This window comes from Impatiens glandulifera, chromosome 1 (genome assembly GCF_907164915.1).
Source record: "Impatiens glandulifera chromosome 1, dImpGla2.1, whole genome shotgun sequence".
Taxonomy (NCBI): Eukaryota; Viridiplantae; Streptophyta; class Magnoliopsida; order Ericales; family Balsaminaceae; genus Impatiens; species Impatiens glandulifera.
The window spans coordinates 88,142,413-88,199,860 of NC_061862.1; the positions used below are offsets into that span (position 1 = coordinate 88,142,413).

At 31.0% G+C, this 57,448-nt stretch overlaps 5 protein-coding genes across 6 annotated transcripts; 3 read left to right on the plus strand and 2 right to left on the minus strand.

The window, feature by feature from the left end:
- Positions 1–27,248: 27,248 nt before the first annotated feature.
- On the plus strand, positions 27,249–29,321 carry LOC124922100 (protein IQ-DOMAIN 12). Its single transcript, XM_047462824.1, has 5 exons — positions 27,249–27,329; positions 27,427–27,723; positions 27,850–28,023; positions 28,504–28,635; positions 28,720–29,321. The coding sequence occupies exons 1-5, from the start codon at positions 27,252–27,254 to the stop codon at positions 29,128–29,130; spliced, it is 1,092 nt and encodes a 363-aa protein (XP_047318780.1). The 5' UTR covers positions 27,249–27,251; the 3' UTR covers positions 29,131–29,321.
- A 561-nt stretch (positions 29,322–29,882) lies between these two features.
- LOC124922101 (DNA repair protein recA homolog 2, mitochondrial) lies at positions 29,883–34,901 on the minus strand. Its single transcript, XM_047462825.1, has 8 exons — positions 34,667–34,901; positions 34,490–34,559; positions 34,146–34,363; positions 33,339–33,426; positions 32,748–32,920; positions 31,413–31,559; positions 31,183–31,317; positions 29,883–30,591 (listed from the first exon to the last, which is right to left on the minus strand). The coding sequence occupies exons 1-8, from the start codon at positions 34,745–34,747 to the stop codon at positions 30,304–30,306; spliced, it is 1,200 nt and encodes a 399-aa protein (XP_047318781.1). The 5' UTR covers positions 34,748–34,901; the 3' UTR covers positions 29,883–30,303.
- Positions 34,902–35,112: 211 nt separating this feature from the next.
- On the plus strand, positions 35,113–39,091 carry LOC124922102 (protein FATTY ACID EXPORT 1, chloroplastic-like). Its single transcript, XM_047462827.1, has 6 exons — positions 35,113–35,291; positions 35,373–35,583; positions 36,266–36,433; positions 37,599–37,645; positions 38,220–38,260; positions 38,857–39,091. The coding sequence occupies exons 1-6, from the start codon at positions 35,193–35,195 to the stop codon at positions 38,948–38,950; spliced, it is 660 nt and encodes a 219-aa protein (XP_047318783.1). The 5' UTR covers positions 35,113–35,192; the 3' UTR covers positions 38,951–39,091.
- Positions 39,092–44,874: 5,783 nt separating this feature from the next.
- LOC124922103 (phosphatidylinositol N-acetylglucosaminyltransferase subunit P-like) lies at positions 44,875–48,409 on the plus strand. 2 transcript variants are annotated; one of them, XM_047462828.1, is made up of 5 exons: positions 44,875–45,041; positions 47,148–47,358; positions 47,448–47,520; positions 47,823–47,941; positions 48,052–48,409. In XM_047462828.1, exons 2-5 carry the CDS (start codon positions 47,169–47,171, stop codon positions 48,180–48,182), a joined length of 513 nt encoding a protein of 170 aa, XP_047318784.1. In that variant the 5' UTR covers positions 44,875–45,041; positions 47,148–47,168; the 3' UTR covers positions 48,183–48,409. The 2 variants fall into 2 exon arrangements, with proteins under 2 accessions (XP_047318784.1, XP_047318785.1); XM_047462829.1 differs by having other exon boundaries at positions 47,151–47,358.
- A 5,391-nt stretch (positions 48,410–53,800) lies between these two features.
- Positions 53,801–56,975, minus strand: LOC124935447. The gene is made up of 4 exons (XM_047475883.1): positions 56,735–56,975; positions 54,839–54,887; positions 54,027–54,247; positions 53,801–53,931 (listed from the first exon to the last, which is right to left on the minus strand). The coding sequence occupies exons 1-4, from the start codon at positions 56,973–56,975 to the stop codon at positions 53,801–53,803; spliced, it is 642 nt and encodes a 213-aa protein (XP_047331839.1).
- Positions 56,976–57,448: the final 473 nt, after the last annotated feature.

Below are 57,448 nucleotides of genomic sequence, written 5' to 3' on the forward strand. Positions count from 1 at the left end.
ACAAAGTGAGAAATCTCAAAGTGAAGTTAAGAGTTGTGCTAGATTGAAAGATTCATCAACCAAAATTCATCCCAAGGACAATCAATAACAATAGAAGTTAAATGTATGTTCCGCTTCTAGTAATTGAATTGATGTATCATCTCAAATCCCTTGTTTATCATTTGATATTAAGAAGGTTTATGGAGTACGTAAGTTATGGAATAAATGCGTAGAGACCAAAAGGTTATTTAAATATCTATGAGGGGATGATTTAAAAATAACCAAAATCTAAAAAAGATGGTTATGTTCTCCAATCTACATAGCGCTACACTAAATCATGCACATTGGACTTAATACATGTCGATTGATATTAGTAGGGTTACGACATTCAATAGGTAAGACATCTTACTTGTCTCCCCATCGATAGAGAGGATTCACAAAGTGAGAAATCTCAAAGTGAAGTTAAGAGTTGTGCTAGATTGAAAGATTCATCAACCAAAATTCATCCCAAGGACAATCAATAACAATAGAAGTTAAATGTATGTTCCGCTTCTAGTAATTGAATTGATGTATCATCTCCAATCTACATAGCGCTACACTAGATCATGCACATTGGACTTAATACATGTCGATTGATATTAGTAGGGTTACGACATTCAATAGGTAAGACATCTTACTTGTCTCCCCATCGATAGAGAGGATTCACAAAGTGAGAAATCTCAAAGTGAAGTTAAGAGTTGTGCTAGATTGAAAGATTCATCAACCAAAATTCATCCCAAGGACAATCAATAACAATAAAAGTTAAATGTATATTCCGCTTCTAGTAATTGAATTGATGTATCATCTCAAATCCCTTGTTTATCATTTGATGACTATTTAAAGTTTATATAAAATTATTAGATTTGATTTATAAAATTTAACGATTGGTATCAGAGCTTACCGTTCACTAATTCTCAAAGAATTGATAATTCAATTTATTTTTTAAAAAACCCTAGTTTTTGTTGTTTTTGATTAAATGAATGTTGGTTGATGGTTTATATGACTGGTTGATGATATTATGCATATATATTATTTGAAAAATCATAAAAAGTGATATTATGTTTTATCTGTAATTAAAGTTCTAAAAAAGGGCTTCCAAATATAGAAGATTGAATTCTAGGATTTCCATATAAATAAAAAGTCTACCAAGTATGGAAGATTGGATTCTAGGAAATCCCTAAATTTAGGATGATTGCAATCATCATTATTAGAAAGATCTTAAAAGATCGCGTAACTTCTATATAAATAGGACATTTCCATTCTAAATGAGACAAACTTTAAGGATTGGAAGGAGACCATTTATATTGTTCTAGGCTGCATGGATCTAGACTTGCGCTAATGATTGATACCCTCACGACTCCTTTGGAAAATAGTTCTGCCGGTGACAAGGCTAACTATGAGAAGTGGAAAAGGTCAAATCGCATCTGTCTCATGATCATAAAGTGCGACATTCTAGAGGCATTTAGGGGTGTAGTATCTGAGGATATTTCCAATGTAAATGTGTTCCTTACATAAATTGAAAAACTATTTGTAAGGAATGATAAAGTGGAAACGGGCGTGATTTTAGTGCGCCTTATTACCTTAAAGTATAAAGGAATGGTAATATAAGGGAGCACATCTTGGACATGTCCCATATAGTTTCAAGGCTAAAGGCTATTAAGCTTGATCTTTTCGAAGATCTTCTTGTTCATCTAATACTCCTCTCGCTACTAACTCACTATAACCAGTTTAAAGTGAGTTATAATTATCAAAAGAAGAAATGGTCTCTTAACAAGCTCATTTATTATTGCGGATAAGAGGAGGAAATGTTGAAACTGGACAGGATCGAAAGTCCTCATATAGTCACTACTCTATAGTCACTACTCTGAAGGTTAATAATGTTAATAACCTAAAGAGAAAGAATAAGAAAGTTATTAAGGGTCTCGAGCAGAAGAAACAAGTCATATATGAGATACAAGATATAAAGTGTTACTTTTGCGGTAATGCAGGACACATGAAGAAAGAATGTAACAAGTATCGTGCTTGGGTTGCCAAGAAAGATTCAAAAGGTACATTTCTTAATTTAGTATATTTAGAGATTAATTTATATTTAGTACCTAGAAATACTTGATGGTAGATTCCGGTGCTACTATTCATATAAGTGTTTCTATGTAGGGTTGCCTAAGTCATCGGTTGCCAAGTGATGCTGAAAGATTAATCTATGTGGGCGACAGGAAAATGGTGCTCGTGGAGGCAATATGACATTTTAAATTATTGTTAAAAACTGATTTTTATTTGGATCAAAGAATACATTTGTTATATAGTCTTTTAGACTCAATTTGATTTCTTTTTCAGTTTTGGACAAATCCAGTTACTTTTGTTCATTTGGAAATTCAAATTTCAATTTATCTTTAAATAAAATATTATTGGTACTAGTTTGTTAAATTTTTACGATAATTTATACTTGCTTGAAACTATTTCATCTTATAATGAAATTCTACACGTGGAATCACGCGGTACTAAAAGAAAAATTAATAAAGAAAACTTGGCAACATTATGGCACATAAGATTATGTCACATTTCTAGAAATGGAGTTGAAAGACTTGTGTCTAATGGAATTTTGGATTCCCTTGATTTTATAGACTTTGATGTCTGTATTGAATGTGTAATGGAAAACATAATAAATCAAAAAGGTTAGGTGCTAATAGATTATCTAAAGTTTTAGAATTGATTCATACAGATATTTGTAGTCCATTCCCTTTGTCTTCTTGGAATGGACTGCAATATTTGATATCATTCATTGATAACTATTTCATATTTAGATACCTATACCTTATTTACGAAAAGTCACCGTCCGTGGATGTTTTTGAGCCATTTTAAGACTGGAGTTGAGAAACAACTCAACCGAAGCATTAAATGCATCAAATCTAATCGTGGTGGTAAATACTTGATAGATATGACGGTTCAGGTGAATAACGTCTAGGACCGTTTGCTAAATTTCTAAAGAAATCCAGTATTGTCCCACAGTACATTATGCTTGGGTCACCTAGAATGAATGGTATATCTGAAAGACAAAATAGGACTATTAAGGATATGATAAGGAGTATGACCAGTCATTCAACCTTAACAAAGTCATTATGGGGAGAAGCATTAAAAATAGTAGAATACATTCTTAATAGGGTACCCACTAAATCAGCTAGTAAAACACCTTATAAACTTTGGACTAGACGAAAATCTAGTTTAAAGCATTTACATGTTTGGGGTTGTCCAACTGAGGCAAGATCTTATAGGCCTTTAGAAAAGAAATTGGACCCCAAGACAGTAAGTAGCTACTTTATTGGTTATTATGAGCGATTAAGGGGCTAAAAGTTTTACGATCCCACACTAAAGAAAATTTTTGAAACGGGAAATGCGATATTTTTTGAGGATGTAGAGTTTGGGGAGAAATAATATAAGGGACATTTGTTTCGAGGAGGAGGAATCTTTGACTCAGTCTTCGACTGAGTTAACTTCTCTTGGCGATGTGTAGGTTTCTATACCTGTCATTGTTAAAGAAGCGATTCTGAATCCTCAGGACAATGTCGAACTTCCCCTTATTCAGGAAGAGGTAATTCTTCCTAAAGTTGAAACTCAACAACCTCAAATTCAGGAACAAGTACTTTTGTGAAGATCCATTAGAGAGAGAAGAAGTGCAACATCAGATGATTTCATCGTATTTCTTTAGGAGTATGAGAAAAATTATGGCACGAGTGAGGATGATCCACTCACCTTCACTCAAGTTATAAATTGTTCTAATTCTCAAAAGTGGATCGAAGCAATGAATGAGGAGTACAAGTCCATGCAAGACAATAAAGTATGGGAACTTTTCCCATTAATTGAAGGTAAGAATCCCATTGGTTGTAAATGGATTTTTAAAACCAAAAGGGATTTGAAGGGTAATGTGGAGAGGTTTAAAGCACGTCTTGTGAAAAAGGGCTTTACTCAAAAGGGATGTATTGATTTTAAAAAGACTTTCTCTCCAGTTTCATCGAAAGACTCTTTTAGAATAATAATGACATTTGTAGCATATTTTGATCTTGAGCTACATCAAATGGATGTCAAAACAACATTTCTTAATGGAAAAAATGGTGAAACGATTTATATGACGCAACCACAAAATTTCATGTCGGATGACTCTAAAGAAATGGATTACAAATTGACAAAATCCATTTATGGGTTTAAGTAGGCTTCTCGTCAATGGTACCATAAATTCCATGAAGTGGTTATCTCGTTCGGTTTTGAGGTGAACACTGTCGAGAATTGTGTGTATCATAAGTTTAGTGGTAGTAAATTCATCTTTTTGGTACTTATGTCGATGAAATTTTGTTAGCCACAAATTATAAGGGATTTTTGCATGACACTAATAAATTCCTATCTAGGAATTTTCAAATGACAGATTTATGTGAAGCTTATTTTGTATTAGGGATTCAAATCCATCATCTTTGGAGGCTCAAGCAGAGGCCCGTTTACTTATGTTTTCTCATATGAATCTTTTGTCATTCTTGTGGTGTTCTTGGATTATCGCAAAGAAGCACATCGATAAAGTACTTGAAAGATTTAGCATGCTTAAAAGTAAGTTGATCAACACCACTATCGCTAAAGGTGATAATTCAGTCTTGGTCGATGACCTAAAAATAATTCAGAAATTAAGGAAATGGAGTTAATTCCATACTCTTCGGTTGTAGGGAGTTTAATGTATTCTCAAGTATGTACACGTCCGGATATTGCGTTCATAGTCGAAGTATTTAGTAGATATTTAAGTAACCCTAGGATGGACCATTGGTGCGCAACCAAAAGGGTTATGAGATATCTGAATAAAACAAAGGATTATATGCTCACATATAGGAGATCAGATGATTTGGAGATTATCGGGTATTATGACTCTAATTTATAGTGTTGGGCTATTATGTAATAAACCTAAACTAAAGTGATCAAATACGGTATTAAGGATGTTTATGGGTACTTAGGTTATGGAATAAATGCGTAGAGACCAAAGGGTTATTTAAATATCTATGAGGGGCTGATTTATAAATTACTAAAATCTAAAAAAGATGGTTATGGTCCCCCAATCTACACAACACTACACTAGATCAGGTCCATTGGACTTAATACCTGTCAATTGGTATTAGTAGGGTTACAACATTCAGTGGGTAAAACATCTCTCTTGTCTCCCCATAGATAGAGAGGATTCACAGAGTGAGAAATCCCAAAGTGAAGTTAAGGGTTGTGCTATATTGGAAGATCCATCAACCGAAATTCATCCCAAGGACAATCAACAACAATAGAAGTTAAAGGTATATTCCACTTCTAGTAATTGAATTGATCTATCATCTCAAATCCCTTGTTTATCATTTGATGACTATTTACAATTTTATATAAAGTATTATTATATTTAGTTTATAAAATATAACAATAACCCCATAAATATTTAACTTCCAGGGCCAACCCTAAGAAGAAGAGATTCGTAAAGAAAAATATTATGTTACTGAAAAAGAAGATGTTTGATGAAAATAAACATAATATTGATGAATTTGTTGAAGTTGGAGAAGAAAAGAGGAAGATGAAAGTGAAAAAGAAAATTCATTCGATGAAGTTCAAGGTGGGAGAGGAATTCCATATGAGGAAAATGGTGAAAACTATTTTCATGAGAATATAAATAATAGTGAAGTGACTCAAGATGAGTTATAAGAATATATTGATGAGAGTGATTCCGGTAATTACATATGGGATGATGATGATATTGGTAGTGATTATGAAGATTTTAATGACGACGTCATATCTTATTAAACACATTGACGACCTAGTATGAGTATATCTTGCAACTTCAATTCGGTTATTTAGTAATATTATGGTTATGATATTTTTTAAAGTAAAAAAGACATTAAGACTATAATTATTGTGTTAGCCTACAATGATTGAAAAAAAAACTTTTATCAAGTGTGGGTGAAGTGTGTGACGGAGGGTTGTTTGTGACATTTTTTTCTAGCAAAAACAAAACACATAAAAAGAGCATATATGTTATTCAGATAATCGTAACCGGTTGGTTATTGCCCGATATCTTGCCTTGAAATTTAAGGACATAATTTTATCTTAATAAGAAATTTTTGTGAATATAATGTAACAATAATATAAGGAGCAATTGAATTGCGATGTCACTTTGTCCCCAATGAGAAGAGAAAATTCTTTTGTATTAGAAGAAATTCAAGGTAGCAATGATAAAGAGTTTGCTAATTTGTGGAGGTATATTGCGGAGTTGAAAAACATTAATGACATGAGTACATTCATCCTCCAAACCACCAAGACGAATCAATTGGTGTGAAGAAATTCGAACAATTGTATGTGTATTTCGAGGGTTTGAAACGTGGATGGTTGGTTGGATATTGACCCATCATCGATTTTAATGCTTGTTTCTTGAAAAAAAAAAGTAAAGAAGAATTACTAACAACAATTAGTAGAAATGCCAATAAGCACAATTTCCTAACTGCATGGGTTGTTGTCAAAGGAGATAATTTATCAAGTTAAGAATGTTTTTTTTAATTCCTAATTGAGAATCTTCAATTAAGAGAGGAGTCCAACTTGACAATAATGTTCGACATGCAAAATGTACTTTTAGTAACATTCTATCTTTTATCTTTATTGCATCATTTTCTTTCTTAGTTTATAACTTTAACTTATGTTTATTTGTAGGCATAGATACAGAAATTGGGCTAAAGTTGGATACATAAGAGGTGACATGAACGTTTGTTCTGGAATTGTGCTCGATTTACATATCCAATTTTGTTTTGATGCCAACCTAAGAATTTTTTAGGAGGTTAAAGAAGGTACATGTAAATCTCTTATTCGAATCAATGAAATAAAATAACCAATTGCGACACGATCAACAACAATATCTGTGAATGTTTCAATTCATAGATACTTGCTAGTAAATGCAAGTCTATAATTAACATGTAAGAGTATATAAGGCTAATAGTTATGAGGAGAATCGTGAGGTTGAGAAAAAAGTTGACCAATGTATGGTTTGGAGATATATCACCTTAAATAAGGAAGATGCTAGAAATATAAAAAAATAGATATCTGTTAGATTATGGTGACCAAGATGGATTTTGATCAAGACATGGGACTAGATGTAACGAAGTCACAATCAGGACTCCGATGATCGAACCGTGAAGAAATATATATGAAAGTGAATAGAAAATTTAGAGAATGAAAAGCAAAACTGGAATGAGATTTTGTCTATTGAAATTGATGTAAAATAAGAACACGATTACAATCCTTAAATAAAATAAAGCATAACTAAGACATTAAACAAAAGACAAGAGTCTCATTACTAGATAAGATCAAGAGTCTTGGACAATCCAAGAGACTCTCTTTAACAACTAAATACTCCTTAATTATTATTATTATCATTACTTTAATTTCTAACACTCCCCCTTAAAGTGATTCCCGATGAACTAGTCCCAACTTAGATCGTAGATTTTCGAACGGACCTTTAGGAAGTGCTTTTGTGAAGATATCAGCAACATTGTCTTCACTCCTTACTACAACCATCTCAATGATTCCCTCTAGTATTTTTTCACGAATAAAGTGATGCTCCAACTCAATATGTTTTGTCCTCGCATGAAACACAGGATTTGAAGTCAATTTAATAGCACTCAGATTATCTCCATGTATAGGAACTGGATGATCAAACTTGACATGAAAATCCTCCCAGAGTCTACGAAGCCATATGCACTCCTGTGCTGCGTGAGTTGATGCTTTGTATTCCGCTTCTGTTGTAGACAAGGATACCGATCCTTGTTTCCTACTACTCCAAGATATGCTAGTGTTTCCACAAAGAAAAACAAACCCAGATGTGGATCTTCGATCGTCTCGATCTCCAGCAAAGTCAGCATCTGCATATCCTTGGAAGACAAATTTCGCATCTTTCTCATATAGTAGACCAATATCTAGCGAGGTATTAATATACTTCAAAATTTTCTTCGCTTCTTCGAGGTGTGGTTTCCTTGGCTCCTGCATGTATCGACTCACCACTCCAACTGCATAAGCAATGTCAGGCCTTGTTATAGTCAGATAAATCAAACTTCCCACAAGAGCACGATAAGGACGAGGATCTGGTAGACATGTTCCTTCGTCTCGACTAAGTCTAGGATTTACGTCGAGAGGAGTATAGCTCTTTTTTCCATCAGTCATACCAAAATTTTCTACCAACTTCTTTGCGTAGTTGATCTGCGATACAAACAACCCTTTATCGAAATTTTCGATTTGCAGACCAAGGAAGGTTCCAAGTTCACCAAGCTTCTTCATCTCAAAACGAAGCGAGAGCTCATCTTGTAGACGAGCAACCTCATCATAGTTACTGCCCGTCAAGATTATGTCATCCACATAAAGAAGCACCACCACCATCTGTCCTTGACTCTTCTTTATAAACAGACTTGAGTCGGATTCTGAAGCCTTGTATTCACAAAATTGTAGATATTCTGCAATCTTTCCATACCAAGCACGAGGGGCTTGCTTTAATCCATATAGTGCCTTCTTAAGTCTACAGACCAATTGGGGACCACTAGTCTGCTCGAATCCAGGTGGTTGTTCCATATATATTGGACGATCAAGTTCTCCGTAGAGAAATGCATTCTTGACATCCAATTGCCACAACTTCCATCGAGAACTTGCTGCTAAGGCCAACACAGTGCGAATTGACGTCATCTTCGCAACTGGGCTGAATGTCTCCTCGTAATCTTCTCCATACTTCTGTGAGAATCCTCGAGCGACCAATCTAGCTTTATATCGATCTATGCTTCCATCAGCCTTTCGCTTGATTCGATACACCCACTTACATGTGACTGCTTGAGTATCAGGAGGCTTCGGAACAACGTCCCATGTCTCATTCTTCTTGAGAGCATGCATTTCCTCCTCCATTGCTGCCACCCATTCCTTGACATTTTTTGCTTCATTATAAGAAGTGGGTTCCTCGTCGTCTATTGCGTTTGCCAAGAAACAAGAAAATGTTGTTACAAAATTATCATCCCTGAATCGACATGGCCTTACAATATTTCTTTTTGGTCGAGATTCCATATTCTGTTGTTGACTTGATTCTTCCTGATGTGGACTTCCTGGTAACCTTTCACTTTTGGCTCCTTCATCGACTGAAGTATCTTGAGCTAAGTCAGGGCTCCCCCTGTCACTATTATCACTACTACAGGAGCTTCCCGTAGACGTGGGAATGGGAAGATCAGTCTGAACAGTTTCTTCAACATCCTTCATATAGTACGAAGAAATTTCGTCGAAAACAACATCTCTCGACACAGTGCATTTGTGAGTTGACGTATCCATACACCGCCACCCTTTCCTTCTCTGGTCATAGCCGACAAACACGCATTTGACTGCCTTCGCATCCAATTTGCTCCTTCTCGAGTCTGGAATATGGACATAACAAGTAGATCCAAAAACTCAAAAATGTTTAACATTTGGCTTAAAACCAAAAAGCATCTCGAATGGAGATTTGAACTCATTTGGGCTAAGCGGAACTCGATTGATGACATGAGCAGCACAACTCATGCCTTCTGCCCATAACTGCCTTGGTATATTCTTCATATGCAGCCAAGACTTACAAGTCTCTGTAAGGTGTCGAATCTTCCTTTCGGCTATCCCATTCTGTTGCGGGGTCTCTGGGCAAGAGAGTTCTCTTTTTATGCCATTTTGCCTACAAAACAGTTCAAACTCTTTTGAGCAAAATTTCCCACCATTGTCTGTCCGCAATACTCGAATTTTCCTTTCTTGTTCTCCTTCTACCGTCTCCTTGAACTCGAGAAATTTAGAGAACACTTCAGACTTCTCTTTCACAAAGTACACCCAAGTCAACCTGGAGAAATCATCCACAAACAACAGCATATATTTACTTCCCGAGTATGAGGCAGTTCGAGTTGGTCCCATCAAGTCACTATGAACTCGATCCAAAGGACCCTTACTTCTCGATACAGAGTTGTCGAAAGGAAGTCGATGAGCCTTCCCATATTGACATCCTTCACACACACTGCCCTCCTCAATTTTCAGATCTTCAGGTAGACCTTCGACAAGTTTCTTTCGAGACATAACACTGAGCTTAGTCATATTGACATGCCCAAGTCTTGCATGCCATAGAAAGGAGGTGCTTTTGTCGTTCACCCTTTCTATGTACGAATTTGAAGCTGAAAGGACAAAGAGATCATTTACCCGAGTTCCAGTGTGGACCACATCCGCCTTGATTTCTTTCACGTTCCTTAAGAACTTCACATCATTTGGACCGAACAACACTAAATTTCCAGCGTCTACAGCATTTGCAACCGAGAAGAGATTCTTCTGAATTCCTGGAACGTGGTAGACATTCTTCAGAGTAATAGGTTCTCCTTTATCGTTTTCAATGACAACTGATCCTTCCCTTTTAACTTCGTGAACCGAGTTATCTGCCGTGACAATGCCACCGCCCCCATTATGAACTCGACTCGATGAGAACACAGAGTCATCTCCAGTAACATGATGTCCGCACCCTGAATCGACGATCCACCTTTGATCGATCTCCTGTTTACCATGAGAACCCTTTGTTTTCTTTTCCTTCGAAGTCGTCACATCGACATGAAAAGCCTTGTCCCAGTCCTCCTCAACACGCTGGTTAGACTTTTCTCCGAGATTTGAACCAGTAAAATTTCCATTCAAATTTACTCGACAGTCTCTCTTGAAGTGTCCAGTCTTGCCACACCTGAAACACTTAAGGGACTTCTTAGGAGTATTTGAAGAATCTTGACCTGTTTCTTCCTTCTTCGACTTTCCCTTTTTCCAGCTCGATTTCTTCACGAACAACGCACTATTCGACTCCTCCTTTATACTCGTTCCAGCCATTTGTGCGGCCAACGACTCTTGAGATGACAAGAGATTTTCAAACTCCTCGAGTGAAGGTTGTTGAGCCCAACCTTGAATCGAGGTGATGAATGGTGTATATTCGGGTCGAAGTCCTCGAACAATATGCCTCTTTGTTCGAGCCTCTGAGATTTTCTCATCTGGGTTCAATAAAGAAATTTCTGAGCAAATATTCTTTACCTTAAGAAAGAACTCCGAGACAGATCCGATTTGCTTTGCGGCTGCCAACTCGTTTTCAAGCATCTGGAGACGAGCCTCGTTCTTCTTATTGAAAAGACGATCAAGCGTTTCCCAGATCTCACGAGCAGATCCACAACCGATGATGTGCTCAAACAGATTGTGGGAGATTGACCTCTTCAACACAAATTCTGCCTTCGCGTTGAGTCTCTTCCGCTTCTTCGATGCTTCCGCATTTTCAGCAACATCCTCAAGAGCTACATCATCATCGTCTACGACGATATCCCACAAATCTTCCCCAACCAGGTACGATTCCATACAAGTTTTCCATATCCGGTAGTTTGACTGGTTTAACAACTCCAAACCAAGTCCAGCTACACGACCACCACTTTCCATATCGAATAACAACGATATCTTCTTCAACAATATTACCAAAGCTCTGATACCATGTAACGAAGTCACAATCAGGACTCCGATGATCGAACCGTGAAGAAATATATATGAAAGTGAATAGAAAATTTAGAGAATGAAAAGCAAAACTGGAATGAGATTTTGTCTATTGAAATTGATGTAAAATAAGAACACGATTACAATCCTTAAATAAAATAAAGCATAACTAAGACATTAAACAAAAGACATGAAGAGTCTCATTACTAGATAAGATCAAGAGTCTTGGACAATCCAAGAGACTCTCTTTAACAACTAAATACTCTTAATTATTATTATTATCATTACTTTAATTTCTAACACTAGACTCGCGATATAATAAAATAATATAAAATAAAATCCTAACTGTTTCATATTGGGCCCACTAGGCCCAATTATGTGATCTATAATATAGATCTTAGTTAGAGTTTTATTCACAACATAACACACAGGATATTCAATTCTGGCTGTATATATCCTATGTGTCCCAATCATGGACTGATTTTCAACATATGATACAGTTTCTAAAGGTGTTGTGTTAATGGGAGATAATTCATCATGCAAGGTTGTGGGTATATGAACAATAAAAATCAAGATATTTGATGTAGTTGTTCGAACACTTGATTATGTGAGACATTTTTCTAATTTGAAGAGAAGTCTTATTTCTCTTAGTACCCTCGATTTAAAAGGTTACAAGTACACTATTGAAGGTGGAGTTATAAAGGTTGGTAGATGTGTTATTGTCGCGATGAAAGTTAAAAGAAAACTTGATATGTTAAATGTTCTTAAAAACTCCATAGTTGTATGCGATGTTGTTGTCGCTACCTCTTTGTTATCTAATGATGATGTCACAAAATTGTGGCATATGAAACTTGGTCATATAAGTGAGTATGGAATGTCCGAGTTGGGAAAGCGAGGACTTCTTAATGGACAGAGTATTAGTAAATTAAATTTTTGTGAGCATTGCATCATCAACAATTAGAAAAGAGTTAGGTTCTCTAAAGTAATCCACAACACTAAAGGAATATTGGATTGTATCCACTTTGATATTTGGGAACTGTCTAAGATCGAATATTTTCCTCTAGGTCTCTCTTGTGTCTTCGTCGCCCTACTTCTCTTCTCATTCTACCTATACTTAAGGAGAAAGGAGAGTCGATTTAAGGAAGACATACACCTAAGGAGAAAGGAGAGACGATTGTACCGCGATAACAGTGAGATTTTGATGATAATTCATTTAAAAATTGTAAAATTTTGGTAGATGTCACCATAAATTTTTAATTTGAAGCATCATTATATATATATTATCTCCCTTTGTACATATATTACCCTTACTTTTGACATTCCCCATCAATCAAAAATTCACACACATTTACGTAGGGACTCACAAATGCCATCCTCGACCACAATCAAGATCCACAGAGTTAGAGAATACCCGTCTTCCTCTTCCTATTGATTTTGTCTTCTATGGGAGGTGCTTATTATATGCTGACGATTATCGATGATTTCTCTAGAAAAGTTTGGGCTTTCTTCTTGAAGTAAAAGAGTGATGTATTCTCTAAGTTTAAGGAGTGAAAGACTATGATTGAGAAACAAACAAGGAAACCAATAAAATATTTGCGTACTGATAATGGTTTGGAATTCTTTTCTAAAGAATTTAATTCTCTATGTAGAACTGAAGAAATCATAAGGCACCACATTATACTTAAGAATCCACAACAGAATGGTGTGATAGAGAGGATGAATAGAACTTTAATAGAGAAGGTGAGTTGTATGCTCCTTAATGTTTATTTATCAAAGTCTTTTTGAGCTAAAGCTGCAACTTTAGCAAGTTTTCTCATCAACCGTTCTTCGCCAACTATAATTAATAAACAGACTCCGTAAAAAGTATGATATGGTATTCCTTCTAGTTATTCTAATTTGATCATTTTTAGTTGTTTGGCGTATGCTCATATTGATGAAGGAAAATTGAAGGCTTGATCTATGAAGTGTATTTTCATCGGCTACAAGTCCGGTGTAAAAGTGTATAAGTTATGGTGTCTTGAATCTGGTGTTACATGCTACACCTCTTATATCTTCTTATGATCAGATTGAGAAAACATTTAACCCTTTTTGAGATACAATTCAACAAAAATTTAGCAAGCAGGTGAATTTTGAAAGTAGATCAGAATTTGAACTTGCATCACTATCGTCAACTACACTAGAGTTGGTAGATACTTCACCGCTTGCACCACAATATCATATTGTTGTAGATAAGCTCATATATGAAATTAGACCTCCTCGAAGACTCGATGAGGACGTTTATAATCAAATTTCGGAGATTGATTTTACTGAAGTATTTTCTCCAATTGTAAAATATATTTTGATTCGAGTATCACTAGGCATCATGGCGATGCATATTTTGGAGTTTGAGAAGTTATATGTGAAGACCGTGTTTCTACACGGAGTTTTTAATGAAAACATCTATATGCATCAATCTAAAGGATTTACAGTCTTAAGAAAAGATGATTGTATTTATTATTTGAAGAAATTCCTTTATGGTTTAAAGAAATCGTCAAGGTAGTAGTATAAAAGTTTCGACTCTTTTATGACCACTTATGATTTAAAGAGAATTGATTTGATAGTTTTGTCTACTTCAAAATCCTTTATCTGTTCAATATTTTTTATGCTAATTATGTGAGTTCTCCATTTATAACTCACTTTAAACTCTCTTCAACTATGTCACCTCTATCTAATGAGGATATCAAGTATTTGTTATGAGCTCCATATTTCATTGCAATTGGTTCACTTATATATGCAATGGTTTGTACTCGATTAAATTTGACATACTCAGTAAGTGCAGTTAGTACATATCTAGAAAATCGAGATAAAGAGCATTGGAGAGCATTTCAGTGATCATATGTTATTTAAAAGCTTCAACGAATGTTCACCTACAATTTTGTAGGACTAGAGATGGAGTTGTCGGTTATGTCGACTCTGATTATGCTGGCGATCTTGACAGAATAAGATTGCTTATTGGTTTTGTTTTTTATATTGGCGGTTGTGCGATTAGTTGGAAAACTACTCTATAAAGTACAGTCGTGTTGTCTACTACATAGGCATAATACATGGACATTATAGAAGCTTGTAAAGAAGCTATTTGGCTGAGAGGACTATTCGGGGAAATCAAGAAGGATTTATAGATAACGACAGTCTTTTGTGATAGTCAAAGTGTTATTTTTATGACTAAAGATAAGATGTTTCATGAAAGAACTAAGCACATTGATCTACAATATTATTTTATACGTGATGTTATTTCCGTGGTGATATTGATTCGAGCAAAATTAGTACTGTTGATAATCTTGATGATATGATGACGAAGGCGCTCCCCATTGCTAAGTTTGAGCATTGCTCGAACTTAGTTGGTCTTGGTTATTGAAGCCCATAGGGCTTTTGGAATAGGTGGAGACTGTTATGGTTATTGTCTATATTTTGAAGATCAATTTTTCCTTTGATATACTGGATACGTGTCAAGGTGGAGATTGTTAAATTATGGTGACCCATATTAGTTTTGATCAGGGTCTGGGCCTAGGCTCGCGATATAATAAAATAAAATAAAATTCTAACTATTTGATATTTGGCCCACTAATCCCAGTTATGTGACCTATAAATATATAATCTTAGTTAGAGTTTATTCACAATATAACACTCAAAATATTTGTCATTATTTTTTTCTCTTCTAAGTTGTAATCTTCTACTTTAATCATAGTGAATTTTTCCTCATTTGCTCGTAATTTTCCCGTCTTGGATTTCCACGTAAATCTTGTGTTATTTATCGTATTTTCTTGGTTAATACTTCACCTCTTCTTTATCTTGATTAGTCTCAGATTCATATCATATTTTTCAACAATATCATATGTGCAATTTAGATTTTAACGATGATTTCAGTTACGAGGTAATCGAAGGAAATCATAAGCACATAGTGGATATAAGAAAATGTGATGCACTTGTAGACTTTGACAAATAACATGCATATCTTGTGCACATAGAGTATGTGCAATTTACCATTCAAGTGGTTTCCTTTAAGAGGACGCATTCCTTTTCAATTCTACCCAACATCGAAAATGAATTATGGTCTAAATGTGATGATATGGAACTTATTTTACCACCCGATATGCAAAAAAAAGATGTAGGAAGAAAATAAATCGAAGAAGGGGTATTGAAGAGTCGAAAGTAAGTGGAAAGAAATTTCAATATTCCCGAATAGTCTATTATGGTAATGTGGAGCGGAAGACCACAATAAAGAATTGGTACAGGAATACCAATTGAAATTTTCACTCAACTACTTACATGTACAAGTATTGAATGCAACAAAACTTGAATTTTACTTTTCATTAATTAGAACAAAAATTTGTATCTAAATATTTTCATTGTAGATGCGTATGCAAGTGCAACAAGTAATCTTATAAATAGTTTGTTAATTTGATAGTACGAAATATGATGATTATAAGGATATAGTTTGTTGATTATATAAGTATGATGATTATAAGGGTATAGTTTGTTGATTATATATCGTTGAATTATTTGATTAATAATGAAGCAGGTCCTAGTAGTTCAAATATCATTGTAAATTTAGTAATGCATCTAAAAATAGAAAGTCAATGAATGTTATAGGTATAAGAGAATAAAGGTCTCTTCGCATTCCTCATACTCTTTGAATAGCCCCCATTGAATTTAACTCAGACACAACCATCAAATCTTGCTCCTTGTGTTCCTCTTCCTTGGAAAACCCCATTGAATCTAATTGCTAATATTTTTTCTTCTCCTCAGACATTCCTATCGAATTCAACTTCTCGTGTTCCTCCTCGGATAACATCATTGATTCTCACTCATCGTGTTCCTCCTCCTTAGATAACCCATCAAATCTAACTACTTGTGTTCCTCCTCCTCTTTGGACAGTCTATCGAATCCAACTGCTCGTGTTCCTCTATTTAAGACAACTCACTAAAAAATCAATAACAAGTAATGTCGTATAGGGGTGCTCAATATTTAGTATGAACCGAATATCTGAACGAATTCGAAATAACTGAATTCAAATTTTATTTTCAGTTTTTGAATCAAAATTTAAACCAATTCGAATTCAAATATGATTTTCAATTTGGGTTTCAACTCAAAAATCAAAAATCAAACCGAAAACCGAATTTATTGTTTATTATTTATTTGAATTATATATTATACAATTTATTATATATAATCAAATAATTATATATTAAATTAGTTTTAGGTCAGCCGTGGCCCGCTTGTAGATCTAGTAACCCTCTTTCATCTCTAATACTCTAATCCAATAATCCATTGCCCCTCCCTCCAGACGCCCACAGCCCTCCAATTCTCACTTCATCTCTAAAACTCTCGACTTATCTAGTATCTCTCCTTATTCTTTGTCAAGACTCTTGACATATCTCTCATTCTTTCTTTTCTAAAATACTTACCACTATCACCAACATCTCTCCATCATCATATTTGGTCGTTACTGACATCGTTTTACTTCTTTCGTTCAACTGTCAAAAATTGAAGGTCAAAGGTCAGTCACTAAGAATAGTTTGAGTGATTTCTATTCTTTTGTATAGTTTAAAACTTTTAGTAGATAAGATCTCTAACAACTTGTTTATTCTACTAACTCTCCTATTAGATAACATTAGTGCAATAACTTAAATGTTTGCTTAAAAATAATTTAACGAGAGAGTTCTTCAATTATTTATTTACTAATTATAAGATTAAGTGTAAAATGAGTTTCTTAGATATGTTATTGGAAAAATATGATCATTTTCAAAATTATCTTAGTTGTCTACCGTTCATTTTTTTCTAGTTTGTAAAGTTCCATTGTTTGGGTAAATAAGATGTCTGAACAAATCGAAGACAATCCAATGCCATTAGAAGACCAAACATTGGAAAGTGAAAGTTTAGGAGGAGAAATCCAATGATCTACTAGAAGAAGTGTCTCTAATTTAAAGCTTACTAGAAAAACGTAAAGATTATGACAAAAATTTAGTGGTTTGACAGCATTTTTTAGAATTTGCTGATATGAAGGTAAAAAAAATGCAACTGCAATTATTTTAATAAATAGTACAATTGTGCATCTAAATCATGTGGTACTACCTTGTTAATCCATATGAAATTTTGTCCACTAAACCCTATCAATAAAACTTCAAGCCAAATCTAATTAACATTAAATATTTCAATAAATGGAGAAACTAGACAAGAAAATATTAGTTTATTGGCTTGGAAGTTTGATCAACAAGCTGTCAAGAAGGCTATAATTGAGATGATTATTATTGATGAGCTTCCATTTAAGTTTGTTGAAATGTTGGTTTTAGACGAGGTATGAAAGCTTGTCATCTTTCGCTTGTTTTGTCATTTAAAAGTATTGTGACAAGGGATTTCTATAAACTATTTATTGATGAAAAGGTTAAACTTAAAACTCAACTTAAAAAGAAAACTCTTAGAGCTTGTTTGACGACAGATACTTGGACGTTTTTGCAAAAGATTAATTACATGTGTCTCACTATTTATTTTATTGATAATGATTGAAAATTGCATAAAATGTGTTAAATATTCATCCTATTTCAAGTCATAAGGGTCGAGATATTGGAATAACTATTGAATTGTGCTTGATTGATTAGAATTTATGCAATATGTTTACTGTTACAATTGATAATGCGAGTTCTATTGATGATGCAGTTGAATACAAGTTCTATTAATAAGTTAGAGTTGTTGGGTTTTGCATCAGTAAAACCACGGATCTTCTTAGAAATAAAACCTATGACAAATCAGTTTCGAAATTGTCTATGACGAACAACAGATTTACCAAAATTAAAATAGAAAAACATAATAACAACACAATATATGTGGTTCATTCAAAATCGACATATGTCCAGGGGAGAGATAAGTTTCAATAAATCAAAGAAATTTTAATAGTAGAAACTTACATACCCTACTCTCAAATGAAAGAAATGATTACTCTAGGAAAGATTGAGATACTACACAATCAAAAGCTCTCTCAACCTCTCTCTTTAGATCAGCCAAAGAACAAGAAGGAACCAAAAAAACATAAATTTGTTCACTCTCTCTCAATCTTATTGTGTCTTAAGGGAAAATACCAAAAAATATATTTATACCCCTAACCCATTTTTATAATAGAAAACCTTAACCCGTTTACTTACCCAGAAGTTAAAACCCGACCGCAATGGTAAGGAACACCTCAACAAGAGTTGCATTTCCTATATTTTTATTATTTGCTCGTGATATTTTAGCTATTCTAGTTTGTATGGTTGTTTCCATGTGAGTCTTTAGTACCAGAGGAAGAATTATTGATGCATTTAAGAGTTCTTTAATTCCTAAAATCCGTTTTTGTGAATCTCTAGTAAACATATACAAAAATATTGATGAACTTGAAAATTTTGAACTATGTAATCTTTTATGGGAAGAATGTCAATTTTATTTACAAAGTTGGAGCGAAGTGTTCAAATTTATTTATAAAGTTGTAAAATTCTATTTTTATATATAACGAGAGGTAAAATGGAATGTGTAATTTGCAGTGTTGGGCGGCGACGGCGTGATGGTGAAGTGAGGATGGAGGTTAGGTCTGTAAAAACAAAAAGACAAAGGATTTGTTTGAAATGAAAATGAAAAATAGTTTAATATATATATATATATATATATATATATATATATATATATATATATATATATATATATATATATATATAATAGGTGGATTTTACGTGGATGTCACGTGGATACATATCTAACCCCGTTTATTTTTAACATTTTTTTGACAACTTTATATACAAAAATAGAATTTTACGACTTTATAAATAAATTTGACACTCCGCTCCAACTTTATAAATAAAATTAGCATTCTTCCCAATCTTTTATTACCTCTTATTTAATTATTTGTAAATAAGTTGTATAATATATTTTTTCAATCTATTGCAGAATCAAAACAATCGATATTTGAGTCCATTGTGGTTGATTGCTCAGTGAAACATCTAAATTTTGGTGGTGAAAGAATGATGATGTGATGAGATATGTTGTTTTTTATGTTAGATTTATTTAGTTGTTTTTGATATTTTAACTGGAAAAAAATTGAATTTGAATTTTGGTTTGAATTCAAATAATTCGAATTCAAAATTGATTTGGCAATAAAATAAAATAAAAACAAATTCAATTTGAATTCAGTTCGGTTTCAAAATGGCTAAAAAAGTTATTTGAAGAACACAAATCAAAAAACTTGAATAACCTGAAAACCAAACAGATAAACACAGATAAACACGCATAATGTTGTAAGTTCAACATCTTCATAAAACGTATTGAAGATTTGTGTCACTCAATAGAACACCAAATCAAGCCACCTAGGCTAATGTTCAATAGGAAGCTGACAATTACCTAACTGCCGACGGGTTATGGAATTCGCTCCTTAGACGAATACAGGTGGGACAGTGCAATCTCGAACATATCAGTAACATTCAATTCAACGAAAGAACAGACGTACACCGATGGAAAGCCGAGGAAAATGGGAAGATGATTTCAAACAAAGTGTGAAACACCATCCGAGAGAAGGAGAAAACAGTAGATTGGGCTAACCTGGTCTGGTCGTCAAAGGTTATCCCGAGACACCAATTCATCCTATGGCTTGCATTTCAGAAAAGGCTAAACACGAGAGATTGCGTCAGGAAGTACATGGAAATTTCAGATTCAAGTTGTCTGTTGTGTGAAGAGAATAAAGAAACAACTGATCATCTCTTCGGGAACTATTCATTTGTTTCGAAACTTTGGAATAAATTTGTAAAAATTATGGAGATGACCAGATTCATGGGAGACTGGAAAGAACACAAGGAAGTGGCTGTGAAGAAAGCGAAGGGCACAAAGTTTAAGTCAAAGATTTTCAAATACGAATTCGGCTCAGCAGTTTACAACACCTGACGGGAGAGAAACGTGAGGTCATTCTTGAGGAATCGAAGATGTTTGGAGCAGACCTAGGATGATATTGTAACTGACTGTAGCGCGAACATCCAGACGTGGAGAATAGCCCAAAAAACGGACAGAATTAGAACCTCTGTGGGAACTGGAATGTATTATATCAAGAAGTCACCAAAGACGTTATTTTTTTAGCGAGATAAACGCAATTTAAATTTGTTTGTAATTCCGATGATTGTTTGTAATTCATTTTTTTAGACCGTAACGAACTTAATTTTTCTAGGCTTATCTAGGAAAATATAAAAACTTATTTAATTTTTTTTCATTTTTAAGAATTTTTAATGAAATTACTTTAAGTCATTTAAAAAAAATAATAAATAAATAGAAAACTGGCAACTGCCAATAACAAGTAACAAATTATAAGAGATTGCTAATAGAAGAAAAGGAATATTATTATAAAGAAATATGTGTTTCAGTCTAAGAGAGCAAAACTATGTGATTCTTTTTTATTTTTGGCTTGTGTTTTACTTTGAGCAAATTTGTTTATGGTTTATATTTTTTATTATTTATAGAAAATTGTTCTGGTTTATAGTTTATGTTTTTGGTAAAATTATTGTTAATGGTTCTTCTTGATGTTTTATTTATAATAGTTATCCAATATTATTTGTTTATGGATAATAGTTATTTACCCGATTATTATCCTAAATCAATTTCAAGAATAAATAATCCTAAATTGATTTTTTTGTAAAACATTTACAAAAATCCTAATTTCAGTTTCAAAAGAATACAAAAGCTTTATTTAAATTTAAAAAATAAATCATAAATGGAATCGAAGAACAAAACCATTTGAATTTTACAGACTGAAACTCTAGATTATCCATTTAAACATAATCAAATTAAGAAATACACATACAAAATTAATTAATAAAAAAAAAAATAAAACCTATAAAATCAATACAAACAATTGATGATATAAATTGTAATAATAATTTACAAAATAAAATTTTTTAATAAACAAAATCCAATAATTATAGAATTGGTCAAGGATCACTCCAAGAACGAACTCATATGAGTGAGTTCCTAAACGATGAGATTTAAGCATACTAAGTTAGATTCATTTGGTGTATATATATATATATATATTAACTAGTTAAAAAAATGACTTGTCATTAAATTTTATTTACTTGTATTTTATTATTATTTATAAATATCATGTATATAATAAATTAATGACGTTTAAAATCGATAAAAAAAATATATTTATTTGTATAACTTTAACAATAAAAAATCTCAAATGATGAGGTTTAAAAAAAAATGTCTCAAATCGTAATAGTCCTTATAAAAGTCTCAATTTGACAATTTGATAATTACTAATATATATTAGTATTAAAATAATGTTTTTAATTCATTATTATTTGTAGGATTAGGACGATAAGTATACTGTAATTTTTTATCCATACCTTATATCTTATTAAAAAATTTGGTATAGGAAAATTCATACATTTACCATACCTTAATTTCGATATACCTTCATTTCGATATACCTCGATTTTGGTACGGTATCAATATTATACCATTAATAAAAAAAAAATATTTACTTAAACAAAAAACAAATTCATATTACTATATTACTGAAAAGTTATATAAAATTATAAATTAAAGACATTATCATAAAATAAAATACTCTTTTAAAAATCCAACATTATTAGAGTCTAACCTATGTTAAAAACTAAATTTAGTTATAATAATTGAAATTATTATGAATAAATATAAGTGTAGTCTTTAAGCTAGACTAAAGCGTAGACAAGAGATATCCGGAACGACTTTTAATCGCATTTACATCTGTAAAAGTTTTTTTTTATAAATTGATAATACATGTTAGATAATTATAACAATGGTTAAATTTAACATGATTTGATTTTAAAAATTATGTTTTTACAATTGAACTAATATCAAATCTATTTGTAAAATGAAATAAATTTGTTAAGTTTAAAGAGACAAATAGACATTTTAAAAGTTGAGTTTCATATGTTCGGAGAAATGAAAAAACTTTAATACAATTAGTTAGTTGATTTGTTGATAACAATTTCATCTTGCTAAAAAATTCATAATAACTTTGTGACTAATTTTAAAATAAAAATTAAAACATGTATTTATAATTTCATTAATCATTGTTTATTTTTTATAAGTATTATATATATATATATATAATTAATTTATAAAAATTATTTCGGTATTTCAGTATATAGTGATATATTAAAATTTTAAAAATTTTATACATATACCATACTAATAATTTCAGTATCAATATTCTACATTACCCTTTCTTGGTATACCAAAAAAATCGATGTGGTATGATATTTTCGATATACCGATAATAATGTCATAATAGTATAAATGTTTAATTTATTGTTGGATGATAGTAAACAATTATATTTCTTTAAATTATTTATTTGAAGTTAAATATTATATCATTTATTTAAAAAGTTAAAGAAAAAATTAATATCTAGCCTTAACTTAAAATATTTTAAATGAAAAATCTTAATTTTAATTTTTTAGTCACTGATATTTTTAAAATAATCATTATAATATAAATTTTTTTATTAACTTTTTTTTAGTATAAATAAAATTATTATTTATAAACAGTTTATTGATTTTGTTTATATCTAAATTTAATAATTACAAAAATAATAATGAAAACTTTTTTTTAAGAGAATGTAACAACTAATAAAATATTACCTTAATCCCAAATTCAAAATGCAACATCTATATCTAATTTAAGTCTGATTGAAAATATTTTGTTGGAATTAAATTTAGGTCTTATTTAAGTTTAGATGAGAAAACATGATATATTTATTATTATATATATACTCTTATCGTTAAAGTTATGACATTATTTATATATAAAAAAATGCATATCACTTTCTTAAACTATATATATTTCTTTGCGCGCTTTGTTGATCTCCATTGTTGTTCGTTCTCTTCTGTCTTCACCGGTTCCGACATCTATAGCTTAGCTTGTATGGTTAATTTAGGGTTTTAGTTTATAAAACTCAAATTCAAATTTTTATTTTTCAATTTGATTTAAGGTTCTTATGAAATTTAAATAAAAAATTTATGTTATTTAAAACTGAAATTATGGCTTTTTGTAAGATTTTATAAGAAATTAATTTAATAATATTTGATTAGTATTTAATAAAAATATAAGGAAAGAAGGCTCTTAAGCACCCACTAAGTTTAGAATTTTTTTAAAATTCCATAACGTGTATATGAAATTTGAATTTTGTATTCAATTTTAATAAAAAAAATGTTTAGAATTTTTTTAAAAAATTACACTTGAATTTGTACAAATGTGTGAAATTCATACTTAATGATAAAAATAAATTGATGAATCACTTAGCTACAAAAATCCATCTCTCTTTTAAGTTTTTGTATTATGGGGTAACCATGATTTAAGTCAAACATTTAGAATATATTTTTATCAAGAATATATATAAATGATAGGTAGATTTGGAAGAAGGAATGACAAAAAACTAATAATTTTTTTTTCTCTCCCTCCTTATACTTTTTTTTTCCAGTTATCACGTCATTTTCTTTCTCATTTTCTTCCCTAATTTCCCTCCCTCTATCACTCTTTATATATATATTCAAATAATTCGGATATGAAGATCTATTTTTAACGAGAAACTTATAGATGTTTTTTTTTTTTAATGAAATTCAAACACAAATCAAATTAAAAAAGTGTTCCACCAAATGTGTCATAACCCAACACTAATCAGTTTCATTGTTATCCTTGCATGAAATGAAAAGAAATATTAGAAAAGGGGGAATAATAAAAAACTAAAAATTATGAGAAAAGCAACCATGAATGCCTTTAGTTAAAAAGATGGAATGGATTAGATGTGTTTAGAATCATAGCTACTTTAGAGGATGCTATTATTGCTCGACTTAATTAATGTTATGGTTTGTGTAAACAAAAAATTTAGTTGAAAGCAAAGTGTTTCTTATTTTAATTATTTCTTTTTTCAAAAAAGATTAATCAAAATTTGAAAGAAATTGTCATTTTATTAGTGGTGCTTAGACAAAATATGATAAATTATATATATTTCACACCTTCTTTTCTATTGGCATTATTACTTTGTTTTGTGATCCAAATGTTATTATGGAGTTGGTTGAACACTGAATAAGTTATGTTTAACTAAATAATGAACTTTAAAAACTTTGACCTATTTTTCAAGATCACTTGGATTAAATAAAAATGGTTCAAAACTCTTCTTTACGGAAGTATTTGATTGGAGAGAAATATAAGAAATTTATATAACAAATCTAGGTCTTTTATATTTGAGTTTGATTCTATTTTATTTTTGACATATAAATAACCACATCTTTTAATTATCTAAATTTATATAAGACCTTTAGTTATTTTTAAAAATATTATCTAAATTTATATTAAGACGAGAGGTAGACCAATGGGTCTTGTTGCGGGTTTGGGTCAAGACATGAATGAATAGTGACGTGACATGGGTCACACACCACGTACTGTTGTATAGTTGGATCATGTTGAGTTTTGTTTTTACGGTTTTCTGGCCTAGCAAGACCCGGACCAAATGGATGGCATGAACACGACACAAATGGGTCAGCACATTGTGCAACCTAACGACCAACAAACCCTAACGATTAAATTTTGTGTTTAAACACAACAGGACCTTTGTCACAAACAATTGTGGTAACGGGTTAGGTATGAGTTGGGTATTTTAGTTCAATCATTTTCTTATGTGAACACTTATTAAGTCTTTTGATTTTATTAGATATATTGTTGATGACCATAAGAAAGAAACCAAAGAAAATCCCTTTGGTTATTTTTATGTTGGAAGTTAGTTTTTTTAGTGTCTTTTTTATCAATCACATATGTGATATTTTTTATATTTTTTAGATTAACTTGATAACTTATATCAAAATATTTTTCAGAACTCTGTTGATGATAAGTTATATTTTTGTTGATCTTGTTTACACTAGATGTAACTACTTTATTGTGGGACATAATTGATGAAGCTTGCCTTAGTATCTTCTAGTCTAGTCAACGAACATTCACACATGCTTTGTCCACAATGTTATGTACAATTATTATGCATACGAGCAATTCGAACTTTTGGCCTAGTTTGAATCTAAATAATATGATAATCAAACTTAGTAGGTATTCGATACAACAATTATTGTACGAGAATGAATAAATTTTTTCTATGGATAGAAATTCCCAATGAAATGACTTCCTTTGGTGTCGTGCAGGATCCTCCTTCCTTGGACCTATTGAGATCGGGTGATTTGAGCTTTATAATGTTTGATTTCTTTAGTTGATTAATTTTCAGCCTTAATTGAGATTATTTTCATCTTTGGCTTGTTTTGAGTTGATGGCTAATGGGTTCTTGATGATGAGATATACTATCTTGACCTTATTTGTACTTTGAGAAACATTTTGTGAACTTAATTTTACGGTTGGATTCTACATAATGTAAGAAAAGATTATTTGACTAATTAGTAATTTATCAAATAACCCATTGTTTAGAATCTCCTTAAACTTCTGATTGATTCAAATAGCTAAAAAGAATGTGCAAAAATAATGTAACTATTCTATTGAAGTTGATATTTGAGTATGTTTTCTAAGTTCAATAAAGCTTTGAAGGATTGTTCATATATTATTTTTCCTTTAATAATTATATCCCCCTATTAACATGACCATTCCCCATATGCTACAAGAACAATTAGATATTAAACAAAATTATGTGAAGTAAAACAATCAATAATACATAAAACATGTTAAGAATCTATGTATATAATTAGAATATTTAAAACACTAGTACTAATTATGACAATTAATTCTTTTTTTCTTTTTCTATAATAACAATCACTGACCTAACACATTAATCATTCTACGTTCCCAACTTCAATCTAAGAAGTTTCAAAGATAATCGAATTTGAAATCTCGAGGTTGCAAGTCCTTAATCACGTATTTGATCAAGTAAAGTTTAAAAGAGGTAACATTTGCAACTCAATACTAACTTTTTTTTTAAATCAACTAGTAGTCAAAATGACAAACAATTTTAATTTTGTTTAAAAGAAAAGAAAAAGACTACTTTCTAAAGCTGCATATTCTGGGAACTATGAGTTGCCTTTTATCCCCCCAATAAAGTTGCTTTACAAATTTCACCCTTCAAATTCAAGACATCGCTTTATCTCACACTTAGTCCCACTCCCACATGAAATGAAGAAAAAATAATAATTTCATTTCACATTATTGAAGGATGTAAGCCCAAAATTGAGCTAAAACCATCCAAGAAAAACAACTTTAACAGCCTTTCGAGTCTGTCCAAGTATTAATCGAGCATAACCCAACTCTCTAGCCTGTTCAGGTATTAATCAAACATAACCCAAGTCTTATTATTGTTGAAATTGTTTATTGAACACCATCTCTTCATATTTCTGCTTTAAAGAAAAAAACCCACATGCAGGAAAAGTCTATAATGTGTTGGTCATCACTCAAAAGCATATAATCAATGAAAAGACCATTCTCAAGATAGTAGGCCATGTTATGAGTAATGATGCATCACTGAAAAACACTTGGTTTTTTCTAAGAGTGAGGTTCTTGAAACAGTCTAGTCTCTGCTGTTTGTGGACCAGACCAACCTAATGGGTTTTCTTTTTCATCTACCAAACAACCTATTTATGCCCCCAAGTTTCCTAAAGTTTAGTAAGCATCCTTGACAGGACTCTCCATGGGAAAGAAAACAAGCTGGTTTAGTTTCTTCAAGAGACTCTTCTTATTGAAATCGAAGTCGACAACCAATGAAAAGGCCGGTTATCTGCTTTTCTTTTTCTTTTGAAAACCAGAATCTAGCCCTTTTTCTCTGTAATGAAAGTGATGATTGAATTCCTTTTTATGATTTTCAGCAAGCCCACAAGAAGTGGAGATTAGCGTTTCATAGACTCCAGCTAAGGCAATATCCATTGCTTCCGATTTCATCGGCGTCCCAGAAATTGCTAAAAGAAGCAAGAGAGGAACAGAGAAAACAGGCTCTGGCAGTTGCAATGGCTACAGCAGCTGCAGCCAAAGCTGCTGTTGCTGCTGCTAATGCTGCAGCCGAAGTTGTCGAGTTCTTGGGAATTCCAGAGTCTTATATTGAGCATCTAAACAGGAAACAAATATTGGCTGCCACCAGAATTCAGGCCGCCTATAGAGCATTTCTAGTCAGTATTTTCTCTTTTTCTTTTAAGAGAAAATCTGATCTAATGGGTTTTCTGTAATTTTTGCTGGATTCTTTTAGACTTTCTCTAATTAGTTCAATGCAAGAGAAATAAACATGTCTTATACAGGCCAGAAAAGCACTGAGGGCATTGAAAGGATTGGTAAGGCTTCAAGCAATTGTCAGAGGAAGAATAGCAAGACGTCGATCCAATGTTCTTAAGTTCTTGCCACTTCCATTGGCGAAGACACGCTCTTTACGTGAAGGAGAGAATACCTGTTTTCTCGGGGAAAAGCAATTGAAGGTACACGAACAAACAAGAAGAAATCATACATAAATTCCTTAGAGTAATAGACCCATAAATAAGTATTCAAGTTTATTTTGAAATAAATAAAAGTATCTAACCATTGTTTGATATGGGGTTATTTGAATAACCAAATGGATGCTCTCAAATACCCTTAATTGATGTAAGTTGGTTATTTATGTTATTTGAATAAAATGATTTAAAAGGTTACTATGATTTAGTATTTTAAAATATAAAAAAAGGTAGATATTTTGGATAATTATTTGAATTGATGAAGTTGATGATAGATTGAATAGTGGTTATTTGAAAATAATCTCAATAACCACATCAAACAAGGCCCTAGTTTAAAATTATCACTTAAAAATACTTCATATCAAAACAATATGGTTTAATAGTTTAAAGGAAAATTTCAAAATTTACTCAATTCCTTCTATGTCAGATGTCAGTTTGTTGAAATAAGCTTTTTTGTTCATATTGCAGCTGAATTGCAAGAGTTACAGAAGTTGGGATTATAGCATATTCTCAAAGGAAGATTTGGAAGCCTTGCAGCTAAGAAAGCAAGAAGCAACAAGCATGCGAGATCGAATGAAGAAATATTCATCTTCTCATAGAGTACGGCGTAAATAGAAAGAATGACACAATAGTTCTTTTTCTTATCCCATTTTGTGTAATTTTCTTTCGAAAAAACTATTTCAGGAGAGACGGATCAATGAATACCTGGAGAATTCAATGATTGACAATGGGAGGATGATGAGCCCACTTCTAGAAGTGGAAGGAGCGGGTATTAATGGATCAAGAAAGAGGGAATTATCCAAATCAAGATCAACTGTTTCCTCGAATATTATAGAAGCCGAAACATTCATAAGAATGCAATCAAGTTTGAGGAAGGAAGAGCCTGATTCCCCAATTGCACTCCCAAGGAGATCATTTAACCGAACTGAACAAAAATCAGTATTGAATGACAGTTGTATGGTGAATTCTCCAGCCTTGCCAACTTATATGGCTGCCACAGAATCTGTCAAGGCTAAGTTGAGATCAACAAGCACACCGAGGCTAAGGCTGGGAACTTATGATCAAGATTTTCCATATAAATCAAGAATCTTTTGAAAAACAATTCCAGATCTGAAAAAAAGATGATTAAGGACATGAAAGACCAACAGGTTGTATATTCTCCATCGAAATACTACAATTGTTTGACATGTAAAAAAAACAAGCATGGGATACAATTTACACACATAAACAACGCTTTGGCTAAATTTGTGACAAAATGAGACTTTTTTTTTGTAATTTTCTTTATTGAGTGGGGTTGATTTGAGTTCGTGTGAGCCACTTTGTTATCACATTTTAATCCTGGAAAACATGCATTATTAATGTCTGTCATTAATCACGAGAATTTAGAACACAATCCAGATCATGATCCAGAGTCAGAAAATATTCTTGGGATCTATAATCAGAAAATAACCTTGGTCCTTGGATCATGAATCAAAAATAATTTGTCTACCAAATAAAGTATAAAATAACACTAGAGTCTAGGTCATGATCCAAAAAGACAATCCTTATACCAAACCATAAAAAAGATACTTCCAATGAGACCATGGTTGTGACTAATATTGACAAAATATCAATTCCAAATATGGTGTTTCATTCTCATCTTTTAGATGTATGGTGTCCTGAAACAATCTTCTGGGATGTACAAAATTTCACATAAGAATTGTATAAACCAGCAAGGCTAAGTTTATGCCTGCCAAATAAGACCAACTTTTTGGTTGTTTAAACAAAACAAAGAAAAAATGTATTAAAACAATCATAACTCAATCCCAGTTCCAAGTTCTAATAATTGATGAGATGATCTAAAATACACTAAGTTTTAAAAATATATATATCACATAGAAACTTTGTCAAACAGAAATACAAATGTGTCTGCATACAAAGTTATAACTTACATTATGCAAATAAACCAAAACCAACCAATCAATAACTGAGATTCTAATTTTCCCTAAACTTGTGTCCATAAGGTTCGATCGAGATTAAGTTCACTAAGAAATCTACATAAAGAAAAAGTAAAAAGGGAGCAATTTTTTAGGACTTACCTAATCTGCAGATTACAGCATGAACATCCAAATATCATAATGCAAAACCAATTTCACATTATTCTTATAGCTTCTCACTGGACAGAGCTCTTCAACCGAAGAACAATTTAAAATTTCTGAAGAAAGAAGCATTTTTCCAGTAAATTTTCGATGGAATCTTTCCTACCAAATTTTCAGACCTCGAACTTTATCATTTGATTTCCGAAAAAAGAAGGGTTCTTAACGATTTTACCATTTCCTCTAGCCGGACACTGTTTTCAACCAAGTAGCCTTCAGCTTCTTGTTTAGTTCTAAAAACACGCCCGTCCATTAAGTAATGGCCATTTTCTCTTGAAATTACACTATATTCACTAGCCAGTTCCAAGACCTCAGATACACAGCAAATTCCTTTTCCAAACAATATCTCTATATCAGCTTTCTTCATAGGAGGAGCCAACTTGTTCTTCACCACTTGAACATTGATCTTTACTCCTGTAACCTTTCAAATAAAACGCAGAAACACGACAAAATTTGGCTTGATTTTGTACTAAGGTTTGATGTTAAAAATAATAATATTGTTATAATACTAAATACTAGGGATACTTTGATCAACCCAAATAATTTAAATTTTTTATCAAACAATTCTTTTCTAAAGAAACAGTAAATTTTAAAATAAATCCATATCAAACAAGCCCTTTTTCTCAACCTGATCCAATCCCTAATCAATATATATTGAGTCCTAACTTATAACCCAATCCAGTCCATCTAAATTCAATCCAATTAAATCCAATCCAAACTTTTCAAATCGAACTTTTCAAATTACTTCGTTTTTAAAGACTCTATTTTGTAAATTAGTTAATGATAACAAAAGAAATTAAAAAATAGATAAGTATATTAACTCTTACTAGGTGGTCAAATATTACTCTTCTTTTTACCAGTTTTTAGGTTTAGTTAAACTTGTCAAGCTCAAGTGGAATAGATATGAGCTCTATTTATTTTTTAAATTGCTTTTGAGGCTTCAAGCTGCAGCTGGCTATGTTATTGCTCTAGTTTCGGGTTGTAAAAAACAAAGAAAATGTTTGATGCATACCTCATCGTTCATCTTGAGCAACCCTGTTCTGAAAATTCTCAATCTCACAGCTGCATAAAATGGCAAGGCGTTTCCACCGCAAGTTACTATCTCAGCATGTTTAAAACCCTTATTGGATGTCACCTTTGATCTCACCTATAAAAGGCAATACCAGACTTAAATGATCTTATCAGCAACTCAAAATTATATATAGGGCAAGGGAATAAAAGGACTTAAACACGGAAATATACCTGATTAATAAATATGACAAGAGTTTCAAAGTTGCATAATGAAGACTGAATTTTACGTAAGGCTTGTGTCATAATTCGTGATTGTGAGATCTTGTAATCTTCACCTGCAAGTGCATCTATGCACTTCCCAGGAATAAGAGCAGCTACCTGTGGGATTTCAAACCATTGTAAGACTGCAGGTAAAAAAATAAAACATCCATTGATTTGATGAAGGCAACACTTGGCTAAAACACTAACGAAGGAAACATAGACATGAATCATAACTATGTTCCACAAGTGTAGCTTTCTCTTCCAAAACCATCCTAGAACAAGCTTGCATGAATAAAACAACATGTAGATGATGTAATTGGGAGGGTGAAAGAAAACAGAACCATGGAAACTGTTATTTTGTCATCCAGAATATAGTGTGATTTTTTTGCTTAATTTGGTTGAGAGATAGTTTTCTGTATCATGATCCAAATTATTTTATCATTGTGATTTTTGACAAACATAACAAATGTAGATTTTTCCGAACCATAATCCATACGAAAAAAATGCATACCAAAACAGCTTGCACCAGTTAAAGGAGTTTGTGGGTTTATTTAGGAGTTCATGTATATATCTGATTGCTATGCTTTAATTCCTTCCATATTTGTATTAAGACTCGAGTTAACATCTTACGACAATTAATTTATCATCTGTTTGCAACAATTGACTCTAGTTAACAAAATTTGTATGAGCTGTATCATTCAGTTCTACGAGTTTAGAGCTAGTATGGCTGATATATGATTTTGTTTTATGTCATCTAATAGATTAATTATTCAAGAATACTTTAATGGGTGATATTCAGCCTTCACAATTATATATGTTAACACCCCAACTCCCACATCAAAAACAAACAAGATGATGAAGATCGTACATAGGGCATGAACTAAGGTAGTGCCTCCATAAAGGATAGTTCGTGAGAAAAGAAGGATCATGCTTAATATCAAAGGCTTACATTAAAGGAGTGCAAGAACAGAAACAAGAATCATATGATAGTAAGTGCAACAATGAATACAATTAGGTTACATAACTTTCAACAAGAAAAAACATCAAAGAATATTATGTGGAGAAACCAAAAAAACAGTCAACCACATGTCAAAGTAACGACATGAAAGAAACTTAAGAAAAAAATGAATCTTTTATTTTTTTGTAGACCCAACTTATGAGCTTATTAATAAAAGACAAGTATTAAATTTTCCTACAGCTTAAATAATCAATTAAACAAACAGAGCACAAAACAAGTACATTTTTTCTTACTTAAATAAAGGCGAAGAAGATGAGAGAACCCAAGAAGATAGAAGAAATACATACACTGTCAATTACTATTACATCAATGGATCCACTTTTGACCAATGTGTCAACCATGCACAACAAATTTTCAGCAGAATCTGGTTGGGATATAAGGAGGTTTTCTGTATCTACACCCATGGATTCCAGTAGGGAAGGGTTCATCGCATTCTCCACATCAAGATACGCACAATAACCTGCTAGAAAACACTTAAATAAATAAAAGAATTCACTTTTAACAAAAGCTTGTAGCATGGTATTTCAGATACAAGATTAGAACTCTAAACATTCTAACATGTTATACCATAAAGAATAAATAAGAAAAACTTAGAAAGCAAGCATTGTAATAATAAGAATTTCTAAAAGGGGGAGTAATGTATCACAATTGTAAATAAGTAGTATAGGGTTAAGAGCATTGTGGTAAATAAGAGTATACGACATAATTGTTAATAGTGTAGATGAATCATATAAAATAACTTAGAGGTCTAGTATTAGCAAGATGATTAAATCAGTTGAAACAAAGTTACAATTTTCTCTTCTTCTCTGTGGAGAATGGAAATACAGAATTGTCACTGTATGTTTGTTTGGAAAACAGGAAGAAAGATTTATTTCCACCTCCAAGCTTCTGGGCTTCCTTGATAATGTGTAAAGCAAGTGTTGTCTTGCCTGATGCTTCTTGGCCAAAAATTTCAACCATCCTCCCCTGCAAGACAAACATATATCGAAAACACAATTCAGATCTTTTTATTAATTTGAATACAGCATTTTCAACAAACAAATAAAGATATTGATGAAATTGTTTCATCCTTTAAAAAGAAATAGATAATGAGAATAGTTGATAATGAAAACAGAAAATAAAAAATATAACTAACAGTCATCCATTAAGGGCTTATTTGGAAATAATCTGGGTTATTTGAAAGGAAAAAAAAATGGTGTTTGATGTAAATTGAAAGGATAAAAGTAAGGATATTTTGTTATTTTAGTTGATGATTTGATAGAAGAAGTGCTTGACTATGTGAGAACATGGTTTATTTGGATTCATTCAAATAATCTTATACCAAACAAGCTATTATTTAACACTAAGAAATGTATAAATGGCATTGGATCCAGGGTTGTTTCAGGGGGGGTTCTATATTTAGGATTGGTAAAACTTTTGATTTATTGCCGATTAGACATGTTCAGTGTCCTTTGAGACAACTGGTGATTGTGATTAAACATGTTTAGATATCCATTTGGGTTTAATCCTCACTTTTCTTTTGATTAGTACAGTGTATAAGGTCTTTGAGAAGATATTATCAACTAGCTATATCAATGAATATAGATAGGTTACTTCTTATGGCTAAAGTTTCCTACAAAAACAACACATTTAAACTATAATTGATTAGTATGAGTTGTAAACATAAAACTATTTGAAGAAATCACCTTTGGAAGTCCACCCACTCCAAGTGCCATATCGAGCCTTAACGATCCAGTTGATATGACAGGCAAACGTCTTGAACCAAAAAATCGCTGCAAAGACAACATGGATTCTCTACCAAAATCACCAGCAAGTTGTGACAGTGCTGAACTAAGGGCCTTATGTTTTTCCACCGTTTTACTATCATCATGGGGTTCATCACGTTCAAATTCTGATACATCAGCTGAAAACCAAGTATTTGTAACCAAATTATCAGTTCTTAAAGGCCATATAACTAGCATCAACCACCTAATAAACAATTTTCCCAGCTTTATAATGAACAGAAGTGGTCTAATACGGTTCAAAATACCTGCCGACGATAGATTGCAGCTTTGAGCAGCAGCGGCGGCGAACCCAGTGGCTGGTTCTCTTCTACCACTCTGGAAAAAAAAAATGAAAAGTTGGTAACAAGGCAAAAAGATAGAAATGGAGCAGAGAGTGTATAAGATTAAGAGAGAGTGTACGAAGGGGAGACGAAAAACGAAACCTGGGGTTTGAAAGAGGGGAGGAGAGAGTGGATAGGGAACTTGGCCAAGGCAATGAAGTGGGAAGATCTTAAAAGCGCCATCTTCAGTCGCCTGTAGAGGATGATTGATTCCAGGGATTCTCTATTGTTCTTTGTATACAGCTTTTAAGCTGTATTAGAGAAGAAGAATGAGCAGCTTCCCGCCATTACCCACTTGCAAAATTGGGGATTCCAAGCGGACTGCGTGCGATATCGATGGCCAAGATTGTAACTTTGAAACTCTTGTCAAATTGGGTGATTTCAAGTTTAAAGGACAAATTGATCTAACAATAAATTTAGTGTCTATATTGATACTTGTAAGTATGTAAAGGGTTCAAATTGATACATAATTTTTTGGTGGAAAAGTCCAACTTTATTTTCTTCTACTCCCTACCTTTGACCCATCAAAGGGGACAAGCAAGCTTCCTTTCCTTCCCGCTTCGACCGTAAGAGGTAAAGAAAGAAACCCAAGAAAATCAGCCGTTTGAATCGTCGGTAAGCGGTAACCATGTCGTCGGCGATCTCTCACCTCTGTTCATCACCGATCAATTACCGTACTTTATATCATAGGTCACAGCCTCTCCCATTCCGTCAACTTCATTCGAAGGTACTTTTCTATATTCCATTTTGCTTCAACAATTGTACTTCCACTAGATGCGAATTTCGTTTCATATTTGAACAATTGTAGGTTGTGATTGTGGCCAAGAGCAGTGTTGGAAGTAGCACTGGAATTTCGCATTCACAGACCAAGAATAGTTTTAGTCATTGCAATTCAGGTTCATCCAAGTCGCCAATTAAGGCAGTAGAAGGAAATTCCAATGGAGAAGTAATTAATGAGCCGGTAGAACAAAAGATAAGAGCATCCATACTCCATGACTTTTGCCTGGGAATTCCTTTTGGTATGACTGATTTATATGTTGTGCTTACCTGTTTTTCTGATTTACTGTCATGTAATTGTCACGGAAATCTAGGATTCAATATGATAGATATAACTATAAAGAACTATATATGTGTTAATTCTGCGTTTTAATGGGTTAATACTGAGCTCATGTACTATTCTGAGATGTTTATTACACCTCCAATTCAAAAAAGAAATCTAAAAGTGATTTTAATTATTCAGGATAGTTACAGAAGTCTGGCATTTGTATGCAACAAAACATAGTACTTAGTCTTATTACAGGTGTCATTGTTGATTTTCTTGGTGATTCTTAAAATATAAATGATGAATTTTATCAGAGAACTTGAAATCAAAGAGAAAAAAGAACCATATTATGCAAGTTTGGATCTTTGTGTGTGCCCTAATGAATTTTGGTTCACTATTTGAGTTAAGTTTGGAGTTAGCAACTTACTTCAGTTGAAATCAGATATATCAAACTAAATTATTTGTCCTGGCTAACAAAAGTTGTTAAATGTCATTGAATTTCACATATAATTCTGTTATATACAATTAGGTAGTGTTACACTATCTGCTTAGAATTGGTTTATTTAAGTTATGAGGCACATTTAGACCCTTTTCATGAACGATATAACCGAAATTAATCTTCTTCTGCAAGTGAAATTATGTTTATCATCTTTCCACAGGTGGACTCATTTTAGGTGGAGGGTTGGCTGGTTTTATTTTTACGAGAAATCTTACTACACTAAGCACCGGAGTGATCTTTGGAGGCGCTTTGTTATCTCTTAGCACCTTAAGCTTGAAGGTGTGGAAACAAGGAAAATCCTGCCTACCGTTCATTTTAGGACAAGCAGGTAATTGTAGTTTCCTTTTAGTAACATCTCACTAGAACCATTATCTGATGTTTGGCTTTCTGCTTTTGTGTGTGTGTGTATTTACTTGCCTGTAAGGTTTATATTTTGCTCTTGTATGCAAATCCACAGTTGAGAACTTCTTAGAAATTAGGAAAAGATATTTACCTCCATAATTGTCTTATATTAATTCGATACTTGGTTTGCTTCATTCTTTTGGTGAGCTTCCTAAAAGTGTATTTTGTTAATATACTTGAATTTATATATGCAAAATAAGAAAACTAGAGAGTATGAATAGGATGATAAGGATAAGAATGATGCCAAACAACAATAGCACAAAACATAAGAGTAGATAACAAAGGGGCAAGGGAATCTCAAGAAGAATATACAAGAAGATGAGCCTCTTTATGAGAGATATGGGTTAAGGTAGACGAATTGAAGATTAGAAAGAATGTGTTGCATCGATGAGGAGTTTCTAGACTTAGGGGAAATAAAAAATAAGTAGTCAATAATTAGAAATTTGAGTATATGTCGGTTCAAGTTTGTTTTCCAATGCTAGCCTCCCCAGGGATTAGTTGAGGTGTGCCAGCAATAATAATACAATAACTAATGAGTGATTAAGTGTCTTTTTCCAACTCTTTTTCAGTTTCTTAGCTTTTATTTTCAGAATTTTATAACTGGTATGTAGAAATTATTTGCCAACTTCTCTTTGTGTTTTATCTTTTCCTTTTTGTTTCTTGGAAAGAAATTTGGTTTGTTTCTGAATTTTTTGAAATTTCTTGTTGTATATTATTGTTTTTATTCTTTTAGGAAACTTCATGTCAGCATCATTTATAGAAATCATGTGTGAAATTTGTCAACATAAGATTTGTGTAGACATTTGAGTATTTTAGTGAAAAGGAAAAAAATTGCCTCATTTATGTATGTAGATTTACTGACACTAGAGTAACAGAAAATCTTTAGAAGAATACAATGATTGAATATTTGTACTTTCATAAGTTGTCAAATGACTAAAAGATTTGTTAAATGTGTTCATTACGTTAGTAAAAGCTGGAGCTTGCTTGAATCAAGTTCTGGAAGTAGATATTTTTGCTCTAATCTTTAACTACTCTATGCAATTACATTGTCAGACTATATAAAACATTTAACATTTTGTGTTGACTTGTAGTACTTGCTGCAACCCTTCTGTGGAAGAACACACAAGCATACTCTCAGGTAATCTTTCACTATGATCATAACGCATACCCATTTGAAAATGCTTTTTATTTTTGTTTTTTATCTGAATTTGTAACGTAGCAGACTAGAGATCTAGGATTTGTAAAAGAATTATATATTAGACTAAGAATGACATAACAATCTTAGAGGTAATCCATATTCAATAACTATTTTACTAATTACTCCTAATAATACGTACTCCACTATTTATAGCCCATTAAATTACTTCTTCTCATAAAGGAAAACGATTAACCCACTCTACCAACCACCATAATATTGTTAAATTACAACTAGTTATCTGCTACTACTACCGTTACATGATCCAGGTAAATTTTCACTATCATCATAACACAATACCCATTTGGAAACACTTTTTGTTTTTGTTTATGAATCTGAATTCAATACAAATGCATTTAGAAACTAAACTTAGTCTGATTCAGAAGTTAATGGTTACTTCTCATTTAGATCCGGATACATAAACATAAATTTTAAGTGTTTCAAATGGGGGTTTATGGTCAACTTGTTTTCTCTCAAACTGTGTGTCTAACATTTTATATTTTTGTGGTCAATGCAGACGAAGAATATTTTTCCATCAGCCATCTTCTCTGTCTTAAGGTACTGTAAAATCCTACTGTTATTTTTCTGTGGCTAAACCAAAATTGGGCCTTAAGCTTGAGCGAGATATTCAAACAAAGTCACTTGTTTTTTGTTCAAATTATGACTTCAACATGTTCAAATAGTATAAAATGCCTAGGGTAAAGTTGGCTGAAAATCACCATTATTTTGCCCATGATTTACAAATTCTTCCTTACATACAAACACACTACTTATTGAGAAAGTTTTCTTAAACTCTTCTCAAATATGAACTATTTCTTCCTTTCTCTCGCACATTATTTTGTTTGCTTATTAAAGACTTGTTTTGCTTCCTCAACTTGTAAAAATAGTTCAAATGAAATAGTTCATATGAAAGACTTGTTTCTCTTATTTAAAGGATTAATGAAAAAGCTCAAGGATACTTTGGTCATTTGACCCAAATAACCACTTTTTCACGCACAAGTTCAGGACCCAAAATGGTTTTTGCCCATAAACTGAGGAAAAGTTAGCAAGAAAGAGTAATGGTCATTAAGTTCAAGACCCTAAGTTGAATATCTTTAGGGACCAATTTATGATTTTAGCCTTTCTTAATGCACCTTTTTTTTTCTTATGCATAGTGCTGCAATGTTATGCTTTTATTCCTATGTGGTACTTGCTGGAGGAAACCCACCACCAAAAAAGAAGAAATCAACTGTTGTTGTTTCATCGTGATGAGGATCATATTTGTTTCTTACCTTGGTTGGAACATGTTCCGTTTCTTGGTTACACTTGGAGTTGTTTGTAATCGGTTTTATCCTCTCTTTGATTTATACAATTAGTTTATTTTATGTTATACAAGTGTATCCAGGTTTTTATGTTTTTTTAAACAATTAAAGGCAATTTCAGCTATGTGAGTAGAAGAATAATTAACTTGTATTGTCTACAAATTTTGTAGGATATGCAATGTTTTCCCTAATGGCACATATACATGTTCAATTGTTTGTTTTTTTACCTGGATTTATTATTGTAGATGGCTAGCATGATCCTAGCATTCTTAGTTAAAACAAATTTTTTAATGTCTCTAGTTAAATTTAGTTTAAACTTTATTTTAATTGACTGATTATGTTGAACATGGTGAAGGAATCTTGTAAAATGTGAAAAAAAAAAAATTAGATTGCATTGGCCTCCATCATTAAAATAGGTATTTGTAATTCATAAATTTGAAAAAAAAAATACAATTTATTTTAAAAAATACTGTTATTATTTATATATAATTAAATCTAAAATTAGTTTAAAATAATAATAATAAATAAATAAATGATTCTATAAAGAGTTATAATTATAAAATTAATTTTATTAGTTTATTTATTTGAATAAATAATTTTTTTGTTAGTTTATTTATTTGAATAAATATTTTTTTTCATATAAATTTACTTTATTTCTGTAAAATTGTATTGAAATAATTTATTAAGTCGCAAAACAATTATAAAATCTCTAAATTGGAAGAGTTTGTTCAATATTTTAAACCATATGATGTGATGAGTGATTCAAACTAAAAATTATAATAATAAAAGTGGTTTATATTTGAGTTTTATGTAATAATAAATACAACCAAGATTTTAAGAAAAAGTTACCAAAATGAAAATTATCAACACCATATGAAAACTTGTAATTTTTTTTTTTAATTCCTACTCACATAAATAATCAATAAATTTTACTTTGTCTTTTGACTCAATTTGATTTTAAGTAATTATAATTACTTTGATGAATATTAATATATAAAATTAAAATACAAAGTATTTTTAAATGGGATTAATCATAAAGTTGGTTTAAATGGTTCTGAGTGGAATCAAATCCTAATATAAATACTTAGAAGAACTATTTTAGTGAGTTCTTTTAAATTATATATCTATAATATTATTTTTAAACAAATTATTCCATTTGAAAAAAATCTCAATTGAAGAGTTTAGTTTAAAAATCCAAACAAATGGTAAAGTTGTTTGATTATATAATCTTGGTAACCTAGAATAATGTTATAAACACTACATCAATTTACAGTAAAAATAATTCAATTGAAAACTAAACATTCAGAAAATTTAGAAGAAAAAAAAATGTAAACAAGTCATACGGAGTTGAACAAAGCAACTAAACCGAGTAATCATTTCAGTGAGAAAATGGTTTTCATTTATTTTATAAGATAAAAGATAGGATGAAACAATGATTTATTCCATTTTAGAATCTATATATATCGAAATATTTTATAGTCAAATAATTTACAGAAGTTATTTAAAAGTTTATAGGATTTTTGTTTCTCACTTTCTCTTGCTTGAAAAGGAGGCCATATCAAACTAACTTAACAATTGTATTTATATATTTGATTATAGATTTTTTTTTCATTATTTTATTATTGTTTCTTTAACCTAAAAGACTTGGTAGATGTTAATAAAAATATTGGCTTTGTTAAAAGGTTGTTATTTGTAAGCATCCATTCCATCTAATCAAAGTTATTGAAGGGGTCGGTTTAATGTAAGATTGTATAGATTTTAGTAGTTCTCACGTCTTTTCCAATTTTATGTTTAAATTAATCTATCAAAAAAATCAATGTCAAAATTACACATTTGTAATTTTTATCCTCATTTTTTAACTATAAAAGTAGAGATTAAAACAATACTGGAACAAATTGACTCTGATCATTTTCATAATATATTAATGATTAACTATTTTACTGTTTTTTTTTTTATTTAGAAAATCAATAATATCATTATATCATCTTCAATTACAAAGTTCAGGTTAAATTTAATTGTCTATAAATTTATTTACATCGCTTCAAGATGGGTTTAAGCAATTTGAACGATATGAAGAACTTCTGAATTTTTATTCATTGGAAAATTAAAAAATGTTTGTGAAGAGCATTTATTGAAAGATTGTACTAAATTAGAAAATTTCTTAAAACAACAACAAAAAAAATTAACATTGATAGTGATGAATTATTTAAAAATCTTAATAATAATTAAAAATTTTGTCTCAAAAAATGCCAGAGGTATTTTTGTTAAATCCAATAATACTAGTTAATTTATAAATTATTATGATATATATTTTTTTTGTTTATAACTTATTATATTAATATTTTTAATATATATTTTTGAAATATTTGTTATATTAGTTAATATATATTATTTAATTTGTATATTTAATATGTTTTTAATAAAATGTATAATTATTATATTTATTTTAATTTGGTAGGGCCACAAATTTTGAATTTGCATTTGACCTTTTATCTCGGGGTCAGCCAGGGTATATGTATGTAATATTTTTACTCGCCGTATAATTTATAATTTATTTTGATATATTTATGAATTTTGTCACTTTTTAACCTAAATTGTTTCATTTTTAAGTAAATATGACTAATTATAACTAATCTCAACAATTTAATGATGCTAACATTAATTCATGGGATTGTGTCTCACTCAATTTCTATTTTTTAATATTTTTACTCGCCGTATAATTTATAATTTATTTTGATATATTTATGAATTTTGTCACTTTTTAACCTAAATTGTTTCATTTTTAAGTAAATATGACTAATTATAACTAATCTCAACAATTTAATGATACTAACATTAATTCATGGGATTGTGTCTCACTCAATTTCTATTTTTTATAGGAAATATAAACATATGAAAAAAAACATGTTAGGTATTCCTATTTCACATACACCATATGATAATTTAATTTGACATGTTCACAACGCAATGCCTTAAACCATTATAAGACTATCTTAATAATTGTATTAATATATAGATGATATACTATTTGTTTAGTATCCCTATTTGAAACCTGTTCTAGAACTGGTGTTTGGTTTCAGTATTTTTTTTTAATTTACTTAATTTTTTTAAATATTTTTCTTAATTATATATATATTAACAAATTTAATAACATTTGTCCGTTCAAATTTAGTTCCATTTTTGCGTTTTCTGTTCTTGTGTAGTCATGTACAAGAAATAACTTTTAATATAAAACATTTTTTTTCTCTCTTAAATTTTAATTTCTTTTGAGATGTTAAACATAATATTTGACTCTTTCAATTTTTAAAAAGGGTAACAATAGAGAGTGAAATTTGATGTAAAAAATGATTTCGGGAATAATGTAACAACACGTGATTAAATTTGAAAAATGAAATTTCTCTTTTCTATTAAATTTAAGTCTAATCATGGGTTGTCACATCATTCCTGACACAATTTATAACACTAAATTTTCGCTCTGTATCATCACTCTTTTTAAAATAAGATTTGATTTTAATTAAACACACTAATTTGATATGGTTGATTATGACGTTGCAATGTTTACATTTGCATGTTAGTCCATAATTATTAAGTTTTTTTTCTTCTTATTTTGTTCTCATAAGTTGAGAATTATTTTATATCCCTCATTGTATCTAATTATAAATGTTTGTTTAAAAAGTTGATCTACATTGCAATTTTTAGCGTTATACTTGCTAAATATTATCATGTTTAATGTATCTCATTAAAAAAATGAAATACATTATTTTGTAAGAGGCTAAACATATTTTTATAAATTCACTCTATTGTGCAATTTGATCCTCTTGTTTTTCAAAAGAATAATCTATGAATTTTTTCATTTTACACTAGAAAAAAACATTTGATGAATAAAAATAACGTTCATGATTGATTTAATAAGAACATTCAGCCCATTCTTAAAAAAAGACTCACTTGCCACATTTCGAGTCGCCTCTCAAATCCTCTTTCAATATGAAAAACATATTTGATTTTTTTTCCTTTTTACCGTTCAAATTTGATTATACCCGCTAATTTCTTAAAAAATTTCAATATATTTCCATGCTTATTTATCTAATTATTAAAAGAATAGTAAAACTTATCTGTATATAATAGTGTTTTTCAGAATTTTCTCGCTATTATTTTAAGTCTATTCTAATTTTTTTTAAGTCCGTCACTGCTTACTCAATTATTATTATAAAATTTATGTACTTTGGTAGCGTTTGGTCCGTGGTACAAATTATATATAGTATAAGTTGTATAGAAGTATAAATTGTAAGAGTAATGATAGGGGAGCGAAAGATTTGTAGCGAATGAGGACAGCAAACCAGGTAGAGTGCTAATTAGACATGTTGACTCAGTATTAATTTATTTTTCTCTTTTATATTTATTAATAATATTCTCTCTTCTCCTTACTTACATTTTCTCTTTCTATCTTAAATAAGGCGTATTCAATAAAAAAAAATTAATTTTTAATATTAAAAAACACTTAATAATTTATCTCTTTAATTTTTATTATTATAAATATTCTTTATTAAATTATTGTAAATGTCACTATAAATAAATGCATTTTAATTATTTATTTCTCTCAATAATTTGTTTTCTTTTATTTATTAAAAAAATAAAATTTATTTTCAATAATAAAAATAACTCAAATTAAAATAAATAATAATTAATTGTGTTATATTATATATGAGGTACAAATTATATACGGATATAAATTTATATCAATAATAAAAGTATAGAAAACACCATATTAAAACACTATATATAATTTATAGTACAAGAGTAATACCCTCTCACCTCTAACTAAACATAGCCTTTATATAAAATTTATATTAACAATTTATTATACAATTTGGGGATGATGCCGACAATATTATAGTTTATTTAAATATAATTATAATCACGTTAAATATCAATAATGTTAAGTTATATTTAATATTAAATTAAATTATGGGAGGTGTTTTTTCCACCCCTTCCCATATTCCCACCCCTCACTATTTAATTAACTCCAAAATGACATATTTATCCTACTACCTTTATATATTTACGTTTCTTATTTTATTTATTTATTTTATTTTATTTAATTATTAAGTTTTTTTATTAAATATAATTAATTAATTAATTTTTAATATTTTTTTAACTTTATTTATTTAATTAAAAATACAAAATATTATTATTTTTATATTATAATTATTTAAAATATATTAAATATAATATTATTAAGTAAAATATTATGATTAAATTAATTATTAATTATTATTTAATAGATAATTTTATTTATAAAAATATTAATAATTATTAATATTATGTTTGAATAATTATTAATATATAATATTATTAATTAAAATTAAAAATAATTATTAATATATAATATTATTAATTAAAATTAAAAATATTATGTTTGACTAATTATTAATATATAATATTATTAATTAAAATATTATAATTATTAATATATAATATTATTAATTAAAATATTATGATTAGACTAATTATTAATTATTATTTAATAAATAATTTTTATAAGTATTTTAATATATATATATAATTAATATAATAAAATATTAAATTTTTATATTTTATTAAATTAGTACACATTTCAATATTTAATATATTTTAAATAATTATAATATAAAAATAATAATAATTTGTATTTTTAATTAAATAAATAAAGTTAAAAAAATATTAAAAATTAATTAATTATATTTAATAAAAAAAACTTAATAATTAAATAAAAAAATAAGTAAAATAAAAAAATAAGAATATATAAATATATAAAAGTGATAAGGATAAATAAATCAATTTTTGAATTAATGAAAGAGTGGCTATTTTAATTAATATTATCAGCTATTTTAATTAACCCACTCCGATTGGCCACTCCTGCGAAATTCAGTCGTCGCCGGACCTAGAAGTAGCCCTTGCCCGGTCACCGGAACTAGCCCGGACTTTTCTTTCGTCTTCGAGAATCCACAATTCAACCATCTGTTTGTGGCGTCGTGTTCTCGCCTTTGTCGGGGCTTAAGGTATGACCACGGGCTTAAACTTCACAATTGTCTGAAACAACTTGAGATCTTAGGTTTCCCTTACATTATGGAATGCTTACCCCCTCATTTGTTTACTTGTTCAAATATATATATGGCTGCTGCTACAACTTAGGTAATTAATTTCTATTATAGACCATACAGTTAAGATGCTAACATGGGTAGATTGACATCACTAGCTCCCTCATTACTCAGTATGAACTTTTGTATTGATTTCCAACGGGGTTGGAAGTATATAGTTGGATCATCCTGTAAATCTTTGTTATGTGATAGAGTAGTGTTTGAACAGTTTCATAAGATGTAGTCTGCTGAGATGTGAGAATATTTCCAAAGTATGGGAGGCTAACTCTCTTAATTAACTGTCTCTTGGATCTCATTTCACTGTTTCTACTGTATAAAAGAGTGGTGGGAAAACATCTGCCATGTGCACACACATCCCATGAGTCTGGAGCTTGATGTTGAGGATCATAAATATAAACAAAGCTTTTCTTCAAGTCTGACATTAAACAGAGACATGAGATTTCCTCATGGACAAAGGTTTAGGGGAATTCATTAGAAAAAAAACTGATATTTCTGACAGCTAGTGCTGCTTTAGAATAGATCTGGAATAGAAAGAGGGTAAGTCTTAGGTATCATACTTTACTAGATTATAGGGTTTAGGCTCTTTCGTAGGGATTTACGGCCCGTGAGTCCAGGTATCGTCAATGTATTCCAAAATGAGTAGGGGTGGCTGCTGCGGCCATGAATGCTGCTGTGTCACCAGGATCAAAAGAGAAATCTAATTAAAGACCAAACCACTATGTGATATCTAGTTACTTTTATTACTTTTCAAGATTCAACTAGTTATTAATAATATACTCACTCTCTCAACTCCTTTTTAATGGGATGGATGAGACAACTTTCATTTATCTACCTGAAATAAGTTGTGTAGGACTATTCTTTATCAAAACTTTTCTGGTTTTTCCCACCACCACCGGAAGCACCTTTATCGTGTGTGTAATCCCATTTCTAACCAGTTTAGATACTACATATTTGCATAACAAGAATGGAGAGTCTTGTGTTTAAGAAAGATACATTGAGTATGAATGCAAACCAAATTTTAACTTGAAGACTAGCTCGGTTAGGTTAGGTTAGTCATCCCACTTTTGAACTGAAATCACTATAGAAATTCTTTTGGATGAAGTGTCTTCATCATAGCTTATATCCTATTACTGCATTTTGTATGGCTTCAAATTTGATTTCAGGATGGATGTTCAGTTGGTTGAGAAGTTAATGTATTTTCTTTATAATTGTTGGTATGATATTCAATCATGTGAACTACTCTCATCCTTGGTATCCATGATATTATTATTATTATTATTATCTGTAAAACTCTCAACAAATATATATTATTAACCAAAAGTCTACTTTGAAGGCGATTATCATTGTGGACCAGATGAGTAGTATATGATTAGATAAGACATTTCATATCTTAGAAGCTTTTTTGGTGGAGATTATTTTTCATTTGGTTGCTTGCTTTATGATTATTATATATATAGTTCTATTAAACTTTCCACATCAATCTGCCAAATCATAGTAGCCATAATACAAAAATCACTCAAATCATAGTTTTATTAGAAAATATTTTAATATTTTGTTAAGAAAAAAGAAAAATAAATACCCTAGATCTCACCATGTGATTTCAATCCTGTACACCATCATTGTGACCTTGTTCCTTTAACAGAAGAATCGAGGTACATTTTCTATCGAAAAATTGGCATTCATTTTATTTGATTGTCGATGATGACCTTCTATTGTTGCACTGATGGACTGGTCTAGTCTGATCTCTATCAATTGGTAGAACATTAGAGATTCACCCTTAATGCTTTCTGTAATACATATTTCTGTTCAATTTTATGATGTGCTCATCCCTAATTATATAGTCAATTAGATCTTGCAGGTTTTTTGAAACCCTAACCCTAATTATTGTCTTTCGGTATTGCTGAAATACAGCTTATCCTGTTCTTCCTCTTCTTTTGACATATGTTAACAACAATAACTTTATGCATACTCTAATTGAAGAATAATATTAGTTATGTAATTCTTCAGCAGTATGGAAAGGCAATAATAATGGAGGAGCCACATTCCATGAACAGTCCTAGAAGAGTCCTTAGTTTTTCAAGAAAAGGGAAGGATACATTGTTTGTCCCTAATCATGACAACAGCAGGACTTCTAGTATTGCAGTTTCAGGGCAGCATGGACCAAAACCTTCTGAAGTTTATGGATTTGTTGGAACTATCTCAACTGTTGTGGCTACTGGTGTAATTCATAATCTATGTTTTCTCATCTCTTCTAAATGAAATTCTATATCACCTTGGTTAAAGTTTGAGTATTTAATGTTATCACAGTTATTTTCTTGATATGGGCGTATCTTCCAGAGAATTGGCTACACTTTGTTGGAATATTTTACTACCCCAACAGGTAACATCATTCAATATACTTCAGAATACCTAATTTCTTTTTAATTGAAGCACCACAGTATCTGTTAGAAAATCTAGTTATATCTAGATATGTCTGACTATGTTGTACCGAGCGGGGTTTGTATTGTGTAAATTATTAACACCTAGACTACATAGTTAGTAAGTTTGTCTCTTTTCTGATTAGGTCTTTGTTTGATCTTGAGTTATAGGCCTTGTTTGATAATGGAGTTATTTGTGAACAACCAACTGGTTTTTGTAATTTCACTCCTTTGCACCCTCTTCTCATTTCAGTTTATTTTACAGATATTGGGCTTTGGTTGTTCCAACCTATACAATGGTAACTGTAACATTAGCTATTGTGTTCTATATTGGTCTCAATTTCATGGCAACATTTCCTCCAACTTCCTTAACTACAATTTTCGGTGAGCTTTTACCAGCATTCCTACATTCATATATTTTCAAATAGAAAATTCTTTTATATGTCATCTATTTCATAATTTAGTTGAGTATCATTTTGATTTTGTTTTTGCAGATGATTATAGTAGAGATGCTTTGAACTCGTCTGACTTGTCCATGGAAGACGATGAGTGGCCAATTGAGCCTATATCTGATATCGGGATACACTTGATAAATGATCTCATATTTAAAGATTGGAAAAGTTAAATACTCTTAAGATGATGATTGTTGAATTCATAATAACAGGGCAATGATAGAACTGAAGGTCAATTTGTCATCTGCAAGGACCCAATTTGTTTGATGTGATGCTAATATTTCATATTTGTGTTCCATTTTGAACAAATTCTTCAAACTATTAACAACTTCCAAATAAATTCTAGTTGCATGCAACTATGTAAGTTTGGAGTAGCGATAATATGATCCAAAGTTGTTAGTGTAAAATGTATGTTAATCTCTTAGACCAGATTGTGTATTTTATGTCTTCCCCTAAATAAAATCTACCGTTGTTGGCATAGGTTCTTTCCTACCTACTCTCTTTTGTATTGAGCTAATAAAGAATAGTGAAAATATGCAGGTTCATTTGAAAAAGGCTAGATGTAAAAATCATTTGAAGGTAAAATATGTGTTGAGGTTTTGAAGATACTTGATGTGGTCGAACTCGAGGGTGCAATTCATATGAATTATTTTTTTTCTAGGATAATTTTACACCCTAAATAAAATCACTGTTGTTGGCATAGGTTGTTTCCTACCTACTCTCTTTTGTATTGAGCTAATAATGAATAGTGAAAATATGCAAGGTCATTTGAAAAAGGCTAGATGTAAAAATCATTTGAAGGTAAAATATGTGTTGAAGGTTTTGAAGATACAATATGAGTTGAAGATTTTGAAGATACTTGATGTGGTCGAACTCGAGGGTGCAATTCATATAAATTTTGGTATTTTGTGTCATTATTATGCTATGAGAAGGTGTCACAAAAGAGTCAGGACAAACAAGTATATTCAATCATTTCAAATTTAGTTGTTAATAATGATTTAAATAGATTTGAACTATCCTATTTTATTAAAGTTTATATATTGTAATGAGTTTTAAGTTTTTATTGGGTTTATGAATATTAATTTAGTCTTTTTTGGTTTTTTTATCTCTCTCTTTTTATATATTCTTTTATCGTGTGTTTAGATTAAATCTTTTCTCAACAAGTGGTATCAGAACATGTTTTGAGAATATATTTAACATAATCTATTTGTGAAGATATAACGAAAACTCTAACCACCATTGAAGAAGTTGTTGAAAATTTATATTTTTATTGAAGATTCTTGTTGTTTGAGAAAACAACATTAGTTGCAGAAGAATTAACCGTTGTGAAGATTTGAGTCAAAATCTTCAGTTGCTAAAGAGATGTCAACGGTCGTTAAAATATTTCTTAGTTTTGAGTGACGATGTCTTGAGAAAAAGAGAGAAAAAGATAATAGGTCTTTTGTTCTTCTCGGATTCTCGAAAACGTCAATGTGTGCAGATGATGCAAAGTCGTCGTGTAGGCAGCGACACCAGAATGAATATAAAAAGATGATGTATATTCTTTTGACTTATTTTAATAGATGATAATCTATTAAAATATAAAAAATGAAAAATACATATCTCTCTATATATAAATATTATATTATGATATAATATAATATATAGATAGATAGAAAGAGCCAGCCAAAATTTTTTGAAACGGTCAACAAATAAGACTTTTTCTTTAAATCTCGTTTGATTTCACAAAATATGTTTAAGGCCTAATTGATTCCAATTTTCACAAGTAGAGCCTTGTTTGATTTTAATCAAGTTCTTAAAGTTTTGTTTGCTTTGATCTTGGATTTGTATTGAAGCTTGTTTAACTTGAATTTCTCAAAGATGGAGATTTGTGATTTATCTTTTTAAGAAATTTGATATTCATCAATATGGAGATTGAAAACTGGAGTTGAAAAAAAGGTGGAGTGGTTGTAGCAGATTATGTAAGACAGTTGATGCAAATTATAAAGGGTTTTCTAATTAAAGAAGGTGACTTTAAGGTTTGTTTGTAAGAGCGTGGTTTTGATATGTGTGTATAAGGGTCAAATTTGAATTTGTATCAAACCTTGTGAGTTGGTTTGTTTGGCAATCTCTGGTAAATGCTGGTGCAAAGTTGTTAAGTGGATGTTGATACCTCAAGGGTTCTACCAAGAATTATAATTTATAAGGTATAAATTGAGGGTGCACTAATTATATACATGGTTGTTGATTCTTTCTATGAAGGTTTTGGATAGAAGAATATGGAGAACAAACTATATATCTTCATGCTTGTAAAAAATTAGTCGGAGTTTTTATAATTGATTGTTGTCTTGACATACATGAGTGAAATTATTTGAAGCTCTTATTGACATACTCTTAGAGATAGTCAAAAATAGCAAATTTTTTCACTATGTTGAGGGCTTTAACTTGAAGAAATTATCAGCTAAAATAAGTTTGGAGAGATTTTTCTTTGAAAAAAGAGTTATTGAAAAAGTCAAAAATTAAAAGAGAGGTAGAGAGAGAAAATTTAGCTACATATTTTCGTCAATAGTCTCGTAGGGTTCATCAAACTGACGATCGAAAATTCAAACAGAGTCCGATTGAGCTGAGATTTTGTTGAGAGGTTGGTAACTCATTCCTCTATATTTTCAACGGTCGAATCAAGTTTGGACGTCTCGAAGTTTGATTTTTTTGGGATTAAAGTTTTATGCCTAGTTTGAGTTTTATTTGACTTGTATGATACCAAAACGTTTGTATCGTTTTAGTTATGACCTTTATCTTTTTGAAGAAATATATTGAAAAAGCTATAAAGATGAAGATGGTGGTGAAATTATGTTCTTTACATTTGATTAAAACATGATCAAGTATGGAAAATTGTTATAAAAAAAGTGTTTACCGATGACAACATTTTCGACATGTTGATAGAGCAATCCTTCAGGCCAAATTACAAGATTGCATTGAGTTGGCGGGTGATTAAGGATTAACACAATTCCAGTTAATACACAATATGAATAAAAGATCAGGAATAGGAAGACTAGTTAAAAACACTTATAAGTTGAGGTGAAGACATTTTGAGACAAACTCTCAAATAAAACAAGAATAAATCATTGCATTATCTTCTAATGTGAGAAGATAAATAAAACCTCGAGTGAGATTCCTAGTCATGAAAAAGGAGCTACATGGGAGACTCGGTTAATTCGAAGGTGATGATTTTGTTACTTATTTTGTTCTATCTTAATTGTTTATGCATTGTGGATCATACTCTAGATGAATGAGACGATTGATTTTGTCATCTTATCGAGGAGATGATTAAGACCTTGATGAGATTCCTAATCATGAAAAAGGGGGCTAGATGAGAGGTTCGATCAATTCAAATGGAAGGATATTCGATTTCTTTCAGAGAAGCTATAAATGATCATTTAAAGCATTTGTGTAGAGAATTGAAGAGAGATAGTGAATCTTGTAAGGATATTCTTGAATTGCTAATCGTTTTTGAATTAATTTATTCAATGAGAAGTATGCGGTTTAAGTTAGTTGAGTATGAAACGTTCAAGGCAAGATGTGTGACAAATGTTTTATCAGATCTTGAGCTTGAGAAAAGAGATATCGAGATAACCTAATTTATTTGTTATAAAGTAGACGATAAAAGTTCGTCTTGAGTGTTCTCGATTTCGATCGATATCTTATTTTGAGGAAGTAGACGATGAATGTTTGTTTGGGGTGTCCTCAATTTTTGATAGATATCTGATTTTGAAAAAGTAGACGAGACAAGTTTGTCTTGGGTCTAATAATATTTTGGTTTCAGTCGATTGTTGGACTTGAAAAATAAGACACTCAGTTTGGGCAAACAAAGGTAAATATTATTTTGACATAATAAAGAATTGTTAATTCTAGTTTCCGCATATGTCAACGGGTATGAACAAAGATTGAGAAGAGTTGTTGAATATCTTTCGTCGTTGAAATAACGTGGTTACCCAAATTTACTTGGTGTTATAAACTCTATAATTTTATCTTATAAAGACTTTTTAGCGTAAGTGGAGGAAGTATAATGATTTATCTCGTGAATGACTTGAGCAGTGAAGATTGATGTGTGCCTCATAACCTTTTGATTGCGCGATATACGTGATGGTGAAGATTGTTATTCTTCTAAAGGATCTTGAGTGGAAGTGAATGTACAAAAAGTTATCTCATGAATGACTCAAGCAAATGTGAAGATTGAAGTGTTGAACCCACTTATTTCTTGATGGCTTAACTTTTGTAAAGTTGGACATTGATGGGTATGGCTCATGTATTTTCTAAGGGACGTGAAATTCGTCAAGGTGAAAATTGTTGAATTTGTAATTTATTCATCACATCTCAATAAGCGCGATATTCGCTCAAGGTAGAAATTATTGGGTGTTGGATTTGGAAAATTTGACGAAATGACCTAAAAAATGAGGTTATTTGACCTAGTGGCAAAATATAATTTTTATTGCGTTCGTGGTATTTTTTTTGACGAAATTACCCTTGTAGCGAAACGCTAAGGGACTTAGTGTTTTGCTAAGTGGATTAGGTTTAGTATAAATACTCTAATTTTTTCATTTCTTTCATTTTCTTTCTCTCTCTTCTCTTGTTCTCTCTTTCACGACGGCGGCGACTACGGCGACGGAGGCGGCGGTCCTTATGCATATACAAATTTATGTTCTTATTTACCTAATCTTTATTTCACCCTAACCTAAATCGATTTTTGTTTTTATTTACACGATCTTCATTTCTTTCAAACCCTAACCCTAAACCTATTTTGCATGCAAGTCAGGTGAAGGATTCTAAGGATTTGAAGATCGAAGAAGATGTTCATTTCAAACCTAATTCGATTTATGTTCATGTTTCCATGATCTTCATTTCAAACCCTTCGATTTAACCTGTTCTTATTTGGTTCATATTTGATATTTGGTTCATATTGGTTCATATTTGTGGTTCATATTGGTTCATATATGTCGATGATGATATTTGCAGATAATCTCGGATCATATGGGTTCTGTTTCAAGGAAGTTTCGCTAAGTGCTTAGCGTTTCTCTAAGTGCTTAGCTTTTCGCTAAGTGCTTAGCGTTTCGCTAAGTGCTTAGCGTTTCGCTAAGTGCTTAGCGTTTCGCTAAGTGCTTAGCGTTTCGCTAAGTGCTTAGCGTTTCGCTAAGTGCTTAGCGTTTCGCTAAGTGCTTAGCGTTTCGCTAAGTGCTTAGCGTTTCGCTAAGTGCTTAGCGTTTCGCTAAGTACTTAGCATTTCGCTAAGTGCTTATTTATTTTGATTAATAAATAAGTAATGTAATGCTTATTTATTTCGCTAATGATGTTTGAAGGATGAATATTGTGCTAATTTAAAATATATTTTAAATAATTTGGTGCAAAATTTACTTTAAAGTGTAATTTAATTTATACTTTAATTTTTGACAAACATAATTTTTTTTAAATTTACCCATTTATCATAATCAAGATGAAAATAATAATCCATAAGAAAGAGTCCAATAAAGATTCATATAAAGAAAGTAGACTATTATTGGTTAGATATATCATATATATCCTGATCATAATGCACTCCTTTCATTACAAAGTTGTATACATGCATTTAAAATAGGAAAACACTAATAAAACCAAACATAAAACCAAAAAAGTTAATGAAAATAGGAAAGAAATTCAAATAAGTTCTCCATTAAAGAACCAAAAGATGAATTTTAGATGATTAAAGCCATGAAACAAGTGAGAATTACACACATACATACATACATATTATTACATACATAGAAAAGAGCAAAATCTATTAAGGTTCAAGCTTCAGCGACACAACTCTGGCTTGCCGATTACTCTTCGCAGCCTTGACGAAAACAACCGCCAAACAAGGAGGTGTCCACCATGGCCTTCGTACCCTTTGTTCTCCTTTCAAACAAGCCACTGAAAAAAAGTTCATTTTCTTATTATCAACAAACTAAAGCTAATAAGATTATAGTTTTGGAAGAGATTAAAGGAAGGACAAAAAATCGACCAACCTTTAATTCGCCTCAGTTCCTTGCAAAGGGTTATAAAATCACCCCATTTCATGTGACATCGTCTTATAAACCTAAGTATATGTTCTATCGTGAACATTGACATGTTTTCTAAGTATTCTTTATTTACACCAATTTCTTTGAATATTTGACGATAACTTCCCAAATTTATCTCTTCTAACCACAACCCAACATCATATCCATGAAAAAAAACAATAATAAGACTTTTGAAATATAAAGCCCCTCAAATGTTGACACAGAATAAGTAGCTCAAAAGGGTTCCCAATGACAAGAAGATGTTATCTATTCAAACAATATGAAGAATCAATACATCAATTGAACATTTCCTTATTTCTATTTCTTGATTATCTAAATACATAATGATCTCCAATACACACCATAAGAAAATATATCTATGTACTTTAAACAGGCAGACTTTGTCCAAGATTATCTAAATAGTTGAAAATGCTTAAGATATCCTTTGTATTTTGTATAATCTTCAAAAGAGATGGGAAAATCTCTAGATAGCTTAATAATGCATAATCATAATAATAATAAAAAATAGGGTTCAATATATATCCATTTCGAAATGCTAAGCACTTAGCGAAATGCTAAGCACTTAGCGAAACGTTAAACACTTAGCGAAATGCTAAGCACTTAGAGAGATGCTATGCACTTAGCGAAATGATAAACACTTAGCGAAATGATAAGCACTTAGAGAAACACTAAGACTTAGCGAAACGCTAAGCACTTAGCGAAACACTAAGCACTTAGCGAAACGGTAAGTCCTTAGCGAAACTTCCCTGAAACAAAACCCATATGATCCGAGATTATCTGCAAATATCATCATCGACATATATGAACCTATATGAACCAAAAATATGAACCAATATGAACCAAATAAGAACATGTTAAATCGAAGGATTTGAAATGAAGATCATGGAAACATGAACATAAATCGAATTAGGTTTGAAATGAATATCTTCTTCGACCTTCAAATCCTTAGAATCACCTTACCTGCATGCAAAATAGGTTTAGGGTTTGAAAAAAATGAAGACCGTGTAAATAAAAACAAAAATTGATTTAGGTTAGGGTGAAATAAAGATTAGGTAAATAAGAACATAAATCTGTATCTTCATAAGGACCGCTGCCTCCGTCGCCGTAGCCGCCGCCTCCGTCGTCGTGAAAGAGAGAACAAGAGAAGAGAGAATGAAAATGAAAGAAATGAAAAAATTAGAGTATTTATACTAAACCTAATCCAATTAGCGAAACGCTAAGTCCCTTAGCGTTTCGCTACAAGGGTAATTTCGTCAAAAAAAAGACCACGAACGCAATAAAAAATATATTTTGCCACCAGGTCAAATAACCTCATCTTTGAGGTCATTTTGTCAAATTTCTCGTTGGATTTTGAGTTCATATTTTATTAGAGTTTATATATTGCAATGGGCTTTAAACTTTTATTAGGCTTAGTAGTATTAGTTTATTCTTTTTGACTTTTGATGTACTCTATAAATAGAGACATTGCAACTTAGGTTTACTTGGACCATTATTCAATGGAAAATCAATAGAATTGATGACTCTCTGAGGAGGTAAACATTGTTGGTCGAACCTCGTTATATCTTGTGTTCTCTATTATATTTTATATTTTTATTTCTATATCTTCTTTTATTGTGTGTTTAGATTAAATTTTTTTTAACCGGATATGAGTTTTTGATACATTCTGAACAAATAACTATGTCCACCACCACAACATAAGCATTACATGACAAGGTAACTATTGTTCTATAGTTTTACATTTGTTAGGACTTTTGATGTAAAATCTTTATTTATTATAGTCAAAATCCAACACTAAATCTAGGATATTAAGTGAGTGTCTTTACATATAAAGGTGGATTTTAAAATATGTTGAGTGTCTTTACATATAAAGGTGGATTTTAAAATATGTTTATACTTTTTTTTATTATTTGTCAATAAGAGCTAAAAAAAAATTTGAATTATACATTTTAAACAATATATATTTTTATCTAAAATTAAATTTGATAAAAATAAAGGAGGATTATTTTATTAATTAATTAATTTGATTATTAAAAAAATTAAGTAAAGATAATTTTTTTGCTATTCTAGATCAAAATAACAAAAACAAAAATGACTAAAGTGCAGTTCCTATACTGTTTTCTATAATGAAAAGTTATGCATGTGATGTGATAATAAATTATTTGTAAGTAATTAAATAACCCAAAAGATCAAACACTCTAAAGGTGAGGCAATATTTCTTTTAAGTGGTGGCAACTAAAATTATTATTATTTGGGTTTTTTTTTTCAAGTTGTGTCAACTAATTCATTCATTACTCTTATTAATCCTTTTGATGAGGTTAAATTAGAAGACTATATTTTTATTTATCTATATTTATATGTGATTACCTAAAATTTTGTAATCGAAAATATCGGTTAAGATATCAATCATACTGAATACTTACCATATACCGTGATTTACCGTTTATATCGAAAAAAAGACACATACTCTCATCTTATAAAAGTCATAATTGTACCCTCGTAGAAGAGATAGAAGGAGAAATTTGATCAAATGACCTCAAAAGAGGGTTATTCCCAAAAATAACTTCCATGTCTTCATTTTTTATATTTAACATTTTTTTAAAATTTGAACAGTTTTACCCTTACTATTTTTTTTAATCCTATAACCCCATTCTCACTTTTATTTCCCTTTTTCTTCCCCCCACGACCGTGACTCTTCCCCAGCCCTCCCCCAGACGCCCACGCCCAAGCCCTAACTCCCCCAACTACACCATCCCCGACTCCCCCCCCGACATTCTCTATAGGAAGACGCGCAACCCCTCGAGCCCCGATGATAGACAAGACGCTTCCAGCCCGACTCCTCGACGATTGCCAAGCCCCGGACGCTTCTAGCCTGACTCCCCGATGTTCGCCCAACATATCTTAGGTTAGTTTGACTACTCGTCCCTTTCTTGCATGTTGAGTATGAAAGGTTTTAGGGTTTTAAGGTTTTAGTTTAGGTTTTAGGGTATGAAATGCTGAGAATGGTATATAGTTTGAAATGTTGAGAGTGTTTATGAATGTTTTGTGAATATTTGGTATATGTTTTGCTTATTCTGAATGGTTTGTGAATTTGTTTCAATTGCGTGGCCATTGCGTGGCACGCCAACTCAATTGCGTGGCACGCCAACTCAATTGCGTGGCACACCAACTCAATTGTGTGGCACGCAATTGAATTGCGTGGTATGCAAATGCAATTTTCCTAGTTTTTGTCTGACATTGTGTATTTGATATTAATTAACCCAACTGTTTCTTTGCAGATGGCACCAACTGAAACCATTATTAATAGTTTTACTGGCCGTGTTTCATGGAAATCCACCGGCCCTAGCTTGACAAAGATAAAGGAGAGGTTT

Coding starts and splice junctions, on each gene's coding strand:
- LOC124922100 (XM_047462824.1), top strand. CDS start 27,252: ATGGGAAAGAAAACAAGCTGGTTTAGTTTCTTCAAGAGACTCTTCTTA. Junction 27,330..27,426: donor AGTCGACAACCAATGAAAAG/GCCGGTTATCTG, acceptor TATGATTTTCAG/CAAGCCCACAAGAAGTGGAG. Junction 28,024..28,503: donor TCGGGGAAAAGCAATTGAAG/GTACACGAACAA, acceptor TTCATATTGCAG/CTGAATTGCAAGAGTTACAG.
- LOC124922101 (XM_047462825.1), bottom strand. CDS start 34,747: ATGGCGCTTTTAAGATCTTCCCACTTCATTGCCTTGGCCAAGTTCCCT. Junction 34,364..34,489: donor CTGCAATCTATCGTCGGCAG/GTATTTTGAACC, acceptor CTTGGTTTTCAG/CTGATGTATCAGAATTTGAA. Junction 31,560..32,747: donor ATGTAATAGTAATTGACAGT/GTATGTATTTCT, acceptor GAAATCCCACAG/GTAGCTGCTCTTATTCCTGG.
- LOC124922102 (XM_047462827.1), top strand. CDS start 35,193: ATGTCGTCGGCGATCTCTCACCTCTGTTCATCACCGATCAATTACCGT. Junction 36,434..37,598: donor GTTCATTTTAGGACAAGCAG/GTAATTGTAGTT, acceptor GTTGACTTGTAG/TACTTGCTGCAACCCTTCTG. Junction 37,646..38,219: donor ACACACAAGCATACTCTCAG/GTAATCTTTCAC, acceptor TGGTCAATGCAG/ACGAAGAATATTTTTCCATC.
- LOC124922103 (XM_047462828.1), top strand. CDS start 47,169: ATGGAGGAGCCACATTCCATGAACAGTCCTAGAAGAGTCCTTAGTTTT. Junction 47,359..47,447: donor CTCAACTGTTGTGGCTACTG/GTGTAATTCATA, acceptor ATGTTATCACAG/TTATTTTCTTGATATGGGCG. Junction 47,521..47,822: donor ATATTTTACTACCCCAACAG/GTAACATCATTC, acceptor TTTATTTTACAG/ATATTGGGCTTTGGTTGTTC.
- LOC124935447 (XM_047475883.1), bottom strand. CDS start 56,975: ATGTTGGGCGAACATCGGGGAGTCAGGCTAGAAGCGTCCGGGGCTTGG. Junction 54,248..54,838: donor GATAATCTCGGATCATATGG/GTTTTGTTTCAG, acceptor ATATTTCAAAAG/TCTTATTATTGTTTTTTTTC. Junction 53,932..54,026: donor GGAACTGAGGCGAATTAAAG/GTTGGTCGATTT, acceptor ACTTTTTTTCAG/TGGCTTGTTTGAAAGGAGAA.